Raw genomic sequence first — 72,089 nt, forward strand, 5'->3', positions numbered from 1 at the left:
ACAGTTTGTGAGATCAAGCTCCACATCAGTCTACCTAAGGACAGCACAGAGCCTGCTCGGGATTTTCTCTCTCCCTCTTTCTCTGCCCTTCCCCAACTCTTGCTTGTTATCTCTCTCTCAAAACAAATAAACTCAAAAAAAAAAAAAAAAAGTCTAACATATCTTAAACTGGACACTTGATATTCTCTTCAAAACCTATCCTTATGTTTTCTCTCATCTCAGTAAATGGTATTTCCATCCTTACATTTGTCTATTTTAGAAAGTGAGAAGGCATATTTCATTCCTTCTTTTTTTTCATGACTCCCCATTTCTGATGCATTACTAACTTCTGTGGCTTCTTCCTCCAAAATACTCCTGGGTCCTTGGGCTCCCATCCCCTCTGTCTCTATTCCCTCTAGCTCTAGCTCTGGATCTAGCTCTGATAATTCTAATCTAAAGAAATTTGGGTGGTGAACTAAAATATAGGGAAAAGGGGAAAACATATGGTAAATAACTGTAACCAAAGTCTTTTTTTTTTTTTACTCAATATTGTTTGAGATGCATAGGAATGAGAGGCCTATAAGGCCACACATGGAAAATAGTGAATGTGGGTAGGAGTAAAAGGGTGAATCTTCCTTCCTAAAATGTCTTGCTCTCCCCATTCCTCAGATCCCCCTCTAGGCACCCTCTCACATTTATCTGAAGCTTAGACTCCTTTCTGATATTGGCATAATGCCCATCGGAAGAATCTCTCTCAAGTGACATGAAGAACTATATAGGAAAGAAGAAATAAATAGAAACAACGATACACAGAACAGTTGTGACAGATGGGAATATAATCCACAGTATTGTTGTGGGGAAATAAAACTTTTTAGAAATAGTGATTTGTGCAAGTAATTTGCACAGCAGAGCTAGATATTTCCTATAACTTTCCAGCATTTCACTTGTATGTGCTTGCTTTACTGTTATGTGCCTGTGAGTTAAAGAAAAAAAAAAAACAAAAAACTGAGCGTTTTTGAATGCCTTTGTGTTTTGCTAAATCAAAGAAGTAAAACACTGCTAATTGGTCCGACAAATACCTTACCTGTAACTGGTTGTAAGCATCAATCTTTGAGCTGAGCCTTTTATTCTCATGTATTTTGATTCTGCTTATAATTCAGCCTCATAAAGCTCCACTGGACTGAAACCAGGTTGTGAGTGTTGATAATGAGTCTCTGAAAACTCATGAACAATTACCAAGACTAACTTTGTTATACTTCTCACCCAGACATTAAGCAGAGGGCTGACTTTGAGGGATCTGGGATGGCTTTCAGAAGCTTTATGTATTTATCCACCTATCCCCATGGACTTTCATTCAGAGAGAACAGCTGCATCAAATTCGAGAAAACAAACTTCCAAACCATGAAATCACTAGACACTGAGTGAGTTGGGCCAACACTCTATTTGAAAGAGAATTATAAATTCAGGCAGCATTGCTTTGGTACTATTCAAATTTGATGTGTATTTTATGGTTCATAATTAAGAACACAAATACACTTATGTCACCAAAGATCACATGTTCAATTTTTAGTAAATGTTGGCTCCTAGAGCTTAGATGTTTGAGGCAAAGTATTTCACTCAAATTGTGACAAAAAGCAAAGAAAATGTTACTTTATTTTTAGAGTATAAATTGGTTGAGGAGAAAACCTCAGAGGATTACTGAGTTCCTTTTCTGTTCCTGCGAAAAATTTGCTAAATTTCTGTGTTAGCAATTCTTCACCATTTCAGGTACCCATGACCTTCACCATAACCTTTGCAGGGCTCTCCTACTCTGACTTTGGGGTTAGCCATGTAAATTGGTTTGGCCAATAGATTTTAACAAATGTAACAAGCAGACAGTGAAAAGTGCTCACATGGCTGGACTTTTCTGCTCCTTGCTCTTCTAAGATTTTCATGGGAATATTTCCAGGCTGGCCTGCTGGATAATGAGAGTCACCACAGTCATTCCAGATAAGACTACTTGCATCTGCTAACAGCCAGCCAACCTCCAGACACACAAGCTAGCCTGGGCAGGATGAGCAGAGCTGCTTAGATGACCCACAGCTGAATGTGGACAAGTGAGCCAACCCAACCCATATCAACCAAATCCCTCGGACTCATGAGTCAAATAAATGCTTATTGTCCATGTTGCAGAAGTTTTGTGGTCGAGTGTTACACAGCATTATTGTGGCATTAGATAATGACACCACCTCATCTTTTAAACAGATTTCGAAGTGCCTCCTACTTTCTATAATGTTAGCATGATGTAATGAAAGCAGAGATACTATAGGAGAGTCCAAAGGATCTTAAGTCAGAAGACGGACTTTGAGTGCTAAAGCTGTTACATACTGGTTTTGTGACACATGCTGAATTATTTAAATTCTTTGCACCAGCCAAATGGGTAATTGTGAGGATTAAAAGATATGCTATGTCAAACTTGCTGGGTGACCTTGGGCAAGTTGCTTAATCACCTTAATCTCAGTTTTCATTAGTAAAATGAGGTTTAGAACAATTGTCATCCCTCTAGAGTAATTGTGAAGGCTAGAAAAAAAGGATACAAAGAGCCTTCCCAATTAGAAAATGCTCAGTGTATATGAAGAACTATTATTTTTGTTATTAGTTATACTTACAATTTTGACAACAAAAGTGAGGCACTGTAGCTAAGAGATTTCCAGTAAAATGCATTCGTCACTCAAGTAGGCCTTCAGGGCCTTGAGTGCAAGAATCTGTCTCCTGTGGCTTCCTTTTATTAGCACAAATGAGTTGCTTGATGACAAATTAGCTAATGGTCACCCCAGAAGGTGAAAAAATCTTCATAGCAAAATGAATTTAAAAATCTGGAGGTATAAATGGAAAAAGTGAAGGAAGCAGAGAATCAAGGTGCCCCTTAGCAAGAAGGGCCATATGAAATAGCTAGCAGGAAGCTGCTGGGGGTGCTGGGAACCCTATGGGTAAGATTCGAGATGGAAAAGGCCATCCTGAACATCAGGATGCTGAAATGAGACATGAGCTGGAGTTAAATAATCTTGGGGCATTATTTTAATGAAAGTTTTGACATTGGTATTTCTGAAATTGTGTAGCGCTTTTTTCTTTTAAATCTTGCACACACACACACAGTTTTCCAGTGTGGCAGGTTCCCACGAGCTCTCCCATGAGTTGACTGTTGCTTCAAGTAACATAGGATTTAGGCCTCTGGAAAGTCTATGTTGATAGCAGTTTAGATCGCAAAGACCAGAGTCCCAAATCAAATGTAACAGAGAAGGAAGAATGAGAAAGAGTATAAGGCTTCGGTAGAAGCAGAGATAAGAGGAAGATTCTTCTGAGCATAAAGACAGAGAAGTGTTACAGTATTCAACAGCTCTCAGAGCTGAAGGCAGACAGAATGAAACAGCTGGCAATCAAATGACAGGAAGTAACTGAGCACTGGAAGACTGGTAGAAAAAATTTCTCCATTTTTCTATTCTGGAGATAATGAATCTAAATACTTCAGAATTTTTTCATTAGTGTGTGGCAATATGAGGAATAATGGCATTTGGAAGAAATAAACATCCAAGAGAACATTTTTTTTACCTCTGAAAGCGAGCCGAGATATGCAAAGCCCTCCAGCAGACATTGCCCCAGGCACCAAGACGTTCCGAGGTAAATAGAAAACAGACAGCTCTAGAGAGGGAGAGGCTGACTCTGGGTTAATGTGCACAAACACGAGCAGTCCAGAAGTGAGCATGAGGAGGTGAACAACAGGGCCACTGGGGAAAATTCTGTGAACAAGAGAAGAGCAAATTATAAGTGTCACAGCAGGATAGATGCTTTAAGAAAAAAACACTCATGCTTTTCATAAGTTCTGTTTCATTTGTGTAATAAAAAGTCTTAATCTGTTACTGATGATCAATGATTTGGTGTATCAGAATAATGTCCCCATCCTCCCCAAGATGGGGACCTGTTATTATCACCTAATCGCTTCCCTGAGAATTGATTTTCTGTGTCTGCCTTTAGAATTCCCACTAAATGGGTCTAAATTTTCCTTAAATTTGATGGAGGGAACAGTTACAACCAGAGCAGCTATAAATAAAAAAGGAAGAGGTCCTGAATCCTGGACCCAGAGCTGCCACCAGCCTGAACCTGGGCATTTAATTCCTCCTCGGTGAAGGCAAGGAGGTTCAATTAAAGAGACGTTATTTGTTAGCAGGTTTGTGACCAGAATCATTGCTCTATAAAAGTGTTGCAGGGCAAGAGTAAAAAGTGGCACAGAATCTAACATTGAGAGAGTGCAGGAGTTTCTTTTTAGAAACATATGGACATCCCCCAAAGATATTCTTTGCTTTCAACAGGTGGCTTAAAATTTTACCATAGATCTCCGTGTCTGGATGCCATAGATCTGTCTAGATTAATGCTGTCAAACTCACGTTTTTTCCAAAAGGGCTGTAATATTTAAAGTATCATTTTTCCTAATATTGTATACGAACTAATGTTAACACTGAATTAATTTTAGTTCATTCAATAAACATATATTTTAGAGCACTTGCTATATAATAGTAAGTATTACTTCAGCTGTTGGGATGGAGCAGTAAAAACAAACAAATACACAAAAAAGAAAAATCTCAACTCTTACAGATGTTTCACTGTAATGGGGGAAATTGAACAAATATAAATAGATGATAGATAGATGACCTATAGATAGGTAGGTAGATAGATGATAGATAGATAGATAGATAGATAGATAATAGATAGATGATAGGTAGATACATGTGTGCATGTACACATATATTAGAAGATGTAAATGTTTTGAAGACAAATAAAGGAACAGGAATTCAAAAAGTATAAGAGGGAGGTTCCAAATTGCTCATGGTGAGCTTCATTGACCTCTGAGGGAAGATCACCAAGATGTGATGGCATGGACTTCCCAGGCAGAAGGAACAGCAAGAGAATGTAATCACTGTCAGGCAGGCACATGCCTGTGTGTTACAGGAACAGGCTGGTATGGCTGGAGTGGGTGGGTCGGGGCGGGGGGGTGGGGGGGGTAGTAGTAGGTGATAAGATGAGAGAGGAAATGGGAGGCACACAGGATTGAGGTTATCGGCCATTGTTACATTTTTGGCTTTAAGTCCGAGTGAGTTAGCGTGACATTCCAGGATTTTAAGAAAGGGAACAACACAATATGATAGATTTTTTGCAGGTATTCCCTGGCTGCTATGGTGAGTATAGACTGAAGGAGGGGAAAGGGGTGCAAAGGCAGAAGCGGTGAGAAAGTTATTGCAATAACATAGGCAAGATATGAGAGCAGAGTGGCCCAGGATGAAAGCAGGAATCATGGAAATAAGTGCTTACTTTCTGGGCAAATTATGAAGGTAGAATTCACAATCTGTTTGCTGACAGATTAGGCCTGGGATGTGTCAGCCAAAGAAGGCTCAAAGATAATTACATAGGTTTTCACATGAAAACCTAGAAGGATGGGGTTGCCATTAATTAAAATGGAGAGCATGATAGACAAGAACATGCTTGTTTGGGGAAAGGGGAACTGAAATCAAGTGTTCAGTTTTGAACATTTTAAGATTGACATGACTATTACATACTCAAGGGAAAAATCCAAGTCAGCAAGGAGCTACAAAACCTGGAGTTCTGGGAACCATTCAGATTAGAACAATAAATATCAGAGTCTTCAGCAGAAGTTGATATGTGTAGCCATGAGAATGGATGACATTGACAAAGAGTGAATAACAGCAGAAAAGAGGTCCCTGATCCCCGAACATTCCAATGCTAAGAGGCTGGACAGTGAAGTGTTACCCACCAATGTAACTGAGGAGCAGTGATCGGTAAGGCCGAAGGAAAATGTAGATAGTGTGGTGCCCTAGAAGTCAAGTGAAGAAAGTATTTCAAGGAGAAGGGGGTTAATCAAGTTAATCAACTGAGAAACAACCATCAGATTTAACAATATGAAGGAGGTAAAATGTTGATGAAGCACTGTTTTCTCAGTCAAGTAAGAAAGATTATCAGGTGAGGTGGAGAGAAGGGGAGAAGTGTTTGGGGTTTGAGAGGTTGGAAGGTAGGCAGCAGTCTTTTCCTCCCGACACATTCATCCATGGCAGGTATTATCAGGGAGTAAGCAGAGAGTGGGATTTAACCAGGATTGAGGTGAGAATGAGGAAATAAGAGAAGGCCAAGGGTTCCAAATATACATACAAAGGAGTGATTATGGGGGTGCCTGGGTGGCTCAGTCAGTTAAGTGTCCAACCCTTGATTTTGGCTCAGGTCATGATCTCACAGTTGGTGAGGTCAAGCCCCCACATAGGACTCTGTGCTGTCAGCCGGAAGCCTGCTTTGGATTCTCTGTCCCTATCTCTTTCTTCAACTTCCCCACTTGTGCTCTCTCTTTCTCAAAAACAAATAAACATTTAAAAAAGAGAGAGAGAGAGAGAGAGAGAGAGATTATGACTGGCCATGAGATTTAAGCTGGAAAGAAAGGAATGAGGACAGGAAGAGAGCAAAAACAAGTGAAAATCAATGAACTTTAAGCACCAATGGGGTGGGGGGTGGGTGGAGAGAAAAATTGTTGAAATAAGGGCTCTAGGGCAAGTGAGCTGGGAAAATAAGAGGTGGCAGTTTGAAAATGGAGTCACATGTATTGGAAAGGTTAAGACTTAGGGTATGATCATCGGTGTGAGGGAGTGAAGGAAATTGTTGGTCAAGATTGTAGAAGGAAAGAAAGTCAAATAATTAAGAGTCTAGGGTATTGGGGGGATAATCGACATGGATACTGCAATTGTGATAAAATATGCCAAAAGCAGTGTTAGAGAATACCAACTATGTTTTAGGGAAGAAAAGCACATCAAGTTCTTAACATTTGTTTTTTTAATGCATGCCTAAGAATTTGTAAAATGGCTTATGGGAATAGATCAACAAGGAGCACACTCTATACTTTATTTGAATTGATTTATGGCAGAAGCTTTAGGTTGTATTCACATTCTTCACATTACTAAGCATTTGAATCTCTCTTGTGCTTTCCTTTGTGTGCTCTGGGCAGCATGTTTTATTTTATTGACCAAAATCTCATTTACAGTTCAATTAATGCAGTGGAGAAAACATGGTACATGCCAAGCCCTTCCATTCTTTATGGCCTGCACTGTGATTCTGGCAAGCCAGAACCAATTAATTCAAAAGAGAGAGCAATGGAGAGAAGAGATTTAGTTCATTCTTATTAAGAACTAATTCCTCCTGCTCATACAAAATCGGTGGAAATGTTGATACCAAAGTAACTATATCTTACAGTTCAAGACTCTTTTTGAAATTTAATATCTTCTAGTTTACTTTGAGATTTATCAAAAATGCCATGCACAATACTTAAATTCACATACATACATGCAAACACATATAGAGAGCAAAATTTGACTAAGGATATGTCATATTTTGCTCTCCTAACTGAATAAAGATTTCACCGTACTCTATCTATCTACTTGCTAATATTTCCTTTCAGTGTCAGTTGAGCGATTTGCTATGCCTTCCTGTCTTCAACAGGAACATATACCTAAATCAATCCTAGTCCTAAAGTGGAGCACGGAAAACATGGACACAGAAAATGTGCTTGATATCATTTAGCAATGTAGCATCCTTTGAGTCTTGTTTGATTTTATTCAGACTTCCTTCACTGGAGATTATAATCTTCTATACACAGTGCACTATCAATTTTGGTGCAAAATTTCTTGTCAAGATTCTTCTTACAAACTGATATTGTAATATGACTGATCTGTTTCCCCTCTTCTAACAACACTTAGAACTTCTAACAACTATATAAAATAATAGATTGCTTTGCTTCTCTTCTGTATAAAGGAAAAAGATATGATTTGGCATAAATAATAGCTATCTTTTATTAATGTATATCTACTTAAAATAAAACCAACATAAGCTGTGGATAAGTAAATATGCCAAATAAAGTTCTATGTCCTTGAACTTTAAAAAATGTTTTGATATCCTATAACAAAATCTTATTTTCAAATGTTTTCTTTGTCATGTAAGTCAGTGTCACAGAATCTTTTTTCAAATGACTTAAAAATGAAAGTGTATCAGGTCCAGGGTCAAATTACTGTAATATCTTTTCTTAATTTATTTTTGTTTGTCTGAAAAGAGGACTATTTAACATCCAGGTATAGATGTTGATATGGAAAGGCTATGCAATTATAAAAAGAATTTGAGTTGGTCAGGAATGCTAAAATAAAATAATCAATATTGAATTTCATCATATAAATCATAAAGTAAAAGTGTGAACAAATTTTAGGGGAAAATAAATTTAATTTAATAGGCAAAAAGGGTTTATAATATCATATGAGATTTAAAGATGACAGCAGAAAGTGAACTGAAATATTAATTTGAAAATAGGGACAGTGTTCACTTTTGCCTTTTTCCCTTAGCATTGATTTATATGCATCTTTTACTCTCTTAGATTTCAATCGGACTATGATACAATTCCTAATCAAATGTAAAATCCTCAGTTTTAGATGTTGCTTTCTATTTTCCATCATTAATCTATCTTAAAGTACAAAATAACAACAGTAGGTGCACCCTAAGTTCTCAGGAATCTCAGTTATCAGTTTCCTATCCACCCTTTTACTTTCCCTGACTCGAGCTCCCTCAGGTCTTGGGCTACTGCATGTTTATTTCATTCATGCATCTTTGGCAAGGATTATCTCATCTGCAACTTGAATAATGCATTCTCCTACAATTCAAATTTGTGTTACTACTACCAACACAATAGTAATGTAAGTTCAACATCTGGTGTATGAAGTAGAGAGGCTCTAACAAGGAACAAATAAAAAACAAAAGTATGAAGCAGAAGATGTCTACTGTTTCCTGAAATCTGTGCCAGGTCTAACACTGGGTCAAATGCAGCTGCCAACTCCACTGCTTGTGAAGTTCCACAGCACTTTATCTCTTCTCTCTTTTGGTGGTAAACTCTGTTCCATCTTATAGCTCCCATAATGGGAGTAAAGCAAAAATGAAGAACCTCTATCACTCTCCAATATGCACCATCTCTTTGGAATTCTATAGCAAGAACTCCATGTGGAGCCCAGTTCTGCATAGAACATTATTAGTTAAATTCATAGCTAACTCAAAGTTTGGACTAAACCTTTCCAAGCCTGCTATCACACTTCCCACCAAGAGCCGTGAAGTAAGTGAAACTAGTAAGCGGGCATAAAATGCACCAAAACCAATACTGACGCTCATTCTCTCTCGAAGCGCTACTCCATTCTCAATAAGAGGCTAGAGAAGACATTCCAAGTTGAGTCATTTTTGATGTGGAGCATAGAGTGCCTGATTCCTGTCCATGTTCAAAATTGCTAAAACTTTTAGGATAAGAGGAAATCACAAAACAAAAGGAAGGATCCTTCACACAGGCATGGTGACATATATAAAATGGGTAGTCACGTGGTACCAATTCTCCTCTTCTCACTCAGAAATGGAGCCCCCAACGGTTAATCGAGCACATGGGTACCCAGAATAAAGACCACATAGACTAGCCTTCATTGTGGGTATGCAAGTTCTGGCCAATGCAATATATCCAGAAGTGGTGGTGAAACTCTCAGGAAGAGCCAAGCTGCTGGCATACAAATGGGATGGATGGTTTAAGATGGATGAAACAGGCACCTTGGACCACAAAATGGAAGATAATGCAGAAACTATGTAGAAGAAACCTAATCTTTGATGATCATGGAGGACCTGGAAACTCTTATCCAGACTTTTATGGAAGAGAAAAATAATTGCATCCTATTTCAGCCACTGTTATATTTGTTCCTGTCATATGCAGATGAAACTAATCACAACTAATACATTACAGAAGGCTAATTGTCTCATTTTATTAGAAGCATTCAGAAGCAATTATGAAGAACTCCCTTTCACAGGTGTTCCTATGAGATGATTTCAATATTATATGCATTTCAAGAAGCATAATAGCATTGGATAATGTAATTAATTCAACCCATTTTGCTCCCTCATCCAGTTCCTCTAAATCCACATGGTTCCCTGTTAAACTTGTAAGGTACTGTTGTAATCATTATAAATGTTCACAAAATTTCTGGTTCTCCTTCCATACACCTGGCAGAGTTGCCCTTCCCTGAACACTTGAAATCAGGTGGCTCTGTGACTAGTTTGACCAATGAAATGTGAGCAGAAGTAACATATGTCACTTCTGTGAGAAAGTTTTAAGAACCCATGTGAGATTCACACTTCGTGTGAGATGCCCTCTTTCGCCCATAGTGGTGATTATGAGTACTTGCCAAGATACAGCCCCCGTCACTCTGGGTCCCTGAAGAAATGTTATGAGTGCCCCTGCCATTTCACTAAGGAATAAACTTTATTTTATTAAAACATCTATTTGGGGGCAGGGGTTGTTTCTGCAACAGTAATTAGCCTATACTACCTGATACAGGTAGCCCCCTGAACGGTTCTTATAACCTAAATCATCCTGTGCATGATGTTATATTGATAGAGAGACAGAGAGAGAGACAGAGAAAGAGAGAGAACTTAAAAACTCTTAAAGATTGAACCAATGGAAATATCCAAGTTCTCCTTTGCTTAAGGGTTTTCTCCCTCCACAGGATTCCCCACATACCATCCAAACACTTTCAGGTCTCTCTTTCTTCCCATAGAATCTTTCTCTCAATCTGCTTTTTCAAGATATTACTTCATGTGTCTCCCTGGTTCTGTTTGCAAACATCTATGAAGACTAAATCTATCCTACCTCCTTCCACCTGCTTATATCTCTCGTCATTTATTTCCGGGATCACTCCTGAATCTTCGCAGGTCTTGTGCCCAGTACTCTACCGAAAATGTTGTAAGTATACTAATGATTTCAAAGTTCACAAAATGAATGGCTTCATCCTCCTCAGTTACTTTGCCCCATGGGCCACTGATGACATTCCTCCATAGCTTAATGACACTTTTCCTGGCCCTCTTCTCTCTAGCCACTTTTCTCCATCTCCTTTCCTGACCACTTTTCTAATTTCAGCCACCACCAAGATTCTCCAGTCAATCTCCTTTCCATTTACTCTTTTTATTTTTCCTCCGAGTAAGCTCATCAACCTTACAATTAATAAGCTGATGTCTTAAAATCAGTACATACAGCTCCAAAACTCAGCAATTACTCAGAAACCTCAGAGAACTCTAGCTTATCATAACCAACTTTGGGTTCTATTATTATCTTCTGCCTCAACTTTGGGTTCTATTCTCCATGATATCTCAACGATTTATCTTAAAAACCTCAGTCATTATTGACTCCTTTTTCTCCCTAACCCACACCCAATCGGTGCCTTCAATCTATTTCTTTCTCTGTGTCTCATTAGCAATTCTCTCGTTCATATTTGGATTTTTTTTTTTAACGTTTATTCACATTTGAGAGACAGAGCGTGAGCAGGGGAGGGGCAGAGAGAGGGAGACACAGAATCCGAAGCAGGCTCCAGGCTCCGAGCTGGCGGCACAGAGCCCGAAACAGCACTCGAACTCACTGACCATGAGATCATGACCTGAGCCAAAGTTGGACACTTAACTGACTGAGTTACCCCGGCGCTCCTCTTTTGTTCATATTTGTATTATCTCTACTAACTCTTTGAAATAGCCTCTCTTCTGACCTACCTTGTCAGTAGGTCTACTCATGCCAATCCTCCACTCATGAAATCTCCTATATTATCTCTCTCAATTGTTAATCATATCTTGACCATATCATCCCTACAAAATGAAGTGCAAATCATCATTGCATCAAAAAGCCCTCTAGTGGTGCCTGGGTGGCTCAGTTGGTTAAGCCTCCAATTTTGGCTCAGGTCATGATCTCCTGTTCATGGGATCAAGCCCTGCATCAGGCTCTGCACTGATGGAGTGGAGCCTGCTTGGGATTCTCGCTCATCCTTTCTCTCTCTGCCCCTCCCCGATTCATGTTTTCTCTCTCTCAAAATAAATAAATAAAAACTTTAAAAAAATCCCTCTAAATCTGACTTTATAACTTTTTAGCTTTATATCCTATACTACCCAACTAGCACTATAATCTGAAACCTCTGAAGACTCTTCCTCAAATTCTTTTCTTTTTCAGGTTTCTTCTTGCTTTTTATATTTCTCTACTATTCTTTATGTTTCTATGTCCTCACCTAGATCACAAACTACTCTTTGTCTTATTAATTTTTATATTCCCAGCACCAAAAGCAATGCCTGGTAATTATATAGATGAGGTTGACATTGAGATGTTATGTATACAATATATAATTATTCATTTATATAATTAATATAATTATAAATAATTATATAATTGATTTAATATAATATATACTGAGATATATTTTATACCTATATTTTAAGCAATAAAAAATTCTAAGCTTATATCATTTTTTGTATAAAAAAAATCAATAGACCTGCTATAGTTTCCTTTAACTTTACTCCTGTTTTCCTTCCAGTCAAGCTCTGTGTTAAAACTAGTTTTCACTCTTCATAAAAGTTCATGTTATCAAAAAGCAAATCTTTCATTTAGGCAAAAAGTATTTTATGATCTTTTATAGAAGAGGAAAGTCAGTTCTAAATTACTTAGAAATAGTTTCAGAATGCTGTAAAGTAAAAGCTGTAATGAATAACTTGTCCATACTTTGTATGCGGAGACATTTTTGAGCAAATCTTAAAAGATGCATAGAGATTCAGTCATGAGACTTTCAGCAAGATTAATGGATGCAATGCTGCTTAAATCCCTTGGCACAGCTTTGAAAATTTCCCACGTGCTATCAGTGATGCCTTTGTGACTTAAAATTCTGGCTTTGGTTTCAGGTTGCAGATTTAAGGAAGCAATGGATATGTTTGATACTGACAACCTTATGGCCTCAATTATATAATAACAGGATATCTGGTTTTGATGATAACCCAGAGACCATTCCATCTGATACTTGGATTCTCTCTACAGTGCTGGTCAGATAATCATGCTACCTCCGTTTGAGCAGGAAAGTCATTGATATGAATTTTAAAGCTTTACAGAAAGAAAAATTAATCATTGCATAGGTTCCCAAAAACCCTACTAAAACTTGAGGCTGCTAATGATAATTGAAGGACATTCATGGAAAAGAAGCTTCATATTTACTTAGTACAGGCTCATTAACGTTAGAACATTCTTAAAAGTGGTCTCTCTACAGTTACCTATCACAGAATAGCGCTTGTTTCCAGATATCCTTAAGATGGGACATTTGGGGAAGTCTCCCCCAGATGGGAAATTTGGGGGCAGGGAAAGGAATATTCAGGGGGGCTAAGGTTAAACTCGAACAAACAAAAAGCTTTATTTTGAAAAGTCAAGATGCTCTGGAGTTTTCTAAAACTAACTTTTTCCTTTCGGGGATCTTCCACATCACCAAAACCATCTTTAGATTTCGTGGGACATTCTACAAACTCTGTGCCGGTCGCATCCTGACTTAAATCTTGAGAGGGGTCCAGCCATTGTGTGAAGCTTAGCAAGCAGCATTCGGAAACCACATTCTTCTACCTCTGTAGTTGAGAGCTAAAATACATTAACATTTGAAAAAAAATATTTTTTGTTATAATATTTATGGCGCCATTTCTTTGTCAAAATTATTTTAAGCAACTTCTGTAACACTCAACTTCCACTAAAAGTGCCACCAATTTAAGCCAAAAGGATGTCACCAGCAAACATATTTTAACATGAACTATAATCTATATCTCCACAGAGATCACTGTTTCTAATGCAAGCTTCTGCCAGAGTGCCAACCTAAGAAAAAGGAAATCAAGTGTGTTTTAAATGGAAAAGCCTAGAGTCCAAAGAATAATAAGCTACAATCTAGGTATTTTACACTTTGATTTATAAAGTATAGAACATGCATGTGCAGTACTATTGTTTCCCTTGGCACAAGGTAGAATCTTTATATCTTGAAGGCAATCACACCCTTGTCTAAATTATTTTAATCTCAAGTAGTCCTTTACACAAAGATCATAATCATTTAAAAAGTCTAAAATGTTTAATGAAATAATTTTGAGAATGAAACAGGAAGCTCTCAGATGAAAGTCTGTGTGGTCCTGTGGCAAAAAATTCACAATAACAATGTAGATTGAGACTGTGTATTGAAAATATATGTTATTTTGTTTTAAAAGGACAGTGAAATAAAACTGAGAATAGCCATCTCTGATGGGCCACACCAAATCTCAAACAATGCCACTGGAAGAACCCAGGTGAAAAGTAAGGTGACAGAGGTGCTTTCTGGAATTTCTAGAGTATTTAGAGCATCAGAGGCAAGGAACAGGGATGAAAGAACAGAGTATCTCCAAGACAGTCCTTTTAAAGAATGGATGAAGAAGGAGAAAACAAGTGGCTGTAAGATGTCAATAGGACCTACAACTGGACCTCGGATGCCTGAGAGGAAAAGTTTGCATCTAACTTTAAAGCCACAAAGAATATCTCATCTTCAGGAACATAAGTAATTGAGAGTTGGCACATTGTTAGCTTTTTAGCTACATTCTCTTAAAGCAGATTTGACCCAGAGTCTTAGGAACCAAAATATATTATAAAACCTTCAAACAAGATAGCCTTTGCTCTGATAATAAAAGCATAGATCGGCATTGTGGGAGAAATTAACGCATAGCTTGCAGAAAGAAAAGAATGAAATGGAATTAAGATTAAATTGATGTGATTATTTTTTTTTTTAAATCTATGCATACCCTGTTTTGTTTCTCCTTGACCACATATGGCCAGTGTGGTGTTGTTGCTGTCGCTGTTGTTGTTGTTACATAAGTGTCCTCATACGTTCTAGTGTTCAAAAGGATGACAAGTAGGTTCATCTTGGTGAAGAGCTAAGTGAACAGTGGGGAAAGCACTTTAGGCAGACCTTCCAAAAAGAGGAGCTGGAGTGGCATTATTTGAATATTGATCACTTGAGTGGAATCTGGACATCTGTCCCCTAGATTTATGTGGGAAACATTTGGCTTTCCTTCAAACATAACTTTTATTCTCTACTAGAGGCAATGAGTAACCTTCAATGTTAGAGTGTTGTGTTTATGTTGGCATGTGCTCTTAGGCTTGTATGTCTGTTTTGCCAATTAACCACACTATGAAGAAATACACAGATTAAAGCGCAGTCAAATTATTATTTGTCCATAACCTCAATATACTCAAGTGGCCTTTATATGCTACCCAGTTTTAGCAAAGTACAGGAGTTTAAAGAAAACTTCTAGTATGTATCATTATCTTTGTTTGAGATTACACACTCATCCTTATATAATTGAAATCACAATGGTCTACATGGCTGTGGTTAGAGAGCATTTGGCATTTCATCCAAAACTTACCCAAAATCACTCCTCTGTGTGCAAATTTTCTCTAGCTACTCTCCACAACCAAACAGGAAAATTGACTAATGTAATCTAGACTGTAGCATTCCTGGATAAAAATAAATTTCTTTAAGCCATAGTTCTGAAGGACAGTATTCTTCCAAGATTTACACAAATGGCACCATTTCACTTATATTCAGTCTGGGCTTTATATTCAGTCTGTTAGGTATATTCAATTAGTTTAGGTATCAATATATAATAGTACCTACAGTGGGTTCCTTAAATTGTGACATTATAAATATTGCAAAATAAAGTCTCAGGAAGAGTTGAACACACACTCTTTTGAGAACCATATCCAGTTTTATGCCTACTTATACAAAATGAACTAGAAGGAATTCACTGAAGGTTTCTATTACAACTTCCAGTTCCTCTCACCTAAAATTGAGAAAATTTTCAATCATGTGATTAATATCTAAACTATTTGGATGTTCTGTGTTTATCATACTGCTCTTCTCCCTTGTGGTCCAGTCTTCTCTGAAACAGAAACTTGATCACTAACTGTAGGGATGACAGAAGTTGCTTGTTAAGTGCAGAAATAAATATGTATGGCTTGCATCTTTCTGTAGCCTCAACGTGTGTTTCTTTGGTTGCCCTGCTTGCTGCAATTGCCACTCATTGTTAGTCACTGTATTTAGTGAAATGGGCAATCTTTCTTTCCAGAGACAGAGTCACTCTGAAGTGATGAGGGAAATGAAAATGAATTCCCATGTAAGGTTATTATAGTCTTTTTTTTTAATTTTTTTAAATCTTTATTTACTTTTGAGAGAGGGAGAGAGACAGAGTGTGAGTGGGGGAGGGGCAGAGAGAGGGAGACACAGAATCCGAAGCAGGCTTCAGGCTCCGAGCTGTCAGCACAGAGCCCGACGCGGGGCTCAAACTCACAAACCGTGAGACCCAAGCTGAAGTCGGACGCTTAACCGACTCAGCCACCCAGGCGCCCCAAGGGTTATTATATTCTTTACATAACATATCCGAGCTATTACTTTTCTTAAAGAGAATGAAATGAGGTGACTCCTCTTTATCTAAAGAATATGGTGAAGTGGCAAGGCACAGTGGATACCTATCATTTTGTGCCCTTCACATTCACCTTGGGGAATTCTGTTCACATACATACACATGCATGTCATGATTTCTATGACAGCTTCCTACTTTTTGTGGCCTCGTGCTCTGCTCATAGTCATTATTACAGAGGGCACTCGACTCTAGATGGGCCAATATGAGAACTTGGCTGAAAATTTTGAAATTTGGACCTGAATTCTCTCCTTGGGTCCCTGACTTAGATGCTGGGAAGTAAGGGAGCTATCAGATGCTGATGTCATTGACCAAAAGAGTGGAGGAAAGGGAATTGTAATGAAAGGGAAGAATAAACCAAACAACATAACAAAGCAAGGATATTAGAAAAATGTTTGATTGTTTCAAACACCTAGCTCTATTCCTCTCCTCAGATTTGGAGATACTACAATAGTCTCATCCCCCTTAGTTTGGACTAGTTTAATGATACTAGCAAACAAAAGTGACCCCCAAAGAACACTAGAATATAGCTCATGTGGCCTTAAAAGGTAGGATGTCTTGTTTTCAGGCAAATGGTCCCTCCTAGTGTATTGGACTCTAAGCACCCTGGACCCCCTTCTCCCTAACTCTGTAGATGCAGTCAACTTGCAATGAGCAGGGTACGGGATATGTTGTCAGCCTCTGACCAAGTATCATCTCTAGGGGTGAATAGTATCGTCAACCGAGAGGCTGTGGCAGATGCTTAATGGTCCCATCAAGTCCAATGTTTCACTCTTAGGTTGACAATGCTTACAATATAATAATTTACAGTTCTTATCAAGGTAGCTGGAACCAAGCAGCTAAGTGAATTCTGGAAAAAAGCCCTAGGCAATCAAAAGACCTGATGGAAGATAATCTGATAAAATAAATTTCATATAAAGGTGTACGTGAGAGACACAGAGTATCACAAGAAAGTTTTACTAACAAACAAAGGATAATACTTTTAAATCTCTTAATACCAAATATTGTATAGATAATACCTGCTTGGTCTTTTCTAAATTTTCTCTTCTTGCAATTGCTCCTGGTTGCCTAGCTACTAGTTGCTTAGTTTCCTGCAGCACTACCCTATAAAATTTTCTACTCTGAGAAATTTAAGGTGAATCCCTGTTTTATGAGGCAGGGCCCACAGCAAAATCCACTCAATCCCAAGACTCAAGTGAATGAGAATCAATTCAGTGTGAACATAGAACAGTTGCCATGAGGGTTGGAATTGACTTACACATTGAAGAAAGTTCTTACGTGACCTGACTTTAGGTTGTGAATACAATCCTTAGTGTTCTCTACATTTATCTTCCTCATATATTGATTTATATAAAAATTCCACCATTCTCTTTAAAGCATTAATTCATTAAAAATGAAAATCTCCAAGAATAGGTAATATTTTACACTGTTTTCTATAATGCATACTATGATGGAAATAAATCATTTGAGCAAGTTGTTGAGGAGTGAAGGGAGGGAGACAAGGTATATTTTGGGGGTCTGTGGGGGAGTAAAACAGTACCAAAGAAGGAGATTGAGCTTGCTGAAAGCAAATTCTATTACTTGATGATTTTTATTTGTTTTTCTGCCTTGCTAAAAGGGCCTGAATGACATTTATGAGCATTTTCTTTTTTTCTTTTTTTTACTTTAGAGAGAGAGAGAGAGAGTGCACAGGCAGGGAGAGGGGCAGAGAGAGAGAGAGAGAGAGGGAGAATCCAAAGCAGGCTGCTTGCCCAGCACAGAGCCCCATGCGGGGCTGGATCCTATGATCTTGGGATCACGACCTGAGCGAAAACCAAGAGCTAGATGCTCAACTGACTGAGCCACCCAGGCGTCCCCATTTTGTGATCACTTTATAGAGATGAATAAAGATTATAAACAAGATTATTTTTGTATTAAAAACTATGTCAAATTTCCAGCAAACTGATATCAAGGGGGCAGCAGTGATGAAACTACTGGTTACCACTGCCCAAATGACTTTTGTGTCATGTGAATAAATGAGTACATATTCTAACAGATGTTATAAATGATGCTTTTCTTGACAGTTTTGACACAAATATACAACCGCTACTAGCCACTTATTAAAATGTAATCTTTCAGAAGATAAACCATGTAAAACTTGATCTCTGTATCTTCTACAATGCCTAGAACAGAACCTGAGAAATATCAGACACACGAAACACTTCAACTATTAAAAATTACTTAAAACAAAATATAAAGAAATCGAAAACTCTATGTTCAAATAGTTGGTTTTATATTTAGTCTTAGTTCTTCTTAATCACAATCTTAGATTCCCTTTCCCTAATTCTTTAACAAATCGTGAGTCGTGAAAAATTATGCTACCCATTAGAAATACAAACAGCTGTCATCTCTTTTGAAGGCCAAATAGTTAATATGTGCTATTTTAACTTATACCCCAACACACAAAACCTAGGGCAGTATTTCCCAAACTTAGATGCAATTGTAAATACTTTGAACACAGAACATGCATTAACCACTGACAAAATCCATGCTTTCAGTAACGTAGTTTGCGAAACACTGGTTTAAATTTCCTTATACTTTTCACCAAGAAATTTATCCAGATATCTCAATATTTTCTCTCCTAATTTTTAAGGCTGCCTTTTAGTAAATGGAACAAAAATATCATCACCACGTAACCTCCCATGTCACAAAGTAACTCCTGATGGCTGTACTTAACCCATGCCATGCCTCTCAATAAAGAACTTACATAAAGCTTAATTCAGGTAAGTGTTTCACAAGTTAACACTGAAACAGATGCCTTTATTAAAGGTTATAATTTATAAGTCTGCTTCTATTTTTTAAAGGTCCACAGTAATTTCTTTTATTGCTAAACTTTTAAAGCCATATGAAAGTTACAAATTGGAGTGGCTAACAATCTCACAAAGTCTCCAGCATTGGGGTTGCTTATAATTCCCCACACCCACCCTTTCAGAATAACCTCTTTTCCAGATATTTATTGGAAGTCCTTTTTGCAAGCCCAGCAATATTTTCTGTACTGATGATACACAAGTGAAGGAGGCAAGCAATTCTCTGCCCTCAAATAGCTTATAATACAGTAATAGAGAGGCAACGGGCATAAAAACATGCTTTCCACCCTAAATTTTCCATCCTAAAATCTGTTTTCAGGGAACCCACCTTGCCTCCGATAGTTACTAGCTGTCACTTGGCCTCTGTGATTTGAGATCTCATAATTCTTTTTGCTATCAGTGGGCCTCCCATACTCTCAGCCTTGGCTTGTAGAACACAACTGCCACTCACTTTCTTGGTGACACGGGTGCCCCTGATACTAGTGCATCCCTTACAACACTGGCAGAAGCTGTACTCTCCCATCTGGAGAGAGATATCCAGCCTTAGTTATTTAAGCTTTTGAGCTTTCTTCCACTGTCTGCTGCAGCACTTCTGGCATCTCCATCATACTTAGAGTGTGCCAGCACTTTCTTCAAACTTTCAAAAGCCAAAGTAGCCACATGTTAGCTCCAGGGCCCTTGCTGGATAATTAAATATTTTCATATTGGAGAGTGCTTCTAGATCAACAAACTCTTCCCTCTCCAGCCTTCCGTAATGGTCCCCTTGATCCAGTAGTCTCATGATCCGTCCTAAAAATACCTATCACCACACTCCTTCAGTAGATTTTGGTTGGGTCCTTCGACTCTTTATTGGTATAGCATCTTTCTACCCTTTGCAGGCTCAGCATTTCATCTCTCCAAACAGGTCCTGCTATAACTTCACCCCAGTTACAAATGTGGTGGTCAGAAGGAGATGTGGGGCTATATCCAAAGAGTGGGGATGGGGACATGTACCATTTTGCAAAGCAGAGGCCCTTCATCATGGCAAAGCACATGGGAATCAAGAAGACATAAAGTACAACTGCAAGTGCAGATGGTTCATGAAAATCTTGAGTTACAATGTTTTCAAGTACATCCATCCAGATGTCTCTGTCCAAAGTTTCAGCAGTCCACTTGTTCCAGCCAGAGCCCTGACTTTGGCATAAGACTTGCCAGGGCTGAGAATGCAACCTTCCTGGGAGTTCTGTAGCTCTTACAATTAGGTCCTGGGCCTGGTCCTCTGCTTTTTCTACCTGCTAGCTGCAGGAAATTAAATTTTCTTCCTATGTTTCCCAAGAGGTTCTCTGGCTTCCACACTTAGCCATTAATTTAATTTATCAAATACATTAATTGCTCCCAGCAACAACAATCAAATTCCATAAGCTTCATAATTACCACCTCTCCCAAACTTCTAAAGCACCTGAGATATTGCCTTACTGATGCATTTCTTTCTATGGGTATACTGTCCCAGTTCATCTTAAATGAAAACGCTTAACCACTGCACCACCACAGTGTGCCAAGAGCCTCCCACAAGAGCTCTACCTACCACAAGTGTTGGGGTCCTCATTGGGACTCACTGCAACTGGTCGGTGGCAATTAAGTGTTATTTTAGATTCAGACCCTCAGACCACTCCAGGTACCACCTCTGTTCAGCCAGATTCCCTGTGAAACACGTAGACAGATTTATTCCTGCAAGAACTTTGTTTGGGAGTGCCCTTGGAGTCAAACCTGTGAGGGGCTGAAGGAAGTAGGACTGGAACTAGGGAAGAGTTGAACATTGATGCCACCACCACAGAGGTCTCAGCCTGGGACCTCTGGGAAAACGCCTCAGGGCAGTCTTGTTTGGGAAGAGCAGGGTGGGCTGTTACCCAAGTCTGGGGGAATAAGCCCTTTAGTCCTGAAAGGTGGATCTGAACAGTGCAACACAGCGCTGAGCACGAGCAGAAAGCTTTCAGACACGATTAGCAGAAGACAAGACGGCATGTGCAGCTGTAGTGCAGAATATGGCAACGCAGATGCAAGTTGGTTATTTGAGTTGATGCAAGCAAGATAAAGTCACTATTTTTAATTTTTTCTTTCCATGAAAAACAAAATGAGATAATTAGTTGAGGATGAGTAAACAGATTTTGAGGAGAAAAAAAAAATTACATAGTTCTTCTAGATGATGGAACAACAAATTGACAGAAAAGTAGGACAAGATTGCCTGGGACCCCTGAAACTCACTTGAGATATATTGTCATAAACTTAAGGGAAACCCATCAGCGTGTTTGAGTGTTGTTCTTCAAGAACATTTAGTTTCTCAAGAATAAGCACAGAGTAGGCAGAGAGGTGAGTTTCACGAGGCTGAGGTTTCACCTGCGAGGGCAGTGGTGGGAGACAGATAATGGAGTTGATGTTAGAGAGAAGGGGATACACTTTGTATGAATCATAGAGTCTAAACTAAGGAAAGATATTCAGGATAAGAGGGGCACTAATGAAAACAAACACAAAGGTAATAGTCAAAATGATTGGAAAATCTTAGAGAGCTAAATATTTGCAAGAGCAGATGACACTAGACCCGGTGAGCTAGCAATACAAGGAATGCTGAATTTATGGTGGGTTACTTTCAAGAGAGAATCAGGTGCAGCTATCAGAATGAAAATCTGTAGAGTACCTCCATAGGCTTGGATATCCGATGTTGAGGGAGTGATCATTGCAAGTGAGAAACTCAACGGTGTGAAAATCCAGAGTGTGGGTTCAGTCATCACATGATGCTAAAGTCATCGAAAGAAAGGTAAGACAGTGGTGGTGAAAAGAAAATATAAGGATCATGTTAAAACTGTCAATAAGTAAAGCAGTTACCAGGCAGTTGGTAGATACTACAACAAGGTGGGGCAGTCCAATTTAAATAGCTAAGGCGTTAGGGGAATGAAGGGATGAATAAACTTGAATGGTAATAAAAGAAAAAGAACACTTACATTACATATGGGGTGGGAGAGAGAGAAAACAACAGCCATAATAGGAACAGTTGAGAGGCTGCAGAGGAATCCGACATCCTCAAGTGATGGCCGGATTTCAGTAAAACCAAAAAGGAAAAGGAATGTTTACAGAAGTTAAAGATCATACACCATTTTATTGATAACAGAACCTGAGTTCCAGAAAGTATGTGTGCATACGTGGTGAGGTCAGGAAGCGAGGAGCTCACGGGAGGAAGGATATGAATCAGAGTGTTGTGTGAGATTATGTCAGATTAGAGGGTGTCCAGAGCCAAATGGAGGTACATAAAGGTAACCATGTATGTCCTCAGGGGCTTGGACTTCTGGCGAAAATTGGGATCAGAGATAGGCACAACAGGAAGATACTGATCTTGATAGACACTTAGGAAAAAAACAAATATTCATTCTTAATTATAATATTCCTGAAACTGTCTCTTGACCATTTTGTAATAGTGAAAACATTCACTTGGAGACTAGGGTAGGACAGTCTCAGGATCCCAGGAATCTCTTTTTGCCTTTCTCAATCCTGGTGTGAATATGGTCATGGCCAGTGAAAGGCCCATGGTCCCAGGAAGTCAATCATAAGACTATAACTGCTGCTTATGGTGATTGCTTCTGGGCTCAAGTTGTGACAGTTAAAATTTTGCCCATGGTTTCTTTCTTTCTTCTTAATTTTTTAACGTTTATTTATTTTATTTTTGAGAGACAGACACAGAGTGTGAGGGGGGGGGGGGGCGGGCAGAGAGCCAGGGAGACAGAATCTGAAGCATGCTCCAGGCTCTGAGCTGTCAGCACAGAGCCCGACATGGGGCTCAAACCCACCAACCGCAAGATCATGACCTGAGCAGAAGTTGGCTGCCCTACTGACTGATCCACCCAGGCACCCCTCTTTTTTTTTCTTTTTAATGTTTATTTTTGAGAAAGAGAGAGAGAGAACGAGTCAGGAGGGGCAGAGAGAGAGGGAGACAGAGGATCTGAAGCAGGCTCCACACTGACGGCAGAGTGTCCAAACAGGGCTCAAACTCACAACTGTGAGATCATGACCTGAGCCAAAGTTGGCTCCAACTGAACCACCCAAGTGCCCTTGCCCAGGGTTTCTAAACAGAGCTGGCTGCAAAGACTTCTCTTTGATGACTGACGCATCTGTTTCTGGACCCATGTTCCCCACTATGTGGAAGAAGTCTATCTGCTGAAGACAGAATGAGCAACCCACAAAGAGAAGCAAAGAAGAAAGAGGAAAAGGAGACTTTACTGCATTCTAGTCTTTGAAGCCGATTGTTTCGAATGCCAAAGCTGACCAAACCCTTTCATAAGTGGCCAATATATTGCACTTTTTTTATTACTCTGATTCAAGTTAGATATGTGTCACTTGCAACCAAATGTACTTGACTTGTACATATATTTAAAATAAACACATTTTAAACAATGGGACAGTTCCGCATTGTACTCTTGAAAGTTCTAAGTAGAATGACCTTGAAAGGTCTTCTAATCCATTTCTTTGCCTTCAGGCAGAATGACACTTAAACCGTCCAAGAATGCATGTGGATTTTTAATAAATACCATCTGTTGGTGACATATGCCTGTGGGATTTGTATGTGTAAATTACAATTATGAGATGCTCAAAAAAATAAAAAACAACTATACATTTCTATTGCCTTCTCTGGAAAGTGATGAATCATGTTACAGAGTGCATACTGTATTTCTCTTTTTGAAAGGGCATTACCAATTACTTTAGCGATTTGATTTTCAACAAAGTTGAAATTGCCTTAATGAGACTATCTCAGAATTTCTGATTCTTCAAAGTACGTTCAACTATCTTAAATTTTTAGTTTCAAAAAGTCTTACCTTTGACAAATACTTGTTTTTCGCCATTATCAGTGCTGTATGGAAGAAGAAACACAAGTTCGTGGAAAACACACTCCTCCCAGAACAGTAATGACATCATTTCTGACATTATCAAAGGTGCTTCCAGCAAACACTCCACAAACCAGGGCAATGTTGAAGTTTCTTCCAGGAGAGCCAGAAACAGTGATCAATGCTCAACAAATAATAAAGGATTTTCTAAAAGGCAAAGAGAGAAATTTGTTTAGGATCCTAAAAGAGTACTACCAAAAATAAAGAGTAAAAATAATTAAATCTCTATCAAATAATAACACATTAGGTAACTTACTGTTCCATTATTGTCAACACCATATGAGATTGTAAGTAATATTTCAAATCAGAGTCTAAGGATTGCATATCCAGACATAAAAAAATTCCTATTTCAGGCATTACCCTGAAAAGGATATAAATGGTCATTCTTCACTCTGATGGCCAAAACAGTGACCAAGAAACAGCATCCACCCTGTTCAGGTCCTTCCCATGATGCAATGTTCCCATAATGCCACAATGTTGGCTTAGGATTTTAGAAAGTCAAAAACAAAACAAAACAAAAAGGAAGAGTTAAATGAAATTTAATTTCCCCATTCTGCACAATATACAATTTATGTAGTAAATTTTACAATATGTGTGTTTCAGGGAGCCTGTGTGGCTCAGTCAGGCATCTGACTCTTGATTCTAGCTCAGGTCATGATCTCACGGTTTGTGAGATAAGCTCTGAGTAGGGCTACAGTGCCATGCTTGCGTGGGATCCTCTCTCCCCTTCTGTCTCTGTCCCTCCCTCGCTCAAGCACACACTCTCTTGCTCTCTCTCAAAATAAACAAATGAACTTTAAAAAATAAAACAAAATACGTGTTTCAAAGTCAGTGTAAGTTTGTACATGTGTATATCAGTTTGTTTGTATGCCGTATGTATGTCTGTCTCCCTGAGCCTGTAGAACTATTTCTATGAAATATCTCACTGGGAACACTGTTACAGGCTATTTTCCTTAAAATTCTCCAGACCAGAAAGGCACTGTGGCATTTCATCTATAATAGACACCAGGCACTGGAATGACTTCACAGGAATGAAATGTAATATTCAAATCAAGTAAAGAAACTAGTTTCTTTGTGCAATTTACATATCTCTATATAATAAAAGGGATCATATTTTCTTCAAATACTTTTTTTAACTCAATAAACAACTCTCTCCTACTTCTGGTTGAAAGTAAAGCCAAATTATTTCAGTCAATAGTTTCAAGAAATAACATTTTACATTTATTTTTCATTTTCATGTTTTATACAATATCTGTCATTTGTTTGAAAATTGAATGTGTGGCCAGTCGGTTAAGTATCTGCCTTCAGCTCAGGTCATGATCTCAAGGTTCATGAGTTCGAGCCCCACATTGAGTTCTCTGATGCAGAGTGCAGAGCCTGCTTCAGATTCTCTCCCCCTGCTTGTGCGTGCACACTCTCAATCTCTCTCTCCCTCTCTCTCTTCCTCTCTCCCTCTCTCTCTCCCTCTCTCTCACTCAAAAATAAATAAACAAAAATTTTTTAAAATTAAGTAAAATTTTGCATATTTTGAATTCTCCTTAATTACATGTACTATATATTAAGATATTACCAAGCTATTTGGAAATTTAATTTGAAGATTGAACCTTTACTTGTATTTCCCTAGGTGGGATCCCCTGAACTCTAGTCATAGGAAATATTTGACACTGTTTTTGTGAAGAACACATTTGGAAAATGCTTCCATTAATATTTTAAATCGCTAACACATGCACACACACAAATTTATGTAATTTTACTTAATACAACTTTTCCCAATACACATTACTCTAGACTACTCTGAAGGAAATACCATAAAGAACACAGAACTTCCTGATGGAAACACCATAGACTACCTTAAGGAAGACACCATTTCTATTGGATTAACTTTAAAACATAGTCTACTCTTCATAGGAATGAATTGTTTGCAAAAATACTAAACAAACAAAAACAGAAACAAAACAAAACAAAACAAAACAAAAAAACCTTCACATATTCACATAAGGCTGTGTGAGCATTCCTTCCCGGCTGGCTGGATAATTACAGAAACCCCAGGGAGTATGGCTGGGGATGGGGACTCCCCCCATCCCTTATTTCTTCCTCACACCTCTTGTCCACACTGCTCCACATGCCACGCCATGGTCACTTCTGTGTATCATACTTGACATACTAATTGCAGAGAATTCTCAGATTTGAAATCCCGAAGCACTCTGAATTCAGTCTGTCTTTGAGGTATGTTTTCATTAATTTAATATCCGTAGGAGGAGAACAAAACCGAATCATAGAGAACACTACACTAGGTTTTAGGTGAGATGAGTGCAGGAGCTGCCTTGGCAACAGGAATCAGCTTTTATGCAGGCAGAGATGCAAAACTATGGTCTTCTTGACCAAGAAGACAAAAATATACACAGAGCTCTTCTTGTTCCAAAGAGATCTTGAATTCATCTTTTTTTTTTTTCCTTAGTATTCTTCTAAAGTATTTCCTAGCTCTGTCGGGACCTTGTAATAGTCTAAGTATATCACAGATATATGCCACACTTTTATCTTTATCCTTGCACTTTTCTTACCAAATTTTAAACATAAAGTTTTCATATATCTGATCATCTAGGAGCAAACTAAATAGCCAAAGGCCTCATCAAATATTGCACTTTTGCTTTCTCATTAGTTCCCTTGTGATTTGTATCACTCCCCCAACTATTTCTAAGTAGATCTTTACCAACTTCTGCAAGTTTTAATGCCTACCCATCAAACTTTTATTTAAACCTTTGGTTTCTCAGCGATATAAAATTTGAATAATTGAGAAAATAAGTAATACTGAAGAAATAAAATAATAATCATCTAAAAATACATTATAAGATAAGGAGAAATGTCCCACAGTAGAACCCAGAAGCTTCCAAGTTCACTTCCAGGTTCTGCATTACTTCACTGTTTTACATTTTTAGACTAGATAAGCTCTTTCAATACAACAGTAAAGGGAGATAAAGCAATGGATCAATACATAATGATTACAAAAAATTATCTCACTACATTCTAATAGATAAATTATATTCTGAAATTATTTCACCACATTCTAACAGGTAAATAAACTATATATATTGGTTTGATTGGCCCATATATTAGTGCTTTGCTAAGAGAACAATATTTTAGATTCAAGCCTTAAAAGGGGTCAAGTAACTATGGCGAGTTTCCTAATCAGAAACAGCATCCATAATCCAACCAGTCATCCCATATTATCCACCTTGTTGCCTGATGAGTGAATATGGATGAATCCACACAAAATAAAAAATATCACTCTAATAAACAATTCACTGAATGACCAATGTCATTTTCATACATATTTACAGAGATTTCATTGATTCAAATTAGATACAAATGGCTTGCATTGCCTCAAAACCAATAGAATTTCTGCACACAAATTCCTTTTCCTAGTAAGTCATTTTCCCTTCCTTCTTTGAGAAAGGTCAAATGTAGCCTCATCTAGGAACATATTTATCACCTACTCCCTGCCTTCATTAGGGTTAGGGCTTCTTCTTTGGGTGGGGAAAGCCTTCACTGATATGCTCCCTCCCCCTTCCTAACCAGCTCTGGAATAGGAACTTCTACTATACACCCTACACTTAATTTCTATAATGACTTTTAGCAAGAGTATCATCATGACTCAATGACATATCTACTTGTATGTCTTCCCCAGAAGACAGTGCTTTCTGAATGGCAGGACTGGGTATTTTCCTTTTGTGTAAAAATTAATAAAAAAAAAAAAAAAGATAAATGCTTACCTCCTACACTAAGATCTAAAATCATCATAAAATAAAAATGAATTTATCTGTTTAGTTTGCAAAATCAGATCAATCAACTCTAAGCCTCCATGCATATGCCTAGTTGACTGAAAACTAATGATTAGTCATTTGCTGTGGTGAGAGGGGAACTTTCCATCACTCTAATGTTATGCAAGAGTCCCAGAGGTTTATATGGACCAAAACATTCAGGTATACCCTTCTTTGCAGTCTACCTAGGACAGTGTTGATACTGTCTGAGCCTGAAGGGCAACTTTCTGCCCCCATGCTAGTCCCAGGCACAGATATCTGTCACCAGAAGTCTCAGGGTCTCAGCCATTAGTGATCAGACCACTGGCATTTCTGTGTCACACCCTTAGAGGCCCATTATCGCCTTTGGAAGCTGGAGGGGAACCCATCCCATGTATACAACATATACCCAACACAGCCACCTGATCATTTACCCAGGGGACTCTTAGAACTCCTTCACCCCAAGCACTAACCCTGCTCACTCCTTTCCCTTTCACACTGTCCTTGTTTAACTCTTCTCAAAATGAATTTTCCCCCTGGGGGAGGAGAAGTAGAACAAGGGCAATTTACCGTTGGTCCCACAGTGCTGGCTTCTCTTTCCTGAGGTTCAAGTGGGAAAGGAGATGTTAACAACAGATAGTGTTTTTTTAATCTTCTATTAACTGACTTATTAAGCATCCTTCAGAGGAAAAGACTAGTCAGCCATGTCAGCAAAAACAAGGATTCACTGAGGCAAACATTGTAAGCATTAATTCAAGAACACCCCCCGGGAAGAGGCAGCCTTAGCTGAAATTTTCAAGAGTTGTAGCTCCTTTGCAGTGCTGATGCTATTGTGGAGAGGGATAAATCCAGGTATCTTCACTGCATTAAGTCAACATTCAAATCTTATATTTCCTGTGATTCAAGTTCCAGATTCACCCCAAAACCTAACTGTAGCTTAGCTTCCTATGCAGTTCTGCTGACGAGGATAAACGTAACAGGCATGTCTGTTTGCTGCCTGACAGTTGTTTTTCTTATTGTGAAGTAATAATTGGCATTCTGCTTTTGTAAATTAGTCTCAAGAGCTTTGAGAATGGATTATATATAAGTTGACAACATGTAGAAGGGGGAAGGCTAAATCAGGGTCAGGCTACTATAGACTGCCTGGGGAGACCACCAGGACAATGCCCCACAGCCTACCCTAGGATCATCAGATGCTTTTCCTTCTCTCTCTACAAGCAGTCTAGACTCACATGTGGGGCTCAATAGCTGAATATTGAATGATTAAACCTTTTACATTTTGACAGCGTTGTTTAGAGTACAAAAGAAGTCTCCAAGCATTATCTTTTTTAATTCTTAAGAAAATGCTAAGGGCTGATATGGAAGTTTCTATGTCTGTTTTACAGGTGAAAAAAACTGAGCAACAGAGTTTTGGTGACTGGTTTGAGGTTACATTGTTATTCACCAACCAAGCCAAAATGTATTTTAAAAAGTGGCTACAAATATTTTTAACCTGGATGTGACATTAATGCCTTGCTACCAAAACTCTGCCCCTCAAAACACCTACAGATAAATAATAGTTAATGGTTATGTAGCTCTTAATTCTACACAGGTACTATTCTAAGTAATTTACAGACATCAACTTGTTTAGTCTTTATAATAACCCTATGAAGTTAGTACAAATTATTATTCTTATTTTACAGGTGAGGGAAATAAACTTCAGGGAAATTACGTAAAGTGTCCAAGGTCACACAGCTAGGAAGTGGCAGAGACAGGAATTAAACCCGGACACTACTGTTTCCCAAACCTATGCTCTTTCCCTATGTTATACTGTGAATATATGAAAATCCTTTGCCTGGTTGGATACCATAAATCTCGGATTCTACTTGCAGCTTATTTGTCATGTGCAAAAGGCATCTTTGCCACTTGGTTTAGTAGCCATGTTTGAGATTTGACGTCTATATCCATATCTTATCAGGCTTGTACTTGGAAATCTGTCACTTTCTTCAACCCCGCCACATCTGCCAACCTATACTTTCTAACACAAGGACAATCCCAAGAACTGACACCTGCACTCTCAATTCTAGACTTCCCCAGTCTGATTCAAACTGCTTCCAAATGGAAGTCCAGTTATAATTGACAAGATGAGATAAAATTTTATTCTATTAAAAGACAATTCTTTGGAATACCAAATGTTTTTAGAATAATGTTCTTCCCCATGCCTCTCCAATATCAGATCAACTTACTAACTGCCAACCTGTATTTCAATAGGTATCTCATTCAACTGCCTCTTTTGTGATAGTTTTGAGAGTATTCCCTCCTTAGGCCACCCACCACAATCATCTCTCTCTCATTCGAGAAATATTTATTGAACCACTAATATATGTAAGAAATAAGCCTAAATGGAATCCTATGAGATAAGATTCCAAAGGCATAGCCTTTGTTGTCAAGGAGCATACTATTGATTAGAACTAAAAGATATACAGAAATGAATATTAGAAGAAGAGTATTATTAGTTGCAAAAGGTTTGTTTTTGAAGAACTCTGGAGGAGAGATTATCCCATTTATTCTAAGGAGTCAAGAAGTCTCCTTAAGAAAATCACATTTCAGGTAGAGTCGTACAGGAGTGCCAAGGAAAGAGACTACTTCAGGTTGAACAACTCGTAAGATCAAAGAACAGAAGTTAAGACAAAGCAGAACAGTTTTCTTGCTTGGCTAGAGCACTGTATGGATCCAAGGATGTAGCAAGAATCATCTTGGAAAGGTAGGTTGGGGCCAGAGTGTATGAACCTTGAATGTACAGCTCAGCATTTCGCTCTAAAGTAATTTTGGAAGTGAGTAACGTTCTTTTTGTTACATTGCACAGTGGCTAAAGCAAGGGACAGTGGGGTCAGAAAAAAATCTCCAGCTTTGCCACTTAGTAGTTCGGTGACTTTGAGTAAGTCATTTAACCATTCCAGGTCTCAGTCTCCTCATCTGTGAAATGATAATGAATATAAGAACTACACGTCATAGGGTGTGATGGCAATTAAATAAAGCAATGCTTACAAAAGAAGACAGTGTGGGGATTGGCATTGGTAGATACTAGGAAACACTATTAGTACTGAAAAAACAAGTAAGTAGTGAAGACTTAGAATTCTCATAATTCATTCTGCACGCATTGGAATACTTTCTAAATCATCTGTGCCCCTTTGCGACAAAAGGCATTTGACACCATATTCCACATGTGTGTAGTTGAGTACTACGTGGACACCTGCCTCCATCCTGTTCTTTGCCCACTTCTGTCTTCGCATTGGTCTTTCTGGCAGACACATCACACAGATAGTACATATTAATTTTCTGTTTCGATAAAACCCGTGGGACTTTTTCACACATACTACAACTGCCATGCCAAGCCTCCTGAGTCCTGTCCTCATGCAATTATTTTTTTTCCCTAAATGTAGGAATTCAGATCATCTCTGTTAATTTAATCGTATTAATTTCAATTGATTGCCTTGTAGAAATCATTTTAAAACTACTAATTTTAATCTAACATTTTAACTTCAAGTCACCTGAAAATTTGATAAGCATTGAACCTCTCACTAAAATATCTAACTAGGTTAGAACAAGAAGAGTTCTGAATTTTATACCCTCATATGTCTCCTCTAGTTTATTAACTTATTAATTGACACTATTAGGCTATGATAATTCAGCCAGCTAGATTTTTCTTAATATTCTTATGTACTTCTTGCTCAAAAAGCTATCTTCAAACATTAGATAAAATATTCTTCCCAAATAGGATATAATTTATCTGTCCCATCATTTGTAACAGAAAGTAAACTAGATGTTGTTGTCATAACTTGTTCTTGGTAAATACATACTGGCTTTCCATAATCACTATTTTCTTATTTAACACTCTCTCCAAATTTGTTTTATGTCCATGCTTTTCTCAAAGTTCCCTGTGCATATGAAGAAGAAACCCTGCCAAATGTTCTTACTGAAGCTTTTCTAGGTTAAGTCTGTATGGATTCTTGAAGTAACACATTAGTTGTGTGGGTAGATGGTATGAAAATGGATCCATCAGAAGACAGGGCAAGACTCTTAGCTACATCTATACCATGAAATGTGTTTATTTACAAAGATCTTCACAAGGAGATTGGGTAGCTTCAATCTTATATGTTATACTCTTTTAAGGCACATTTCAATATATTTTGCAAGCAAGAGAACCTTTCTGAGGCTTTTCATTTAAATTTTTTGTGGAACTATCAGGTGCGCAAAGGAAGAATACACCAATTAATTTGGTTTCCAATTAATTTTGTTTCCTGAAGTCATTTCATTCTAAGACAACAGCTGGAAATCCCCTTATTTCACATAGGCACTAGCAATTAACAGTATAAAAAATTAACAGGATGCAAAGATTTCATTCTGCTTAACAATCAAAAGGAGTTGTTCTATCAAAAGGAGTTGAAAGGGGCTTCCTTTGACCCTGACCACCAGTTCCATTTGTAGTTCATTGTCCCATATCTCTTGTTCTAAAAAGCTTTCACAGAGCAAACACCTCGGTAGCTTGTTCTGTCACCTCTATTGCACTTTGTCCAATAAATTGGGTCAATATACTTCCTATTCTCAGCCTTTTCTTCTGACTCAACAGGATGCTGGCATCATTCCAAACCTGCTGGGCCCCAATCCTGGTTTAATAGAAATTAAAAAAACAAAAATCAATGAGAGAAAAAATGTTTCTGGATAGCTCAGCTGACATAGCCACAGGCAGGAGCTGGTTAGTGCTATTCGGCATTATCCACATGATCAGACAGACATAGACTGTTATTTCACAGTTCACCCTGCCGACCAAGTCACTCAATTGTCGCAATCAGTGCTAATGCTTTAGGGTAAAAATAAATAAATAAATAACAAATGTGGACTCTAGCACATGCACTGGCTGGTGCTGTGAATACACACGGAACAGCACTATTGGTAGATTCAGCCAGCCAAGGTCTAAATCAGCTAGTTAATCAATTCCTGATTTGTCTTTTTCTTTTTTTTTTTTTTTTTTTTTGTTTCTGCTTTGTCAGTTAGCTGGTTGTGACCCATGAAATTCCTTCTTCGGAAAAGAGTTTGCTTTAGGTAATACTCTTCATTCTAAAAGAAAATCTACTGACTATGGCATCATTGGGTGACAATACCAAGCACAAGCTACCGCAAGCCAAGAGGCAAAAGGGAAAGGTTATCTAGTAAGTAACAAGGAGAGATTTCCTGCCTTGAAGTATATGAACTCCTTAAAGGCTTTAGAAGCTACCTTCCCATGCAGTAGCCTAGGGATGCTATAATTCATTCAAAGAGCCACATTCAGAATGGGGAAGATAGAAATATAAACCTATCCAACTTGGCACGAAAAACTTAAATGGGTTTGAATAATTGAAAGCAAGCAGACTTTACCATATTGCAGCCAGAATTCAAATGGCATGCTGGCTCTTGAGACACAGAAAAGCAATCTAGGGCATTATCTCATGTGTCATTCGCTCTACTTTTCTTTAAGAAAACTATAGCAAGAGGATTTGTATTTTAAAGATTAATGCCAGATATGAGCACCGGGAAGAATGAGTATCTTTAAAATGCTGAAGAGGCAGAAATTTAGGAGAAAATAGATCTACTCATAATTTGAAATTCTGTCTTTCCTCTGTTGGCTGAGTAACAGGCTTTGTCATCTACTACAGTAGCACGGAATGTTGAAATGTTGAAGGAGTGGGAGGGAAGGAGGTTGCTGCAGGCAATATCATCTCTATTATCTGTATTAAAGGAAAAAAAGAGCATCATGTTCATAAAGGAAGGAAATACCTGTTTTCACCAGCAACAATAGAATTTCATAGTTTGGCTGCGTTATTTTAATGTCTCCCAAATTAGCTCTCATTCCCTACCACAACCTTGCATCGTAATCTGGACTTTGTGCAAAATAGAACATACAGATATTCCTCTCATGCAAGATGTCCAAATTATAGTCATAATTTTATAATAGTTTAAGTCAGGCAACCAAGTAGGATTTCATTTATAAACAGAAATTCTTGTCAGTTTCACAAACTAGGAGGAAAAATATAAAAACACTTGGTGAAGAAAGAAAAAGAGCGGATGGGTTGTCCCTGGGACACATTGTTTGCAGTAAAAGGTTAACTTCATCAGCAGAAAAATGACAGAGTAGAAATAGCAGTAATCAAACAGAAGCAAGTACTAGGGGAAACCTATTGAAAAGCAATGGGAAAGTGGAAAGAACTTGAGACAAAGTAGCAGATAAAGACGTTTTTGAATAGAGGCTACGTGACAGAACGCATGACCAATAAATTCCAATTTGATTAAGAAGGTTATAAGAATCTGAGGGAGGAGAAAGAAGATGACTCTCTACTGAATGTAGAAGATGGAGATTGTTAATTGTCGGAGCCTTTGAGCCTGCCAAGTGCCCTAGGCTTAACAAAACATTTTGTCAGGGACGCCTGGGTGGTTCAGTCGCTTAAGCAACTGACTTTGGCTCAGGTCATGATCTTGAGGTTTGTGAGTTTGAGCCCCACATTGCACTTGCAGCTGTCAGCGTTGGGCCAGCTCCAGAACCTCTGTCCCCCTCTCTCTGTGTCCCTCCCCCACTTGCATGCACACTCTCTCTCTCAAAAATAAATAAATACTAAATAAATAAACACATATTTTGTCACATGTCTGGTTGGTGGGCATTAAGGAGGGCACTTGTTGGGATGAGCACTGGGTGTTGATGAATCACTAAATTCTACTGTTGAAACCACTATATGTCAACTAACTTGAATTTTCAAAAAATCTTGAAGAAAAAAATGTCAATTTCCCACCCTCTCCCTCTTTTTATAGGTACAAAGAGTAACGTGGCTCAATTTCTGAAAGCTAACCAGAAGAAATGTGGATATAGACAGGTGCATTCTGAATAGCAAAATAAACCGAATTTTCTCCTTTTATTGAATAGTTGCCTTAATTGTTTCCTGAAATAGAATGACCTCAACAATACTACCTCTGGAGAAGAAGGGGTACTCGTCCATCTGGACCAGATGCCATCCGGTGATGCAACTCAGATCACTCTCTGCAATGGGAGGGTCAATGGTTTCCAGTGCAGAGGTGGGGCCACATCCAAGTCACTGAAGGGATTTTTCTAACTGCACAGGCTTGCCACCCAACTGCAACTTAAGAAAATGTTGTTCCATAGGTTGATAAATCTCCCCTAAAGATAGCATACTGGCCTCAGGGATCATTTAGACACAGATGTTATCTTTCTACACTGGTTTTCCTCCATGATTCTTTAATGTAAGCTGTAACCTAGATAACCATGGCTGCAAGCCAAATACCAATTTACATATCAAAGGTACATCATGCTGTACATTTGTGTTGACCTAACCATTGTGTTCACTTGAAGAGAAAAAACGAACTGTTAGTGAGAATTATTGTGTTAATTCAGATTTACTGAGAAGATCGGATTAGATGTGCAAAAGATTTATTAGGGGAAGGAGCATCAAGCAGAAGAAAAAAAAGGAAGAATGGTAGGGTAGGAGTTTCCAACGGTAACAGTGTTCCAAGAAAGTTTCAGCCAGGCTGGCGAGGAGTCCTTTAAGTTAAAGTCACCCACAGCAGGAATCCTATGTCTCAGAGGAAGGGGCCACCTTAATACCTCCACTGGTCATTGGCTGGGAGCAGCCCACCAGGAATATGGTCTCAGGCAAAAATGATGGGTGACCCAGAGGGGCAGCTGCTGAGGCTGTCAGTCAATTACCTGTCCCTAGAAGGAGATTTTCTGATAGATGTATTTTCATGGCTACCATAATTAGTGTAATGTTGCAACATTTTATTCTAGCCAAATAAAGCGATTGACCAAATCACTGACTTTATTTAAAACATAACTGCTATCAAAGACTTGTAAGGGTAATTAATTTCTTTCATAAACTTTTCCTAAGAACATACTATATATCGGGTACCATGCTAGCTGCTATAGATAGGGAAGTGGTTAAAACACAATACCAGCCTCAATGAACTTACAGTTTTACGCGAGAGAAAACGACATGCGATGAATGTGTATTGCATACTAAAACCAAATAAGACCAATTTTATCATAATATGGATATCTTTTAAATGCTTATGATATGTTCACTGGGTGAAGCATTTAATAAAACACTACAGTGCAAAGAAAATGAACTGTGTGGTTAGTCATCCTCCAAAGTCAGGCAGTAAAGCAAACAATATTATATGGAAAAAATTAACATCTTCATTTTTAAACTTAGAATATTTCAGTAAAATAATGTAATGTTTTTGCAAATGATATGAAATTGGTTTCAATTCATGAACCATTTTCTGTTAATTAGATCTGTTTATAACAAATATATGATTTTAGTTTTCCCTTTTCCCTTAATTTTAATTGTTTCTCAAAAGTTAGATATTCCATGATTTCAACAGACAACACCTCACATTTGTAAAAATGAGGATCATGAAACTTCATTCATATAGATGAAAATTATCCCAAGATTTCATACATTCATTGAACAAATATATATTGACTATCTATTCTTTTCCAGCTTCTCTAGGTACTAGGGATACAGCAGTGAACAAAACACACAAAATTCCTGCCTCACCTGAAGTTTAGACTCTTGTTGAAGGGGAGGATGGAGAGAAAAAATAAATGAGTAAGATATAACATGATAGTAGTGTATTCTAAGGAGAAAAAGAAACCAGAAAATGGGGATAGAAAGGGATGACAAGGTGTATACTAAAATTTTCCATACGTGGACCAAGAATAAAAAGTTTATTGAATGAAAATAGTAATTCATTGGAACACCTAGGTGGCTCAGTTGGTTAAGTGTCCAACTTCGGCTCAGGTCATGATATCACAGTTTGTGGGTTCAAGCCCCACGTTGGACTCTATGCTGACAGCTCAGAGCCTGAAGCCTGCTTCAGATTCTGTGTCTCCCTCTCTCTCCACTCCTTCCCCACTCACACACACTCTCTCTCTCTCTCTCAAAAATAAACATTAAAGGGCGCCTGGGTGGCGCAGTCGGTTGAGTGTCCGACTTCAGCCAGGTCACGATCTCGCGGTCCGTGAGTTCGAGCCCCGTGTCAGGCTCTGGGCTGATGGCTCGGAGCCTGGAGCCTGTTTCCGATTCTGTGTCTCCCTCTCTCTCTGCCCCTCTCCCGTTCATGCTCTGCCTCTCTCTGTCCCAAAAATAAAAATAAAAAAAAAATAAAAATAAAAAAAATAAAATAAAATAAACATTAAAAAGGAAAAATAGTAATTCACTAATCAAGTTTTTTATTAATTTATTAATTTTCAATAAGCATTTATTTGTAGGTGCCAGTGACAAGAACGCAGAGATGTAGGAGATATGATCATTGCCTTCTCAATGCCTGCTAAGTAGTGGGAGGGTAGAAATCAACAATCAGTATTATATTCCCAAAATGCTAATATATGAGCTGAAAGTAAAATATCAATATAGCTTTATTTTCACATTTGCAAACAAACTGAGATAAAAATACAGATATTTTTTAATATTTTAATAAATATTATTTAATATTAAATAAACCAATAACTGGCAATGTGACAATAGTAAAACTTTTTTGAAAACTCCCCAAATCCTCCTAAATAATAAATCAGGAACATTAAATGAGACAAAACAAAACAAAACTACAGACAGTATCCTCAACAAAACTAGGGATAAGGTATCCCCATGAGCTTCAGAACAGGCATTAGTGTGTCTAAACCATCAACAGCTGTGTGCCCTACACAGAGGAACAACTATATGCTCAGATCACTGAGGAGTGGAAGAGTGATACCCATTTATCAACCCGTGAAAACCACAATTTAATCCAAAATAATCACAACCAAAATAAGATAATCCTATGGAAGCCAAGACTAAGGATTTGGGAAAAACCTGAATGTCCTTACAGGACACAAGTTTCAGAGAAAGCAAATATGGCTTATGAACGTGAGAAGATTGAAGAGAGCTTTGTCAGTGTATGTGCTTGAGAAGTACAGAGCAAATATTCATTTTTAGTACAGAGTTTTACTCTTAAGGAGCGCTATTGGAAATAGATGCTTAGGTGAGTGAGTAGAATAGGAAAACTGGTTATATAAAGAGAGAGAAGTTTCAGATACTTCTCTTTGGGTGCTTTTGGAGGCACCCAAAGGAATTAAGTCCTGGAAAGTGGTATACAGGCAAAATAATGAGAATAAGTCTGATATCACTACCTTGGAATGCAAGCCTATGCAGTTGAGGGCTGAAGCATGCATTTAAAGAAAGAAAATACTTCTAATCTAGACTTACCTATAAAAGACACAAAAGCATCTACACAAAGGCCATAGCCTGAGTATTTCACATAACAGAATGGACCTTCTCAATCCAAGGAGCTCTCCATAGGAACATAGTCCTGATGGCCTAAGAAAATCTACAACACTGGAATATGGGAAGTGGTGAGAAAAGCAATATGATCTAAACCATATAAAGTTATTGACAAGAAGTGCCTGGGTGGCCCTTGATTTTGGCTCAGGTCATGATCCTAGGGTTGTGGGATTGAGTGCTGCACCAGGGTCCATGCTGAGTGTGGAGCCGGCTTGGGATTCTCTCTCTCTCTCTCTCTCTCTCTCTCTCTCTCAGCCCCTCCCCAGCTTGTGCATGTGCACATGTGCTCTTTCTTTCTCTCTCTCTCTCTGAAAAAAAAAGTTATTGACAAGAAAAATGATGAAAATTAACCTACTGATATTTCAATAACCACAGGGTATACACACTAGGAAAATCTGTCAATAAAAGAAATGAAAATGAGCTGAAAAATATCAAGAAAATTAAGAACACAACCACAGCTTTGAAAATAGCACAAGTCTTAATAGAAAGCCTAGAAATTGTATGACTATATATCAAGAGAATAGGATACCAAATCTCAAGAAAAAATAGAAAAAAAATTCATGAATAAAAACTGAAATAGAAGGAATATGAGAGTGAGTATACAGAAGCCAGTGCAGTATAAAAAGAAAATTTATAAAAATTTAGGCAGAATTTTTTTTAATGTTCATTTATTTCTGAGAGAGAGAGACATAAAGAGAGAGTAGGGAAGGGGCAGAGAGAGAGGGAGCCACAGAATCTGAAGCAGGCTCCAGGCTTTGAGCTGTCAGCACAGAGCCCAACATGGAGGTTCAACTCACAAACCATGAGGTCATCACCTGAGCTGAAGTTGGACCCCCAACCGACAGAGCCACTCAGCCACCCTTAAACAGAGAGTCAAAAGAATTTTCAAGAAAACTGTTGGGTGTGGCCACGAGTGCTGCCCAATCAGGAAGTCTGGCTGGAGAACCTGGGCAGCCACAGAGGCCACCCCATAGCCCCACTCAGGCCAGGAGCAAAGCCAGCAAATCTGCTCAACTGCTGAGCATACCTTACAGCCCCATTGCATCAGGGAGCCCAAATAGTGACCCCAGGGCAGGCTGAGAGCCCAGCCTTATGGCCTTGCCTGATTGCCAAGCACAGCCTACAGATTCACCCAGGCAGGGAGCCCAGCCAATGACCCTGCCCAATTGTGGAGCATAGTGAGCGTTTGGACCCCATCAAGGAACCCAGAGAGCAACTTCACCCAAAAGTGGAACACAGCTAGCGAGCAGCTCATCACAGAGCCCAGCTTGTGACCCCATTTAACTTCAGGACACAGTCTGCCGCCCCACCTGATCATATATATATAGTACTGCCTACTGCCCGGCCCAACTGCAAAGCCCTGGCCTGTCTGAACGTGTAGCCCAGCCAGCAGCAGAATCTGCTGGGATATCCCATCACTTTTTGCCATATTTTCTTCACTGGAATTGAATCATTAAGCCCAGACTATACTCAAGGAAAGAATTAAGTTCTAGCTTTTGAGGGGAGGACTATCAAATAATTGGTGGCCATACCTCTAAACTATTACAAACACCAATTAGGTGTTTTTCCAGAAACAATTTGAATTTAAAATTAATATGGAAAAAAAAATAAGCAAGAATATCTAGAAAATAATTGAAAAAATATCATAATATAAGGGAGCTTGCCCTACCATATATTAAGCCATATTACTATGTTTTTATAATTTAAAAATGTAAAAGCACACGAACCAGTGGAAAAAGAATAGAACATCCCAAACAGACCCAAGTACATACAGAAATATACAGAAAGGTTGACTTTTATTTATTTGTTTTTTTAAGTTTATTTATTTATTTTGAGAGAGCGGGGAAGGGGCCGAGAGGGGGAGGGGTCAATGTGGGACTCGAACCCATGAACTGTGAGATCATAACCTGAGCTAAAACCAAGAGTCAGACACTTAATTGACTGAGCCACCCAGGTGCCCCCAAAAGGCAGACTTTTAATAAATGGTGATCAAAAAACTGGGGGAAAAATCACTAGAAGAAGAAACAAACAAAAAGCGTAATAAAAATAAATAATCTACAGAGAAAAGCAGGGAACCCAGTGGAGAAGATACAGAGGCAAGGTAGACACCACTGAAAATGACTTCACAGATAGTATTAATTTGGGAAGCACACGTTTCATGTATTTAACAACAATATAAATTAGATAACAGAGAAAAAGGCAATCTTAAAAGCTACAAATACATTTAAGCAAATAAATCTAACTGCATATTGGGTTGGTGACAATCACATGGAGGATATAGGATCTAGTGAAGAGACGGATTTACAAAAGTGTGGGCAAAATGAAAGATGAAACCAAGAATGGGTGATGCACCCCCGGACTAGGAAGAGAGGGAACAGTTGTCACCATTAGGCTACTAAGGGCCCAGAGAGGACATGACGTAATGCTGGAATCTAAGGAGATGCATAACCATATGACACAGCCACCCTGTAAGAGCTACAGTCGTAAGTAGAGAAACAGCCGGCAGCCCAGCAGGAAGAACCAGGGGAGGAAATACCCCAGCTTCACTCTCCTGCCCTTCAAATGTCCTCTCCTCCACAAAGGAGAGCCGGAGAGAAAATGAGTTCAACTATGCCCTTTCTAGGGAGTGTTTCCCACCACACAGAGCAGGATAAAACATTGAGAACAAATGCAGAAGGGCAAAAAGAGAATGTACAGTACCCCAAAGAAATAATGTTAAATTTATTAGGTGAGCTAATGCATAAAGATTATGTGAGAAAGGCTCTTATTTTTAGGGTTCAAACAATTTCAAAATCTTTAAAAATTTAGAAATATACAAGATGTAGTAAGTTAAAAATTTGGTTGTTGCTGTTTCTGTTTTCCTCATAATTGGGGATGAAATGCATAGTGTTTTATACTGCTGACAAAATGGAAAATTGTCACAATCTTGCTAGAAACCTATTTGGCAATAGGTACCAAGAGGTATAAAAATGCTATAGGCTACAGTCCTCCAAGCTAAAAAATAAGTAGATGGTATAAAAAATGGACACACAAAAACAACCATGGCTGGAGTATTTTAAAAAGCAAATTGTAAGAAACTTAAAATTGAATGATGAGGAAATGTTACCTAACATTTAAGTAGTAATTTTAAATTCAATGTACAAAAAGTTTTAATGACTTGGGGAAATGCTCCACAGCCCTCAGGCTCTTTTAAGTCCTCATGCGACAAACTTAATATTTCTGTTATTATGCTAACCAATTTATTTTAATCAATATAGAATAGTTAACCTGTTTCATAACTAAAATATCCATCAGGATAACGCTGAAATGATGTCTCTGTGACCTTTGACTACAAATCACCTCCACTCATTCTTTTGCAAGAACTTACGTATCTATTTAATCAAGTAATAAATTATATCCATCCTTGTTAAAAACACAACAAACCAAATCAGAAAAACCTAGATAACATGAAAGCTTCATTTACCATCACTCCAGACCCTACTCCTTTCCTCAGAGCAAACCAGACTCAGAGCAGGAAATTTAACTTTCCAAAAGTTCATGTATATGTAAAATATATATACATAAGTACATGTATGCCTATGTTATATGTGAGACCTATATATACACATATATAGTTATATGCATATACAGCCAAACACACATTATACATGTGTGTCCATGCATATATAAAAATACATGCACATACATACATAAATAATCCAATAATAGGTTCATGTAAAATTGCTTTCCATTTTCAAAGGTTTTATCAATTTATATCCTACAAAGTTTTTGCTTACATACTGGCCAAATACAGTCCTCATTTACTTCAAATTTTGTCAATCTTACGGAAGAAAAGTATCTTTGTTATTTTAATTTGCATTACCAACTGTAATAACTTTCATGTGTATCAGTATATCTTCAACAATAAATTGCCTGTTCATATCCATTGTCCATTTTTCTATTTAATTATTTATGTTTAATTCTTTATGTTTTTCCTTTTGATTTATTTGTATTTTTTTTTTTTAATTTTAGAGAGAGCACATGCTCAAGTGAGGGAGAGGGAATCTTAAGTAGGCTCCATCCTCAACGCGAAACCAGAAGCAAGCCTCAATCTCACGACCCTGGGATCATGACCTGAGCTGAAAACAAAGAGTTGGACACTCAACCAACCGACCGATGGGGATGTGTGTTTTTTTCTTTTTTTAAATGAAGAACATCTATGTCCTGTTATTTTTTTTTTTTATGATTGCATTATCTTCCCCTAGTATTTTTACTATTTACACATTATATTTTCAATTCTTGTGTATAGTTCCTACAAAAAGATCCATTTTTACTAGATTTTTCCATTTGTTGCCACACAATTTTCCCATTATTTTTATTCAATGTTTTGATCACTTCAATATTAATAAATCGTCTCTTAATTTCTAATTTTAAATAAATAAATATTTAGTTAGATCAGACTTGCCAAAGTTGCATCTATTTTATTGGTCTTTTTTAAAGAATCCATTTTCATTGTATGGTTCAGGACTAATTCATGATTTCCTGCCTTTATTTTTATTAATTTCTTCATTCTATTTTCTTCAGCTTTATTCTATTATTTTCCTAGCATTTTAATTCATATGTTAATTTCTTTTTTAAGTTTTTGTTATTTTCAAATGTATATATATCTCTGAATTTAATTCATATGATATGTTTAAAGCTTTATCTTTCTTCTAAATAGATTTTGAGCTTTTTAATAGCAAAATTGCCTGGCATGCCATCTGTGTTTTGATATTTACATACAGTCTGAGAGTTGCCTATTATTAGAAAATTTATTTTCATGATTAATATGTCTGGTCTTCTTTAATCTAGTTTTATGCTTTTTATTTATTGTACTTCCCTTACATTTTACTTTATTTAATTTTGCCCTTGCGATTTGAAAATAAGTATACTGTTTTCGTTTTATAACTGTTAAATTTGTATTTTTTAAAATATTGAAACCTGGGGCACCTGGGGGGCTCAGTCGGTTGAGCGTCCAACTTCGACTTAGGTCATGATCTCACAGTTAGTGAGTTCGAGCCCCGCGTTGGGCTCTGTCCTGACAGCTCCGAGCCTGGGGCCTGCTTTGGATTCTGTCTCCCTCTCTCTCTGCTCCTCCCCAACTCATGCTCTGTCTCTCTCTCAAAAATAAATAAACAGTAAAAAAAAAATTAAGATATTGAAACCTGGTGTCTCTACTTATGAATATCTATCATTTAAGAACATATCCTGACTGCTACTATGTAGAATGAGAAAACTACCCAATATTTTATTCCACTTCTACTCTTCCATATTTTCATTTTTTGTTGTAATCTCTATTGAAACTTTGCTTATCATTTCAAGCTACTTATTATTATAATTATTTATAACACTTTTGCGTTTTTCCATTACTTTTCTTAGCACCACTTTCAAATTCATTGTTAAAACACTTATTCCACTGAAGTAATGAGTACCACTTTTAAGTTTTTGATAATGGTTTCCTTTCAGAATGGAATGAAGGCCAGCGGTTTAGTCTCCATTTCCTTTTCCCCATGTAAATGGAAACCATCACAACCTTTTCCCTTGTTAAAACCCCTTACAGAAGACCTTCAACCCAGTGTGCCAAGAATGGGTTACAGGAATGATGACAAGGGTCGGAATCACCCAGCCCTGTGGGTGGTTGAACAAACACCCTGGTCTTGGAACTCCACACTAGTCACACGGCTGCAAACAGCCCTGAGCATTTACCATGCAACACTTCATTTCCTCTGCAATGCCACATTGCAAAGACCTGCTAGAAAGTCCTGCTATAAATGCTGCTCTATTGCTTTCTCTTCGAAGTTGTGGAAAAAGTTTGAAATCCAGATGTTTTCTCCTTATTGTATTTAATGTATTTCTGCATCCTAGATATGTGTGGGTTTCTTTTTCATTGTTAAGTATCCGAGCTTTTATCAGAATGTGTTTATATTCCATTCCTTTTAGTAACATTTGACAAATCATGGGCCATTTGAGTTTACAGAGTAAGTTTACTCTTTAGTTCGGAATGTTTTCTCTCATAATCCTTTTGCATATTTCTTATAGATCATTTATTCTAATTCTTCAGAAAAACAGCAAGTTTTCAATATTTTTCTGTTCGTCTTTTATATTTATCATCTTTCCATTAATTTGTTTTTACCTCTTTTTCTTTTCCTCTGCATTCTAGACAACTTCTTAATCTTTTTTGTAATTCTTGATCTTCTGCTATGTCAGGCCTGTTCTTTGCCTACAACAGGTAAAAATTTTATTTCTACTTTTAAAAAATTATAACATTTTTATTTACCGTACCTAACAACTTTTATATTACCTTATATGTCTTGGCACACATATTTTTTCATCTCTGTTATCTTATGTCCTCTCTTTCCTATAATATTTTATAAAATTTAATTGAGTTCAAAAATTTCTAGTGATGAAAGCTACAATGAAATATGTATATATTTGTTATGTATGTATAATTTATCTTTTATTCTGGTTAACAAATCTGTTTATAACTTCCAATTTTTGTTTGTTTGTTTTTCTTTTACATTTGCCAAAACGGTGACAATTCCATGCCGGCATCTCCTTTTCCCCAAACAAACAACTATCTGATTTAGGCACCTCATTCTTTGATTGAATGCCATTGTCTTCCTCTCATTTGATCTGAAGTTGTAAAGTTAGTTGATTGGTCGTTTTTTCAGTCAACTAGAAGGCTGAGAAATACAAAGAACTGTAGCCAGTGGAAAGACTGCCTTTTAGTGTTCCTATAAATAGAAAAGATAAAAATATCTTTGGTTACAGGTCAGATCCTGTATCCTAGTGCTGTTACCTAGTGCTGTATCCTAGTGCTTTTTTATTTCAAAAAAGAATTTCTGTGTTTGGAAAAAAAAATAAGTAAATCTGTCAAAATCTGTTGTCACTCACCCTCTGCTTCTACCTTCCCCCACAAGATCTGGCCTCTGGCATGTCTATCCCCAAATTTCACCTGGTCCCCTTCAAAAGGAGGCCACACCACAGAGGAGCCTGAAGCTTTGGGCAGATACTCTTTTCCTTTCCAAAGTTAAAGCCCTAGAATATACACTTGAGTTTATTTGGATCCCAAGTCCATATCTTTTTCTACTACAGATAACTGGCCCTCACACTCATATGAACACCTTTAAAGAGTCTTCCATCCCCATTGTGCCCAAGCATTGTTAAACTAATAGCTGTTTGCTTGCTCACTGCCTGCATGACTGCTGGATTGATTAGAGGAGCCCCTATTACTACAAGCAGGCTAGTGTTTGGGATGCCCCTTTCAAATAAAGATTCTTATTGTTGATCATGAGGATTCCTGGAGCATGTGTGATTATATTTCAATATACCAGCCAATGAAAAACATGGTATCCCTATCTCAGTAAAAATTCCAACTATGTATTCTATCCAATCAAAAGTATCTGCTGGATTTCACTCTGTTTCTTTCAAGGTGATAAAAAGATAACTGATCAGTGGGGAATCTGTAGGTACAGTTTTAACATGATGTTGAAAAGAAAGTATGGGCACCAGGTCAGACTTGTGACCCATTTAGGGTACAGAAAGGCCTTTCGTTATGGGATATTCTGCCCATAAGACTGAGTTCAGGGCTGGCCAATAGAATGTTATGCAATGATGGACACATTCTATATCAATACATTTGATACACTAGCCATTAGCCTCTGGTGACTGCTGAGCACTTGAAATATGCCAGAATGACTGGCATACAGAGGACTGTATTTTAAATTTTATTTAATTTTATTTAATTTTAATTTAAATATCCACATATATTGTACAGCCCACGGCTAATCAAATCATTGACTTGTTTTTAGCCAACTTTTCTCCCCTAAATCTAATCTCCCAATTATCCCCAAAGCCACTAGAGTTTATTTCAAAAAGATTTTGAAGCAGGTATTGCCTTTATTACAGTTTTTCCTTAAGAGATCACTCTCAATTTTAAAGGACATCATGTGGGGTGCCTGGGTGGCTCAGTCGGTTAAGCGTCCGACTTCGGCTCAGGTCACGATCTCGCGGTATGTGAGTTTGAGCCCCGCGTCGGACTCTGTGCTGACAGCTCAGAGCCTGGAGCCTGTTTCAGATTCTATGTCTCCCTCTCTCTGACCCTCCCCCGTTCAGGCTCTGTCTCTCTCTGTCTCAAAAATAAATAAACGTTAAAAAAAAAAATTTTTTTTTAAAAATAAAATAAAATAAAGGACATCGTGTATTAGGTCTAGAAGGTTGAAGGGCATTGACCTCTTCTCTCCAAGAATTCTGAGCCTTATCTAACAGAGAGACCACAACATATCATCAAATATGAGTTAGCTGGAGGACTGGGACCCCTATAAACTTGACAAGAACATTAGGAAGGAACTGAGCTCTTTTATCTTCACATTGTTTTTTCTTCCCCCTCCAGAGTCCCTTCTATTCATAGAAGAGTTCTGAAGAGTTTACCATCACTGATCTCAGTGGTCCTCATCCTCCCTTCCCAAGAACCAGCAAGATCTGATCTCATAAAAACAAACACCTAAACCTCATGTTATTTTTTAAATGTGTGAGTCTTACTATAGTAGATATTCAATTTTGAATCTCACCGTGTCTGTAAAGTAGTGCATTTTCATTGTCTCTCACCATTTTCCACTTCTGAGTTTAAAAATAAAACGAAACAAAACTTTCTGCCTAATGACATATTTTATGCACAGCATGTGGTTATAATTAAAATAATACCATTCATTCCACATACAAACTATTTTTCATCTTGGGAAAAACACTGATTACTCCCAAGGAACATTGCTGCATGGTAGTTATTACTTCACCATTTCACAGATGAAGAGTGGGAAAAGGAAATAAATACAGACTAAAAGGAGTATCTGTGTGGATGCAAGAATCAAAGTTAGACGTTTAAGGTGTGTGATTTTTCATCTCAACCTCAGACCTGTTCTCTCTCCATTTAGGGTTGTAACCATAAATCACCCTCAGTTAATTGTGAGCATATTTTACATAGTATATCTAAACTCCTACCAACAGACAGCCTTCCTCTAACAAGAAAGAAAGAAAGAAAGAAAGAAAGAAAGAAAGAAAGAAAGAAAGAAAGAAAGAAAGAAAGAAAGAAAGAAAGAAAGAAAAGAAAAAAGAAAGGGAGGCTGTAATTAGCCAGATTATCTTCTTAATTTCATCAACTATTTTGTTGACTGGTTCCACGGGAAAGACTCAGAAGTGGATTATTTGTGGAGCAAGGTAATTGCTACTTCCTCCCTGACCTTGTTGTAGTAATCTAGAAAATATCATGAAACCACAAAGCTTATGCACCATCACGATTTACAAATTATCCACACACAAAAATGGCAGTTTCTGCCCCAAATTTCTATCACCTACAGAACCTGCCCCATCACTACAAAGATAACTATACATGATGGTGTGTGGATGGGAGGGCTTGTAACTATTTGGGAATCTTTAGGTTCATAAGGAAGAGGGGAACTTTTCTCAAAAGAAACATCAAATTTTCTTTTCTCACAAGAAAATAAGATCTTTGAAGATTTTACTTGAGTGGAGAATCTCAGTTATAAAAATCCTGTCCATGTGGGGGTGCCTGGGTGGCTCAGTCAGTTAAGCCCCCCAACTTGAGCTCAGGTCATGATCTCAGGGTTTGTGGGTTTGAGCCCCGCATCGGGATCTGTACTGACAGCTCGAAGCCTGCAGCCTGCTTCATATACTGTGTCTCCCTCTCTCTCTACCCCTCTCCTGCTCACTCTTCTCTCTCAACAATGAATACACGTTAAAAAAAAATTTTTTTTAAATCCTGTCCATGTGGTTGTACCTATGCCCAACATATCTCTTTCCTTCCTAACTATACTTATCTTAGAAACCCTTTCTCTCTCTCATAATGGCTAAAATTCTGCCAATAGAGTTTTATTTCAGTGAATAATGTTCTTTTAAAATCCAAATTTTTGGAGAATATTATACATCTATCCCTTTACCAGTACTCACCAAACTATACTAGAGAAATTCGACGTTAAATTTGTGGGGCAGCAAAATAACAATTATGTGCAATAGAGCAGACATATATGACATGGCAAATGTAGGCTGGTGGTCTTCAGACTATACCATATGTAATATCACATTCTAGAATTTGAGAGAAATGCACAGTGTGGGGCCCCACCCCAGAGACTCTAAATCAGCAGGTTTGAAATAGGCATAGGAATTTGCGTTCAGGCAAGTTTCTTAAGGTGATTCCATGCCTCATGCTCAATTCCAGGAAATGTTGTCCTCTGAAGGTGTGCACAGCACAATCCATGCACTCTACATGGGGCCCTGGGCATCACTCATTCTGATAAGGGCTTAGGTAATTTGAATTAATGGAACATGGGGTATCATAAGGAAAGGGCTAAAATGGAAAGACAGCTGAATATTTGACAATGGCCCAGTGTCAAAGGTGTACTTTGCCATTTAAAAATTTCATCGAAGTTAGGCTTTGTACCCAGGAGAGTAGCAACCTTTTGTTTTCTTCCTCTTCTTCTTCATCCTCCTGCTCCTCTTCTACAAAACTCCCTATTCTCCCAGCCTGGAACCTGCTTTATATAGTTCAATATCACCTAGACAAAATAATTTTTCTATGTTGCCTTGGGAGTCCATCTATCATCTTTAACATTACTTCAATAAGAAAGCTTATAAAGTACAAAGAATCCAACACATATTTCCCTAAGATAGAAATTTAAATGTATACTAAAAAGAAACCAGACAGATAAGACTCCTAGAGAAAAATAAAGCAACTCTACATTATCAAGAAGCAGCATGTAAACTGATTAACTTTTCTCTCAAAAAGAAAAAAAAATCAGGAGGAACATATTAGGGAGTTACTGCCACATTCTAGGGTTTCCCAAATCTTTGTAATTGTTCCTTAGAAAGTTTCAATTAAAGTGTTCTAAATTTTTAAAATGCAATATAAACTCATTACCAGATAAGCACAAAGGAATATTCTAAAGTCACTTATGAATGGATTTTGGATTATTCATCTGCTTCTTTCCATTAGGACAGCCAAACTGTAATTAATGCCTTTATTCCCGTGTTACATAAAGCGTGGAAGTCAGACGTGCAGCATCCGCATCCCCACCACACACCAGCTGAATCCAAATCTACATTTCAACAAGTTTTCTGGTGATTCAGATGTACATCAATACTTGAAAAGCACCATTCTGTCACATCAGGACTTAACCTCTGAGGGACCTCAGAGACTGTATGCTATGGGTACTCTCCGATGTTGGTGATATTAAGTATCCATGGGGGGGTCTGAATACTTATAGAGGTTGTGACTTTAGAATGCATTTTCAGAAATAAATCCATTTTTATGAATGCAAGTTTATACAAGAAAGATGTTCTTGGGGCTCCTAGGTTGCTCCGTTGGTTAAGTGGCCTACTTCGGCTCAGGTCACGATCTCACAATTCGTGAATTCAAGCCCATATGGGGCTCTGTGCTGACAGCTTGGAGCCTGGAGCGTGCTTCAGATTCTGTCTCCCTCTCTCTCTGTCCCTCTCTCCTACCTCTAAGTCTCTCTCAAAATAAATTTAAAAAAACATTTTAAAAAAGATTTTCTTATTTACATTTTAATTCCTACTAACGATTCCTACTAAAGTCCTCAACTTGGTGGTTGACCCATGGGTAGTTAATGGCAGTGTCTCTTTTAAAAGACAGTAGGGGGGGCGCCTGGGTGGCGCAGTCGGTTAAGCGTCCGACTTCAGCCAGGTCACGATCTCGCGGTCCGTGAGTTCGAGCCCCGCGTCAGGCTCTGGGCTGATGGCTCGGAGCCTGGAGCCTGTTTCCGATTCTGTGTCTCCCTCTCTCTCTGGCCCCCCCCCGTTCATGCTCTGTCTCTCTCTGTCCCAAAAATAAATAAAAAACGTTGAAAAAAAAATTTTAAAAAAAAATAAAAAAATAAAAGACAGTAGGACCAAATATCATACTAGCTAAGGGGTTTTAATACTTGTTCAAAAGCACATTTTACTGCAAAATAAATGCCTGTTCCACCCCTGTGCAGTAGTAAACCTAATAATTAGAGTGCCTGATGATTGGCCACTTTGTATGAAAATACAGAAGAGAAAACTGTTACATTGAGCATCCATAAATGTTTTTGGTTGTGAAATCCAGAAAGAAATTTTAATTGTTGGCTTCATAATTCCCCATCTCAAACATCCTAAACCATCAATAAAAAACATCAACAAAACTGTGAAAATACATACAATAAAGTGGGTGGGGGAGATGAAGCAAAGGATAAGAGGGTTCATCCATAACTGATAATTTTTAAATTTCTCTTTTTAATTTAAACCATTTATTTTGCTTGGTCACTGGCTTCCTAGAAGGTAGTCTCCAGATCCTCAAAACTGGGATTTGATTTCTGATAGCTTAATCCTGACATCAGCTATGGGTTTATCATGGGTCAAGGACAGAGTTTCTGTTCTTTGGGAAATATTTCCTTCACTTTATCCCTTAACTATAACTGTAGCCCATACCGAGCCAATCAGCATTAAAATATTCAGAGTTTTTAAAAGCAACATGCAAAAAAGTTTAAGTAGATGAACACAAAGCCATCAGCATAAACAATTTAAAACACTTTCCTTTAATGAATTCATTATGTATGTGATGAAAAGGCTTATTTTTATTCACCATAACGAAACACCAAAAAGACAATTTTGATGACCCAATTTTTGCTCATTTAAATTATTTTATCTTTAATTTATTTTGATTTACTGATTTCTTATTGGTAACTTTACATTATTCCGATTTATGACAATCTGATTTCTTCTCACATCATTCTTACATTGATAATTTCAATCATTTTAACAGTCTCTTTTCTAACATTTTGATATTTTCTAATCAACTACAGTATTGTAAGTAACCAACTTCTCACAGACAGGATTTGGACCTACCATTAGTATGGAAATGTCATACATTCAGCAGAAAAAGTTCACTGCTAGTATTATTTTTTGAAAAATACATACCATTACTTATATGAATAGAGCAAAGGAAGATAGATATTTGTGATTTGGCTCTTATAACTCAAAATCTTCATTTATGGTTTATAATTGCATATATTTAGTTTGGCTAATGTATGGAGGATAAATATAGCTAGATATAACTTTTGAGCAGAAATAAATATAGCTTGATTTATAGGACAATGCTTTTATTAGGAGTTCAAAGCTTAGCTATCTATGTAAATATACAAACAGATATATGCAACCATGTGCAGTGGGTGTAGAGTCTATCAAGTAGCTTAATGTTATCAAAATACTCCAGTGATAATGAAACTCAAGCCTCAGAGGACAGTAAGAATATTATTCCATATAATGTATTATGCATCAATAGTTTCAGGCGGGCAAATCCTACCAGCCACTCAGGCCACCACAACAGTTAGTGAAAAGAATATTAACTGATTCATGAAATGGAAAAATAGAAGAAAGGGAAACCAAAGAGAAATCCCTACATTGCTCCTTTTTTTTTCTTTTTTTTCTTTTTTTTCTTTTTTCCCCTTCTGGCCATCATTTTCAGTCCACCCGGAGTCCCATGGTTCTACTCTATAGACTCTATGCTCCCACCCTCCACTCTCCAAATCTGCATCTGACCCTCCCTCTGCCTCCACTTCTCTTCTTTCATCCCTTTTTTTTAATTTGCCATCAACACTCAAAGCCAAGTATGTACTTGTTGTCATTCAGTCCCAGATATTGACTTGTTAAAGCCTCTAATTCAAATCAATCCACTATTATGACCATACTCTAATTCCACTAGATTAATGATTAATATGTATCCCACAGCCTCTGACATTAATTCCACCTGAGCAATATTCTTTTTTTTTCCTGCATAGAAAAAGTACTTTGTCACAAGCAACAAATTTTAAAGATTTGCTGAAGTCCCTTTGCCCTGTAATAGTATCTAGTTGTCATTTCAGGAAAGATAAATTGGGTCCATTATCAGGAAATAGTGGCTATTGCCAATTTTTAACACCAAAACTGCACCCTGATCTTCAAAATCCCTTTCTATTGATTTCTCTCATATCAGATTATGTTGCACAGACATATTTTACACAATTTAAGATCATTTATCTTTGCTTCATAAGAAATCGAACAGTTTTTATTGATGTTTACTCGGGGGCATGTGCTTCATTTCTCGTGTAACGTACGAAAAACTAATGTACTCTTAATAGCAGACAGATTACACAAATTTGCATGGGTATTTTGAAAAGATAATACCAAACGGGTTGAAGTAGCACAGAGAGAAAATTTTTTCAACTTCATTATTTTCCAAAGCAGCAAGATTACCAACCAGCTTTGCAAAACTTTCCCTGTTGAGCTTAAACATACTACATGCTCAAGTGTTTTAATTTGAATTTTTAAATATGGAGGAGGACTTGCTCCTGAGTATCAGGAATTTGTCAACTTAATTACACAATCCCAGTAGTTTTGTGAGGACACATTAGTAATTTCCTCCTGGCTTTGCTAGCCCCTTGCTTCCCAGCCTTGTATTCTGAAGGTCTCTTGCTCTTTGCTTCTCACCTCTTTGACTTACAGACTCTGCTGGGAAGGAGTTTCCTTATCAGGCACACATCACAGAGATATGTTAATATGCCTGCTCCCCTTTTTATTGTTGCTATTTACCTAAAGACAAGAATTCCATGTAATTTTTAAAAACTGATTGTCAAAAATTAAATGTTCAATAGGAATGCTGTGGAAATTTTGTGACATAAATTTGGTGGGTGCAATGGGGCTTTCTGTTCATTTGTAGTTCATTTTTTTAAAAAGCCTTAACATTTTAGGCACAGTGACCCAATGAAACAATATCACATGATATATGTCCATATACATGTGTGTATGTGCATATGCATGTATGTATAAAAACTTTCGACATGTATACTTTTTTTAAACGTGAAGAGAAAGAATTGAGAAGTAAGTCTTCTTACTCCTTCAGCTTTCCAGTTAGGACCTATCTGAGCTTGTTTTCCTACACCCTTTGTCTCCTGATAGCTGCTCCCATCCACTCCCCATGCCCCTTGGTGTGATCCAAGAAACAAAATGTTGCAATCCAATACTATGCCTCAAACAGTCCCCATCACACAGTAATGTCACAAGGATTGTGAGAAAAAGCCATCCAAAATATAATTAGCCCCCTTTTGTCATTGCCATACAATGACATTTACAGTAGTCTTTTTATGATAAATATAAAGCATTCAACCCATACCTATTTTTTTTTAAAACAAGAGTACAATTCAATAGTCTATTGTTGAAACCTTAACTAGCTTTTGCAAGCTAGATTCAAAATTATATACTGAACCTAAATTATGTTTGAAATTGGTTCCTTTATATAGTTTAGAACAAATGATTTCCAGATGAGAGTCAAAACTCAAAAATAGAGCCTAGAATTCAGAACTGTTCTGTTGGATTATAGAATTTGTAGGCTAAGGCAAAATGAAGGCTCAAAATCTGCTGAAAGCATGTATTTTTGGTCTCTGCTCCTAGGAGAATGTTCATGATAGATGCTATGGAATTTCTGTCAATTCCTAAAATAACCAAATATTCTACTTTTGGAAACCTAAATAAATAAAAAGAAACGCAGCTTCTTTCACATAACAGCATAAAGTTAAAAATCAAAGTTTGGAGCTAAATCCATTAGCTGGAACAGTTCAGAGCAGATCGAGGCACATGGGCTGCATTGCCTCTATGCTCCCATTCCTTCCACGTTTTGGATTTTTTCTCCCTCTATTACCAGATGTATAGTCTCCTGCCTTGGGAAAGGGAAATATAAAAACAGTGCATGTGCTTCATGCTTTCACAGAAGGTTTCTCTTTTCCCAGACCAAAAATATTGCAGAATCATAAAATAATTTCAGATTCACATTTTTTGTGACTTTATCTATCCCTATTTCAGCACAGAGAATGTATGCAGTAGCTTACTGATGTAGAGACAATGCAATATAGAAGAAAAAGGCCAGAATTTTGATTTGGGAGAACTGGAGTTGAATTCCAACTACATTGTCTACTAACAAGGAAAAATCTCTCTGAGCTTCAATTTTCTCTTCTGCAAAATGAGAATACTACCTCGTTTTCAAGAATGTTGAAAGGGTCAAAACTAATGTACATAAAGTCAATAACACAGTCGTTGACACATAATAGGTGGTCAACGTGAGACCTGTTATGTTACTGGTATAATAGGAACAAACAGAATTCCCAGGCCTGAATTCTCATTTATTCTGCAATACCTCCCTGGATCTCTCTAGATCCAAGAGTCTCAAAGGTACCTATCATAATTGCTACTTATCTCTAATCTCCCTGTAAGAAGACACCCTGTTTCACTACAGATTTAGGTCTGCACTGGAACTTGGTAGTCACAATGCTGGAACAAATGGAAAACTAACCACCCTCACATGGATCAGCTAAGCCACACATGACCTTTTCCACCTTTGCAGTGTTCCTTTTGACAAACCTTATCGTAACCTACATTTTAAAAGTATCGGGGCGCCTGGGTGGCGCAGTCGGTTAAGCGTCCGACTTCAGCCAGGTCACGATCTCGCGGTCCGTGAGTTCGAGCCCCGCGTCAGGCTCTGGGCTGATGGCTCGGAGCCTGGAGCCTGTTTCCAATTCTGTGTCTCCCTCTCTCTCTGCCCCTCCCCCGTTCATGCTCTGTCTCTCTCTGTCCCAAAAATAAATAAAAAACGTTGAAAAAAAAAAATTTAAAAAAAAAAAAATAAAAGTACCAATAGTTTTTCATGCCTCGGCTTCATTGCTGGTGCAGGCCACAAGCTGTACTCACCTTGTGCCCCAACTCCCTACCCCCGACCTTAGCCAGGTCTTCTAGGCTCTGTGTGGAGGGCCTCAGGGTAGGGTGGCCAGCATGGACTCTGGAGGCTGGGGCTGCACCCCCTAGTTCGGATCTCTGAGACACTTGGGCCTGTACGCTCAGAAGCCGCCTTGATGAGGCCCCATGGCCCCAGGCCAGTCTGTAACATCACCTCTTCTGAATGTGCCACAAAGCAGATCCTTGACTCCCCACCCAGGCCTCCAGACCTGGCACAGAGGGGCAAGGTCACCTCCTGCCTCACCTCCCTTTTGCCTTAATCACCAAGCACCTTTTCCCATACAGTCATCGACTGAGGAAGACTCGGAAACTGCCGGGCCACGCAAGCCAAGCCACGGCCGCATGGGCAATCACCAGAAGCAGCCAGGAGACCAGGGTAATGCGAGTGGCAGCCACCACCGTAGGATCAACTTCGACAAATATCACCTACATCACTTTGGAAAAGTTGGTAGGAGGCATTACCAGGTAAAGAGGAACCAGAGCTCTGCCCAACGGATAACCTTGATACAGCGTGGACTTTAGTCGGTGACCAGACACGGGTACATGCTGTCAAAAACAAGACTGGAGCTGCTCCCATCACTGATGTGGTCCGATCGGGCTACTGCAAAGTTTTGGGGAAGGGAAAGCTCCCCAGGCAGCCTGTCATCGTGAAGGCCAGATTCTTCCATAGAACAGAGGAGAAGATTAAGGGGCAGTGGGGGCCAGATGCATCCTGGTAGCTTGAAGCCTTGTGAAGGAAGGTTCATTAAATGCTAACAGGTGCTTTTCAATCAATCAATCAAGTACCAATAAATTATAGATAAATATGTACCTGTGGTGCAAAGTCTGTTTGAATAAAAACTACACTAGACACACGAGGAAATAAATCTGACGAATCTGTCTCTCTTCCCCCACTATTTCTCTTGTCTTCTTCCTTGCCCCTTTCTCACCCATGGAAGGGCCAATTCTAACCTTACTCCACATCCCACCTCAAAGGTCACCTCTTCCTTGAAGTCTCAAGGGGCAATTCCAGCCTCCTTTATCATATCATACTACAGTTACATATTTTTCTTGGTACTTATTATTGGCAAACAAGTGCAAAGCTGTCGCCCCTGCAATTACACATGCCAGGAAGCTGGCAATGGCTTTCATCTTCTTCGTCCATAACAGGAAGTCATCTCAACAGTCACATTGGCCGGCCACATACCTTCTGTTCCTTCTGTCATTCCCTTCATTCCTGACCTTTCGTGACCTGGCACTGCTCACTTGGCCCACTGCAAAGCCTGGAAATTGGTCTTCCTGCCTCCAGGTCTGCACCTCGGCTATTTTTCTCCACACTATTAACAGAATGTTCTTTTTAAAGTACCAATCTCATCATAGCACCAACTCTGTAGGTCTTTTCCTTTGCATTATCTACTTCATAAAATCCCAAGGCTGGGGCATGGCTGCATGTTCTGTCCTGAAAGGGGAGGTTAGGGCAGGGGCTGAGAGCTTGAGGTTCAGAACTGTGCTCTCTGGAGCTTACAGCCTGGCTCTTCCACTGGCCAGCCACGGGACTTGGGCACTTAGCCATTGCTTTTAGCTTCAACTTCTCCCTATAAAATGAGGATCTGGGGGGAGCATTAAGTGCAATAATGAATCTGTACTGATGAGCAGAGGATCTCCCCCATATCAGTCGCTTGGCAAATGGTCATCATTCATAAAGCAACCCTCTGCTTGCAGCTCTACCCGCATCTACTAAGCCCGCATCCTACTCCACATGCTGGCAGTTCCCAGGTGGAGTTCGACTCTCTCAGGACTCCCCATCCCTGCTCACTTTATTAATAGGAGCAATAATAATATGTAGCAGGAGTGACTCTGTGCCCACAATCTTGGGCATGCAAGCAATAAGCCTTATTTTATTACAACCTAAGATAGATTTTTATTTTGAGCTCCTTTCCTCCGGGGAGTGGAAACTTACTATCCATCAATTCACGAATCCACCTTCCTCTTACCATCTCCAGGGGGCCATGTCTAAGTTCTGAGACATTCGTCTAGCACAAGGGGATTCAGTGATGTTCATCAATCCAAGCTCGCATCCCTTCATCTAGCCTTTGGTCATTGGTAGGCACTTCCAGGAACTTTCCTTGTTATTTCTATGCCCTTCTTGGCCACTCAAAACTTGTTCACTCTATAACTCTGGAGACAGTCTCTGACATTTCCGCCTCGACCTCCCAGACAATGATTTCTTGTCTGGAGTCTTGCCATCTCCCTGAGTATAATCGTGTCTGCGTGTGGAAACCCCAGGTCCTCTGCAGAGGCTTTGGCCTCCCTCTCCCATACCTCTTGGTGGTGGGAGTGGAGGAAAAGTACAAGGTCCCTTCTGAGGGATCCTCCAGCTGAGACTCCATGACTCCATCCAGTCTGACTTGGAGGAGTTTTTCCCAAATCTTAAGTCCTTTGGAGTCTATTCATTTTACACCCCACAGATTTTTTTCTGCTTATAGCTGTAACAAATTTTTCATAGAAACGGTGAAATCAACAACCTACCTGCTCCAGTTTGGAAAAGTAGAGTGATAATAGGCAATCTTGAAAGAAAAATGTTGCTTAAATTTCAAAATATTATCACAATGCAATATTAAAAATAGCTAACATTTATTGGGTGAGTTAGACAAATGCATCCTCATACAATTTACAGTCTGTATCAGTCAGGGTCCCAGCAGACAACAGATGGTGCGCTCAAATTAAGATACTGTGAGTGGGGTTTAATAAAGGGACTATTTACAAACTTGTGGCAAGGGTGTAGATAAACCCAAAGATAATGCAGTTCCCTGGGGCTAAGGATGGTGTGGCTTAAGTTACTGTCCCTAGACCCAAAGAGACAAAACCAGGGAGCAGTAAATGGAAGCCAGAATGAGAGAGTCCTGGAGAACAGCCACCTTGAAAGGAGCAGTGGCCTGTATTTAAGAGATAGGTGGCCAGAAGGAACTTTGCCAGGCAGAAGCCTATGGAATAAATACCACCACTGCACTCTCTGCCCTCCATCACATCTCCTTCCAGAGCTCACCAACAGGAAGTTAGGACACAAGGGAGACCTACAGATGCAGCCCATGCAGGTGGGTTTTGTGGAGCTGAGAGAAAGACGGAGAAGAATGGAAAGTGGTTCCAGAGGGTCAGATGGAAGATATCCAGCCCATGGTCCATGAGAAAACTCCCATGTAGTTGTCAACTTGGGCTGAGTCAGCTCTAGCTGCTCTGACAAAATGCTGTAGGCTGGACAACTTAAACAACAAGCATTTCTTTCTCACAGTTCTGGAGGCTGCAAGTATGAGATCAGGATGCCAGCCCAGTCAGGTTCTGGTGGGAGCTCTCTTCCTGACTTGTTGATGGTCCCCTCCTTGAGACCCATTCACATGGTCTTGCCTCTGTGCATGCATGTGGAGAGAGAGACAGACAGACAGACAGACAGACAAAGAGAGCCACCGAGAGAGAGGGGGAGGGAGAGAGAGACATAGGGGGGCGGGGGCGGGGAGAGACACCGAGAGAGAAAGAGAGGGAGAAAGAGATATCTAACTCCATCAGGAAGGCCCTACCTTCATGAGGTAATCTAACCTTAATTACCTCCAAAGACCGCATCTCCAAATACCATCACCTTGGGGGTCAGAGCTTCAATGTATGAATTTAGAGGGCACACAAACACTCAGTCCTTGGCAAACCCAGATAATGCTTTCTTAGTGATGCCTTCCTCATCTAGCAGAACTGACCATTCTTGCATCTACCCAATGTTGCAATATTTGGTGCATACAGTATGTCCTCTGTGAAGGACATACACACACTGTATTCTATCTGTGTGCATCTGTTTTTCTCTTTCACCAGACCCAGTGCCTTGAGAGGGGAGAGAAGGTTTTGCTTGTGTGTGTGTGTGTGTGTGTGTGTGTGTGTGTGTGTGTGTCTGAGAGAGAGAGAGAGAGAGACAGAGAGAGACAGAGAGAGAGACAGAGAGAGACAGAAATACCAATGACAGTGCCTAAAATATAGAATATAGTGTGCTGGCTAAATGAACAGATAAGTGAATAAATGCTTTTTCTCCATTGCTCAGGATCAAACTCCCTAAAGGACAATCCTTTCACAGATAAATAAACTAATTCATGGTATCTTCTCTCTTTTCCTGATAAAATATGTGTTGTTTAATCATGGCCTTCTGTAGGTAATACCCCGGCCTTTGTCAAATACAAACTGATTTGGTCTGATATTGTGAATTTTAGGCATAGCAAGAGAAAGGGGAGGAGACGTTTGTGGCAGGTGATAAAATATATACTATATCTATTTGGAAGCAGGCATGTCTATGAAGTTCCCTAACTTGTCAACTAGAGCTTACTGGAATTGAATGCAAAAGTTAACATGAACTCAGCAGGAAACCCTTATATATAATAGTATCTAAAGTTATTGTACAACTTGATGTATTTTTTTGCCAGAATAAAGTTTTCTGGTTTTGAATAAAGTAAATATCTACCAATAAATTGGTGTTACCGATCAATGACCTAGTTCACGCAGAAGTGCAAACACAGCTGTGCAGTCAGTGCACTGCCCAAAGGCCCTTGATCAAGAAGGGGAAGAAGATGACTCTTCTCACTAAATTTGGGCCTTGACATGGGCTGCATATACCTGAAGAAAGGGTGTTTTTTTCTTCACCTGAAGATGTAATTAATGGACCCCAACCTAGAGAAGGCACCTTTTTCAACTTGCTGAGAGCTCTCTATCTGCTGGCAGCAGCGCTGACCCCAAGCTCACTGCAAATTCAATATTCCCCAATAAGCTCTTCGTCCCATGCCTCTCTCTTTTCACAGCACAATCATTATTTTCAGTGTGCTTGTTCAAGATCAGGGTATTATTTTTGGACCCTATCATCTCCTTCAACCTCTCTATCAATTACCAATTTAAATTCTCTTAATAAAATGAGGAGAGATGTGAACAGAGGGTATGTTGTATACTATTGAGTGCCAGGGACTACAGTAGCTGTTTACAAAGAGTAAAAAAAGAATATAAGACAAAGACCAGGCTCTCAAAAATTGAGTCATTTCTTTTGGGAGATAAAAGATAAATCCATGGAATAACAAATAACTGGAAACAATGATAAGCACAGAAATAGTCACTACAGACCCCGTGTGCCCCTGGCTCAGGGCCTCTGTTTCCCTGTCATCCCCATGCCTCTGTTGATCTCTAAGAGGGGGGACTAAGGGGCTTTTAGTGGGCTCTAGCTCCACCAGCCGTCTTCTTCTGTTGCCACCCAGCACAACTATTGATATTTTCTAAATCTTCTGCAGGAAGTAAATATGGGTATTTTTACAAAATCTTATTATGTTTATAAAATATTTATTTATTTTGGAGAAAGCACAAGTAGGGGAGGGGCAGACAAAGGGGGACAGAGAATCTGGAGCGGGCTCTGCGCTGACAGGCTGACAGCAGCGAGCCCAACGTGGGGCTCGAACTCAGGAACTGCGAGATCATGACCTGAGCCGAAGTCGGACACTCAACCAACTGAGCCACCAGGCGCCCCAGAAAATCTTTCTATTTTTAATAATGGAAAAGAAGCTAAGTAAAAACAAACAATGTGTGTGATATGCAAATGCATGTTTAGGACAAGCCTCTCCAAATATTTTATTCACGTTCTTCCAAAAATAATTTTTTAAAGATTTACAGCACTTCACATTTTTGACATCTAAAGTTTTTCAACAGATCTTTAGGTAGTTGCAAAGGATGTAATTTCTGGCATGTTGTAAATATTGACTTGTTTCAGGAAAACTGTTATGGAGCGCATTTCAATATACCCAATGGAAAGTTACCAGAACAAGCTGATACCCTTCAACATCTGTTTTAAAATACATGACCAAACTTTTTTACATCATTCCTTTTCTCCTTGAATTCATATTCACATTCCATTTCACTGCAGAATTTTATCCTACAATATATTATAATGTATTTTTATGCACAAAGATTTATACTTGATAACCCATCCATACATTTCTATTTTCCAGAATCATAAGATCCAAATATTTGAGCTAAATTAATATTTTGATAATTATTATATAATTAGTCAAACCAACATAAAAGCATCTGATATTTTGATAAGTGGTAAGTATGCGATGTTGAGTGTTACCAGAAATACATAACTTAGTAAAAGAGACAAAACTTTTAAAAACATTAGTTCATGTATCATAATAATTATTGCTAGAATACGATGCGGTTCTGTAGCAACACTATTCATTTTACTTACATGTGGAAGTGAGTATTTGGCAGTCTTGTTCAAATAAATAAACAGTCGGGAATAAAAGTCTTTTTTTCCCCTGTAGTAACATCACTCAATTATTTAAACTACCTCCAAGTTTTATGTAAAAAAAAAATCACACCTTATCAAAATCAAAATTAATAATCAAGTGTCAGCCTGCTTGGGTTCTTCTTTACAGTTTGTTAAAAGAAATACATTGGCAACCACTTGTCTTGTAAAGGATTTATTACCAGCTTCTTCATTAGGGGCTCTCTTTTCCTTACTATTCACAACAGTATTTAGGATTGCTTCCTTGTTTGACATGTAGGAGATTTACCCAGCCCAGAGCTGCACACAAGCAAGAGATTCTGGGCTGATGAGAAGAAATGTTCTTTTTGAAAGTGGGAAAGGGGTCATGGTTAAAGGAGAGATAAGATCTAAGAACCAACATGGCATCTCAACCACGGATTGGTTTTTGGAAAAAAGTAAAAATGAAAGTTGAGGGTTTAGAAATTCATTCCCTTAACACTATGCCCTTGAAAAGCTTGTACAGAAACTCAAGGATACTCATACTTCATTTTGAAGCCTACTGCCCCAAACTATACTTTTCCAACCATATTAGATGGCCTAAGGCCTTCTCCTGAAACAGATTTCAGCAGGCAACACCCGTGCTCAGTAACTCTCAATGCCTCTTCAGTGTGTAAGATGTAGACACACGGACGCATGAATCCATCTAAATGTGACCATGGCCCCTCCTAATCTGTCCTCCCGCCTTGATCTCCTTCCTGGGAATCTAAAATAAGCAGTCTGCTTTAGTCACCTGGCTCTGCTCCCCATTTTACGTACACGTTTTGCTTATTTCTAGATCGTGCCTTTGCTCCTGTGGCTTCCTTAGCTTGGAATACCTCATCCTCTATCACCCTCCCCATCTAAGAGAGGTTATCTTCTTGATCTCTTCACCCAGACTTCCCCTGCCCACTGCAGACCCAACTGATCTCTGAATTCTGGTGAATTTATATACAAAACATAGCTATAAATATATAGACTACTTTTTTCTGAGGAAAGTAAGATTAATTAAAATCAGTTGCGTTGCCTAAACATATGATCTTTTATTACTTGTTACTCTTTCATATTCATTAATTTTGCATTTCCAATTAGGACGTGATTGGACAATGTTTCAGAACAGTGTTACATTTCTATATCTCTCATACTAGATGCCCAAAAAGGAAGTATAAAAACTTGTTTCATTTGACACAGACTCAACCATCAAACATAAAATAGCTTTTTATTCTCAATCATTTTGGGCCTTTCATGTATCTTTCCAAAAGTCCTCTGGACATCAAACAACCAATTAGATCTCCCAAAAGAACGGTAGCAAGTGAACTAGTTAAGATCTTATTTCCTTCAAGTTTTAGTGAATGAGGACAAAAACATTTTCAACAATGTAAGTTATAATTTATCTGTTGATCCCCTGCTAGACAGCATAAGCACCTATATAGAAGTGAGTTGAAATTGTAGAATACTGCCAGAAGAATCTCTACTAAGTAAATAGATTTGGGGGTTGTGAAATGCATTTCCTCCCTACAGAATCAGAATCTACTTGTCACAGTAACACCTTGGGTCACTAGTCCTGGTGAAGAAAAACATGCTTTATTGCTTCCTACACACTGTTGCCAAACAGATTGGAAAATGACAAGACAGAGATTGAATAAAAACATTGAAACACCAACATCACTAACCTTGGGGATGTTTTATTTGCCACAACCAACTAATGCCTTCATATAAAGTGAACAGACTGTCTAAGAAAAGGCCATGTGGCATTTCTTTGTGAGGCATAGATAAAGTTACGGCACTTATCTCTAATTAGTAATGGGCACTTCTCCCACCTAAAAGCTTGGCTTTACTGATAGTTTTAATTCTAACTACAGTTATTATATGTACTGCCAATTTGATTATGATTTGTTCTATATGATTTTGATATTTAAACAGTTCAATAGTATATATTTTTCTCTTCAAAGAAAATATATAGATTATATAAATTTTCTTTTACTCAAAGTTAGCACAGTGATAGCCACATACTCTGATTAAATCACTATTTCCTAAGGAATCACAAGTAAGGCAGAACACAGTACCAACTATTCTAACAAGGTATCTTTATTGCCTTAATTTACAAAAATTAATTTTGAATTTCTTTTTAAAAGCGTTCTATGAAATTATGTAAGCATTTTGGGGCTAGATAGATGGATTTCTCATAAGGCATGGAATGCCTTCATTTCTACAAATGATATATTTGTAGAAAATGCAGACTCTAAGTACAACTTTGCTGCTGACATTAGATGCTGATGTACCTTTTGACCTCACATAATGTGGAAGAAAGAGGCAAAGGGTTAATGGTGACTGAGATACTGGAAAATGATCTTGAATCATGGTTCTGGTGAAGTGAAAAAAGAAGAAAATTAACCAAGAGGAGATAAGTTTGTTTCCTGATGTACAAACAAACAGATAAAAATGCATTGATAGTTGACACGTGACAATAGATCAGTATCATCAGGATAAAAAAAAAAAAAAGGAATTTGTGACAAGTTTAAAGTCTCTTATGTGGTGATGACTCAGTTTCTGGAAAAGAGTTCTGGGCCTGTCCAGTAGGAATTATTTGGTCAAAAATATGCAGCCTTGCAAGATGGTACAAGGCATTGGTATTAGAAGGGAACATTAGTCTATAAAAGTATAATGCAATGACATGTATGAGCAATGTATGAGCAGTTTAAGGATGAACACAGAAAATTTTTCCTACCATACTCTTATCAGTGCAAGAACAAATAGAAGCCAAATAAATCAGCATTGAACAGAATGTGCTGAATAAAGAGAAAAAGAATCTCTTTGCTGCAAATCCAAAATACTCATTATCTTAATTTTACTTGATTGTTTTCAAAACAACCTGCACTGTTGATCGTGCCCACCTTCTTGCAATTCCCTTCTGTTTCTGTGACACCATTGCCTGACTCTGCCAATGGTTACTACTTCTCATTCCCCTTTGGAGGCCACTGTTTGCATCCTCACACATTAATTTTGGGTTTCTTCCATAAAATCTTTACTCCATTTGACTCCATAAAATCTTCCGAGGTAAATTTACCCATGACTTCCACTATGAACTTCCCACAGATAACTGCGAAATCTATCTTCCATCCCAGATCTATATAGGCCACAACCAACTAAATATCTCCAACTAGATGATCTGTAAAATAACAACATGTGTAAAGCTAAATCTTCCTCTCCTTGACCTTCCTCCTTGTGTTAAGAAATGCCACCAACATTCACTCAGTTGTCCAAGAAGGAACTCTATAAGTCATCATCTACACAACTGTAGTAAACACTATGTGCCCTGCCCAAATCCCCTTTACTAACACTGTGCCCATCCCCAAACTGCTGGGACTATTGGCCACTCCAATTCACAGCTGCCACCTTTCTCTGGAAAATTGTCCTTAGTTGAAGAAAGCCACCTCTTAGTGAACTTAGTCATTCCAGAGTGGCTCACGGCCCAATATTGACCATTACAGAGTAAAAAGCCACCTCTCTTACCTCAATGCTATGGTGTAGTTTATGTACCAAGAGTCCTCCTCTTAAGGACAGGCCAAACCTTGACTTCACATGAGACCACATCTTTGCTGGACTCTTTCCCCTGTTCCCTCTGTTCTGCTTGAAAGCACTCATTGTCTTAAAGCATAAACACCTGACACCCTATCTCAGGCTCTACTTTATGGGCACCCAACCATGGACACTCCCCATGTCCGATATTTCAGAGTGTTATCCATTCTATCTCCTTAAAAGTCTTCAAATATGTACCCTTTCCATAAACACTGCCTCTACCTTAGTTTGGGGAGCAGAGTGTTTGTCTTTTTTTAATCATATTCTTACCTTCTCTATTTTAATAGAGTATAAAAGAATTTCCTTTTGTCTTGTCCTACTCTTTCCAATCCATTCTCATCATTGCCACTGCAATAATTTTTCTAAAATACAAATTTAAACTTGTCATTCCCCAGCTTAAGTTTCTATTGTCTATGGGACAAAGTTATGTATTTTCAGCATGGCCTCTAAGAGTCCTCACATTTCTGTCTCTAATGCACACTCTAGCTGACATTCTATCTCTATCCCCACTGCTAGAACCGAATGGATTCCACACATTTATTCCAACTTCCATTTGCATAACTTTTCCATCACTTGTAATGACTAACCTCTTCACAGGATGAATGATTCCTAACATCTTCACAGGATGAATGATTTCAAGTTCACCTTCAAAACTTATCAGCTACCAGACAGAAACTCAAGGAAGCTCCCCTTACTGTTCACACTTTTCCCTTTTCATTCATTGGTCCTTAACTCAGGTAGTTCCCATGTGTTCCCCCGTGCATATTTCTCTATGAATACTTCTTACAATTCCAATTACTTTTCTTTCTTTCTTTCTTTCTTTCTTTCTTTCTTTCTTTCTTTCTTTCTTTCTTTTTTTACTACTCCATAAGCTCCTTGAGTACAGAATCTTTTTATGCCCTCTTCCTAGCCTAGGGATTTGTATTTAGCAGACATTCGAAAGAAATTTAAAAGGTAGTAGTCTTAGAAAGAAAAACAACAGCAAAAATTTCTGGCCACAGGGTAGGGCAGGGAGTCTGAGCTCTTTTAAACAACACACTGCCACAGCTTGTACACAAGTGAATTGCAGCACTCCCTGGGAAGACAGAATGGAATTTCCTAAAAGCACAATTTGGTCAGACGAAGTAGACCAATAAGGAAGAGGTAACCATACATGTTTTACTAGTTCTTAATGAGTTAGCATTGGAGTTATAATGGAAACTCATGTAGGCATTCAGAGCGGGTTTCAAGAGTAAGTGACCTTTCAATTGCACAGGTTTTAAAGAGCTCAAGCTTGGTTTAATGCTCTGCTGTCACCATCTTGGCATTTTTAATAATTCCTATAAAACGGCCCCACCTTTCCATTTTTCACTGGCCTCAAAAATTATGTAGCCAGTCCTGCATACTTGATTTCCAGAACTAGCTACAGGTTAACTCATTAGTGAACCTGTGTATAAAGATTTCTGGTCATGCAATTACTTATGTCCAAGTTATACCTTACTTTTTAACATGGGTTGTTCCTCCCGTACTCTCTATTCCCTCAGTTGTCTCAGCTGGGGTTTCCCTGGCATCAGAGCTTGAGACAAAGGCTTAAGTGCACGGGCTTTAGATGAGGGTCCAGCAAAAAAAAATAAAAAAATAAATAAAAAGCTGGGAAGGAACGTAGACCGTATAAGGCTGTATATCAAGTTGCCTACACCGTAGGGGCAGAATGCTCACCCCCACGGAACCTCCTGAGGAGCTGAATGAACTATCTGTCAGAAGGAGGAGAGGTGTAACATTTATCCATTGGCTCTCATCCCCCACTGGTCAAGGATAGCTCCACAGAATGTACTCCTCCTGTTGAGCACTCTCTTGTATCAAGCAGGTTCCTAAAAGCATCAGAGAAACCAGGACAGGTATGGGGGTGGTCCCCAGTGAGGCAGTGCCAAGTCGCACCTGCACAAAGCTGGTCAAAGCCTCCGCAGTGCTGGTTGATGCAGCCGGGCCCAAAGTCAGAAACGGGGCTGAGGAGATAGAACATACCACTAAAGAAGTGTCTAACACCCCAGAATTCAGTTGTTTTGACTTGTATTTTTATGATCTGTTTGGATGGCTGCCTCAAATGCCTTTTTTTTTTTAATTTAAATATTAGTCACTCAACATATAGTGCAATATTGGTTTCAGGAGTAGACTTCAATGACTCATCGCTTACATACAATTAAAATGAAAAGTTCTGAGAAGCAGAAGTTGAGGCTCACGCTACGTGTGCCTCCAGTGTGTGACGGAGTGCCTGGCACAAATAGACGTAAATAAAAAGGGTGTCCAAATGCAAGTCACCCTATTTCAGATTAGTCTGACTTCCCCCTGGCAAGTCTAGAGCTTAGACGGAAACAGTAAGTGACAAGAGCCGCAATGCACAGTGCCAGACCCTCCTGTAAACCACGCGTAGCGAATTGGATCCTGTCCCTCACACACACTGCATTCCCCAACATGTGATGACCTCCAGCCTCAGCCAGGAGATAGTCTGCTCTTTGGAGTGAGTTTTTAGAGAGTAGTGGGACTGACAGAAGCAGACGCTTCACCTTCACCTTCACCTCAAGAAAAAAGAGAAGAGCTTTACGGGAGCCACCCTAAAAATGTTGTATGTATGTGGCCTCTGGAGTTTGGGGGGGCACCTGAGGTGTGAAACCTGACACATGCCTGATAGTTACAAAACAGATGATGCACTGCCACTGTCACTGTGTGGCCAAGAGGAGAGAACTAGTGGGCTGCACTAGGAGTAAACTGCAGTTTCAAAGATGGCAGGACAAGAATATATGTAAGTTTTTTCCCAAGAGCAAAGTGGAATCTTGGAGGGCCTCTGACACCCCAGTGAAGAAAAGTCTATGTGAGGTAGACTGAAGTAGGATGTCATAAACAGCAAACCAGAAGAGAGATATAAACCACATTGTGGAGACTTTCAACTGGGGTTTCTCATCAAAGAAATCTCGGAAAAAACACAAAGGCAAAAGAAGCCCCAAGACCAGAATGCACCCTTCTTCTTGTCTCCTTTAAACTCATTTTGGGGGCACCAGGAACCATGGCAAGCAAGCATTGTACGTTTCCAGGTCCAAAGTAGTAGTAAGCTGCGGTAAGAGAGAAAATCAAATGAGTTAAGAATTCAGAGTTTTAACTATGACAATGAACCAAACACACTGATTAGTAGAAGGGTATTGTTCTTGGTTCAGAAGATAATAGGAGACCTTTTCTTTTTCTTTTTATCTCAGAGTAACTAGAAAATCTATATGACTTCCCCAGTATTTTATCCATTGGGTAGGACGCCTCTAGTCTACCAGTAGGGTTGAAATAGGTGGAATCTAAAACACAAAACACACACACAAAACAGACTCTTAAATACAGAGAACAAACTGGTGGTTGCCAGAGGGAAGGTGGGTGGGAAATGAGTGAAACAGATAAAGAGGATTAAGAGGTACAAAATTCCAGTTTTAAAATAAGTAAGTGGTGGAGACGAAAAGTACAGCATAGGGAATATAGACAATCATATTATAACAATGTTGTTTGGTGACAGATGGTGACTACACTTATGGTGGTGAGCACTGAGTAATGTATAGAATTATTGAAGCAATACGCTGAAACTAATATAACACTGTGTGTTAATTATACTTCAATTAAAAAAAAAAGAAAGAAAGAAAGAAATGGGCCATGGGGAAACTATCATCTGCTGTCACTATATTGAGTCCAACAAATTCAATATATCTGTAAGAACTCTAATACTCATTTGATGACTGTATGCATGAATAAATTAATTAAGTCCCAGCTGAAGACTGCTGGTATTGTCAATGTAGGAATTCATTGAAGTCAGATTCCAATAAAACTCAGTCAGAAATTCCTACAAAATTGGCACCTTAACTGCAAAGATTATAAACCTGCAGCCATGAAGACATCATGCCTCCATAGTCCCAAAATTAAATGCATGTACTTCATTAATTAAGAGTTATCTCTTAATATGAGAGATATGAGATCTCAAAATACGAGATATAGAAAACACAGGTAAATTATGCAATTATTCTGCCTTTCTCCTACAAGGCTTTTGATGTAAACAGATCCCAGTAAGAACTGGTTTGGGAAGAGGTAAAATAAGCAGAGGAAGTTTTATGATCTAATCTCTTCTTTTTTTTTCCTAGTGAGAAATGATTTACAGATTGAGTAAAGTCAGATTAATCAGAAAACAAAGTTGGAAATATTGAGTGGCTGTAATTAAATATAAAGAATGAAGGGAAAATAAATTTGGAGGGAAAAGTGGTGTGCAAATTATTTTATCATATTGTACCTGTAATTTTGTTCCTGTATCGACTGAACTTTACCTCTTCCTCCTGCCACATCCCCTGGACTCCATTTCATTTCTTAACTCCAAAAGAATCAGCCCTCATTCATTCAATGTATCATTTTATTCTCTGTGCTGATAATCAATATTCATTTGAACAGCTGTTGCAGAATTTGTCATGTAATAAGAGCAAAATTATTTATATATAAGTATTCCTTGCTTTTCCCTTCCCATTACTTCTTGTTCTTCTCCCTTTGTAAGGAAGAGGGTGACTTCTGATTAGTTTCTGGAACATATCTTGTAGTGCAGAATTTAAGTAATAGGTTAAATTTCTTGAGGAAGGCTGTCAGAGTTTTAGGAATGGATTAGATTCCTTGGGAGTCCCTACTCAGTCGAATACATCAAATGAGGTTTTGTGAAGGAGGCAGTAAACAGGATTATTTTGTGGAAGGAAAGATGAAATGATAGAAGATACCAGTATGGTTGTGGTTGTGTGAATGAAAGAAAGACAAGCAAAGAATTGGGGCAATTGCCAAGAGAGCAGCACTGGGTTTCAGCAAAAGGAGAGTTGGGTTTTGGTGGGAATCTGTAAGTGAGAAACAAAGAGAAAAGCTTTGTGGTAGCTGTGAGTCTGGGAAGACTGAGGGACAGGAGGAATGATGAAAGGGGTTCTGTAAAAATGTTGGTGGAGGTTATTATGCTACTTGTATTAATATTCTCCGAGAGGTAAAAGTTGTGACAGACACAGCCATTTCCTTCTTTTTCCCCTGATTAAAAAAAAGTCACATAGCAGGTGGAGGAAGATCTTGACCTGAGTAGCTTCACCAGCCCCAAGAAACAAATCATGACCTGATAATCAGTCCCTGCACTAGCACTGCTTTTGGTTAGTGATTGCTGTAAACTTGAATGTTGAGTCCTGGGTCTGACTAATAGGTATAGTGGGAAGTCTGACTACGAAAGGAAAAGGTCTTCCATTCCTGAATGAAAAATGCTAACTTCTTAAGGAAAAAGTCATTTTCCTCCTCTTCTTCCTTCATTTCTTATGCCTTGAAGAAGAACTGATAGCTGAGGCTGGAGCAGCCATATTGGACCATGAAGAGAAAGGCCAAGAAATCTTACAGACCTAAGCATTGACTAATTATTGAGTTAACTGATTAGTTATTAAGCCACTGAACTAAAGCCAGTGACCCCTACTTTAGGATCTTTCATAGTGTGAGAAAAATAAACTCCTAGTTGTTTAAACCACTGTAGTTGGGTTTCCTATTACTTGTCATTGAATGCATTCTTAGCTAATCAAGTAAAGATCCCACTTTTGATAAAACTGAGAGTATTTCCAAGAATGGATAGAATATCACCTCAAGCCAGAACTGCCAGCAACCCTAAGATTTATTAACATTATTATCACAATGCATTATAATTAATTATGTACACATGTATACCTCCCACTATGAGACCCTCAAGAAGGGCTGCATTCTGTTCATCTATCTTCAACGTTATCACAAGTACAAGGGACACTGTGGCAGCTTATTAAATGCTAGCTGAGTGAATGCAAACAGTTGAAGTTAACCCCAGGACAAAGTAATAAAAGAAGAACCAACAGTTAAGGTATAAACACGTTCTTCAAACCCAACTCAGAAAAGCTTTCATTTTAATCAATAACTTTCTTCCTACCTTTAATCATTTGAACTACATTAATTTTGAAATAAGTTAACTCTGAATTTTCTAAGTTCTAGGTTTCCAAGTCCATCTTCCCTACACACCAATCCCACCTAACCCCCACCCCCCATTTAGAGTTACTTAGGAGATAATTCAACCTACAGAATAAATAAATATAGCTTACATCATACCCTTTTACATTCTCTTTTTTTACATTTTTTTTTCTGTGTGACAGGATGCTTGAATTAAAATACTGATTTGCAAATTCTGCATAAATTTACATATTATTTTCAAGCATCCTTAACTCTAAGCTTGTAAAATAAAACCCAATTAATTAATTAGTGCAACCTACTGCAATTGTATTTAAACCCAATATTCACAGCATGACACACAGTGTATTTTTAAACCAATTAATTAAATCACATTCCAGTTCTGAAAAAGCAGACACATAAAGACAAAGAGCTAGTGACAGACATGGAAAAAGAGATAGAACCAGAGGAGGCTGGGCCTCTCCTATGGATTCAAATTTAACATCAATACTAGAAGTCTAAAAATTAGAAACATGCATTAGAACATTGAAGATTCTAATGTCATCAACAACTGTTGTAGTATAATAATAAGAGATCTATTCTGGATAAAACAAGGGACAATTTACTCTCAGTGCAGTTCTACAAAAGTTATATTTCTAGATATTATGTAAGAATTGGGTCCTCTCTCCAGATTACTATGGTAATTGCCACTGTGCTTGCAGCCCACAGAAACGCCTCTCTATTACCCTTGCAGTTACTATCACACGATTCACCCTTAATCATTCTACAATTATTTTATGTATGCTGTTTTCTCTTATTAACTTCATTGTAATCTCTACAAAGTCTAGGATTATTCCCTGTTTCTGTAATCCCATGACTCACTGGAAGTGCTTTGAAGATAGGTGTGCAAAAACTTGAACCAGAAAACCCTTCTTTTTAAAAAAAAATTTTTTAATGTTTATTTATTGCTGACAGAGAGACAAAGAGCGAGTGGTGGAGGGGGCAGAGAGAGAGGGAGACAAGGAATCCAAAACAGGCTCCAGGCTCTGAGCTGTCAGCACAGAGCCCGACGTGGGGCTCAAACTCACAGGCTGTGAGACCATGAGCTGAGCCGAAGTCAGACACAACCGACTGAGCCACCCAGGTGCCCCTATAAAACCCTTCTTGAACAAGTGAAG

The 72,089-nt window shown here is 38.4% G+C and overlaps 1 pseudogene; it reads left to right on the forward strand.

Annotated features, from left to right (window-relative positions):
• The first annotated feature begins 20,994 nt into the window (after positions 1–20,994).
• LOC131489591 (uncharacterized) lies at positions 20,995–55,797 on the forward strand (annotated as a pseudogene).
• Positions 55,798–72,089: the final 16,292 nt, after the last annotated feature.

The sequence above is a fragment of the Neofelis nebulosa genome, chromosome 11 (genome assembly GCF_028018385.1).
Source record: "Neofelis nebulosa isolate mNeoNeb1 chromosome 11, mNeoNeb1.pri, whole genome shotgun sequence".
Taxonomy (NCBI): Eukaryota; Metazoa; Chordata; class Mammalia; order Carnivora; family Felidae; genus Neofelis; species Neofelis nebulosa.